Genomic DNA, 60,948 nt, shown 5'->3' on the forward strand with positions numbered 1-60,948 from the left:
ATCCTTTATAGATACAGTTTATTAAAGCCGGCTACCTTTACTTACATGTTCATATACGATATGTATATATAGAGCCGGCTACCTAGACCTTTAGTCTAGGTAACTGGAACCATGCAGCTACGTAGACTAAAGGTCTAGGTAGCCAGAACCGGCTAGGCCTACCTAGCCACTGCCAACCCGAAAATGACATCACAAACCACTTGGTATGTACACACACTCAGACCCTGTGACCCATGTTGAAAATAGCACTTGTTGTTGTTGATATACTTGTTGCTAAACGCATATTCACTAATTTTATTTGTAAATATGATGTACATAATGCATGCTTTCGATTATAGATTTTATTTTTACTGTGCATCGTCGTGTGCAATCGAGTTTGTGCTTGAAACTGGCGTGAATGCTGATTTACGCTTCTTTCAATCGAAAATAAATTAAGGGATTTACTTACGAAATATTCCCGAAATATCCATTTGTTTGTTTCTTAAAGTGTAAATTTAAGTTACTTCCTGCTTTTGGGGCCCTCTCACGAGACGTGACGTCACAGTTTCGGAGTATATAGTAGAAACGGCGCGAAATTCAAAACGATACCGAACAGAGACAGTATTCGTGCGGTATGCCTACCAATTATACCAAAATAAATATAATAGATCTAGAATCTAGCTTAAAATACCAGTTGGTATTAAATAGATCTACTAATACCAATTTAGAATTTAGAGCTACCATCTACTGAGTTCATATAATACCAAATCTGGTAGATCTAGATTCTATTTAGAAATCTACCATCTTTTTAGAAGATGAGCAAAGAAGAGGTAGATTCTAATATTCTTAAGATAGAGTCTATGGATCCGATCCAAAAATAAGCAAGTTTATAATATAAAAGTTCTATTAAGATATATCAAATATTGATGCCTGGTAAATCTAAGCTTATATAATTTTGATATCATTTGAAAGTGTATTGTCTGCTGAAAAAGAAAATATAATTTATACATGACAAAACATGTTAGGCCAAAAAAAATATGTATGTTTCCGGTGACCCGACCGACCCTAATTTTAGCCCCCGACCCTAAACTTTTTTTCGGACGAAAATTTGCGGGTACGAAAAAAAATTATATGCTCTCATTTAGGAACAACGGATGGATGGACATTCATCGAGCTCTTTGAACAAGTCCACCCGCCGACAGGCAGTTTCTTGGGAAGGATCTGATAATTCTATATTCACATTCATCGTACATTGGCGAGTTAAATTCTGGATAGGACGAGTGGACTTCGCTGTATACTCGAGCGATGGGGCGAGTGGTTTTTACGTCGTAACTTTACCAAATTCAGAAATTATATCACGAAAAAATACCTGGATTGACTGGAATTTACCCGCGAATCGTAAAGATATCAAAACGCCATGCCGGTAATTTTCCATTCCACGAGCACGTGCGACCTATCGTAATATCTAATTTACATCGCCGTTACTTCTGTTTATCGACACGTACACAAAAAACGCGCGTAGTGCATTCATTTTTTAATATAATCGCTTCAATTTTTCCACACCGCTTGAGAAGTAATACAGTTTGAATTCTATAATAATTTTAATAAGACATCGACAAAAATGTAGGCAAAATTCTATAAAAACGGCCGAATTTTCATATAATCACTTAGATTTCAAACAGCGCGATCTTAATTACTTATTTCTTTCTTAAAGTAAATAAATGATACATAATATGGTCATAAAATTCAGACTTTTGACCAGAAAGTATAAAAAAAACAGAATTAAAAAATCTTAATTAATGAAAAAGCGGCAGCAATGACATGGAGTAAAACGATTTTTCGCTAACAGATTTCTGTTAGCGCGGCAGAATAGGTTACGTGACCTCGTGAATGTAAATAGAAAAGTGGCTTTAGAATAAAGCAGTATGATGTTGTTGCGGTTTTTAATTAAGTTTTAAATGAATCTTCGTACAAGTATTATTTTTGACACGACACTTTGTAAGATATTCTTCTCTAACAATAATGTAACAATAATGTAAATTCTTTGAGGGCAAACAGGTCACAGAGGTAGGATATCCAGTATAATCACTTACCTGTCAGTTCATTCGTGATATTGCACATTCGCTTTTAAAAAATTAAAGAAGAAACTTTTTTATTGATTTCTTCTCAACAATTTAAAGAAGAAGGCGGTACGATCAAACAGTGATGTTTCACATGGCGCGAAAACATGACGTAATGCAATGACAATCTCGGGCAACTATACCGCTTTGATCTCCACTTCAGATGCCATGATACCGACACACTTCTTTTAGCTCTTTGGAGGTTGTTAATTAATGATGAAAACAAGGCCAATTACTTAGCTTATAAACAGAATAATTTACGATGATTAGAATAAGTAGAGCTATCCTACTCACCACGGCATCGGCGTCGGTGTCGGCGTCGGCGTCGGCGTCACACCTTGGGTTAAGTTTTTCGTACCAGTCCACATTTTGACAAAGTCTTTTGAGATAAAGCTTTGAAACTTTCAACACTTGTTTACCATCATCATGGCCAGTTATAGGCAAGAGCACATAACTCAGTCAAGGATTTTGTCTGAATTATGGCCCCTTTTGACTTAGAAATCATGGTTAAGTTTTTCGTACCAGTTCATATTTTGACAAAGTCTTTTGAGATAAAGCTTTGAAACTTTCAATATTTGTTTACCATCACCATGTCCAGTTACAGGTAAGAGCACATAACTCCATCAAGGATTTTGGCTGAATTATGGCCCTTTTTGACTTAGAAATCTGGGTTAATATTTCGTACCAGTTCATATTTTGACAGTCTTTTGAGATAAAGCTTTGAAACTATCAACACCTGTTTACCATCACCATGTCCAGTTATAGGCAAGAGTACATAACTCCATCAAGGATTTTGGCTGAATTATGGCCCCTTTTGTCTTAGAAATCATGGTTAAGTTTTTCGTACCAGTTCATATTTTGACAAAGTCTTTTGAGATAAAGCTTTGAAACTTTCAATACTTGTTTACCATCACCATGTCCAGTTATAGGCAAGAGTATACATAACTCCATCAAGGATTTTGGCTGAATTATGGCCCTTTTTGACTTAGAAATCTGGGTTAATATTTCGTACCAGTTCATATTTTGACAAAGTCTTTTGAGATAAAGCTTTGAAACTTTCAACACCTGTTTACCATCACCATGTCCAGTTATAGGCAAGAGTACATAACTCCATCAAGGATTTTGGCTGAATTATGGCCCATTTTGACTTAGAAATCTTTGTTAAGTTTTTCGTATCAGTTCATATTTTTTGTAAAGTGTTTGACATATGGCTTTGAAACTTTTATCACTTTTTAGTATAATAGTCTCTATCTGTAGGAAAGAGAACATAACTCTGTCATCTATTTTGGCTGAATTATGGTCCTTTTTGGATTTTGAAATTGGTTCTGTTTTCATACAAGTCCATGTTTTGTCAAAACTATTTGACATATGGCTTTTATACTTTGAACACTTGTTTATCATTATGATTTCCATCTGTAGGCAAGAGTACATAACTATTTTGACTGAATTATGGCCCTTTTTGGACTTTGAAATTGGCTCATATATTGCCATTTAGTGCAAGACTTATCGAAATCAAAGTAATACAGGAACATTGTTTGTCTAATCTATTTATTCCTTTTGTCTGAATATCCGTGGAAATATTTTGACCCCATTCTTCAGTCAATTCTTCGAATAGTCGAGCGCGCTGTCATCAGACAGCTCTTGTTTTTTTCCGCTTTCACAATGGGTGTGTGGATGATGATAATTGTGTCCATATTTTTGGGACACTTTTCAAAATAATTATTTTCGGGAAATAAGTCTTGAGAAAATGAAACTAACTAAATATTTTATGCTGTCCTAAGACTTTGGGAAAATACGGTAGGGGATAGACTTTAATTATTATTACTATCGCAGCAGTTATTTTGGAGAGCAACTGACTGGTGCTGCTGACAAAAATAGAGGAAAGAAAAAAAATGTCTGCTGTAAAAAGGAAATTTAAGAAGAACAAATATGCCTCCTTAAAAAGGAAATGTAGTGTACAAGAGAATTGTATTTGTCTACTGTGTGTTATATTTAAATTTTACTTATTGTACATGTATAATACTCCTTTCATAAAAGTGACAATATTAAACATATCAATTATAAGGGCAAGTGACTGTTCACTAAGGGCGAGTAGATTTTAGTGGTTACTAGTCCTGCAGGGCAAGTGGTGTGAAAAAAAAATTTACACGCTAGGCTTGAACCAACGGAAAACCAAAGGTGCATCTGTCGAAATATTCTGACGGCATGTATTTAATAATTTGACTAAAAGCCAAAGGGTATATAAAAAGCTATGTATTTAAAGTGTATAGCATCTACCATCTAGTACAGACATATATGTATTGATAAGACAATAGGCAAAAGCAAAGACAAGGGAATTCTACTACTGTAAAGATGCGTATTCTGCTCTATCCTAAAAAAAAAGAAAAAGTCGACCTACCTACCCTATTTTTTTCTGGCATGTCACAGGAAACATACATATTTTTTTTTTGCCTTATCTAAATTACTTTACTATAGTGGGAAGGGTTTAATGTAATGTTGATAGAACTTGTTGCCCAACCCATTTGCTTTTGTATTATTGTAATTCTGTGTATCTACTTGCATGTACATATAAGCAATAAAATATTGTTAAATCAATGTTGTTTATATGTATATATATATCTGTATAGTCTTCAATGATAATTCAAATGAAATCAACTTAGGCTTACTACAGTGTAAGATTTGTCATTAAAAAAACAACAACAAAAACACGGGGTCACCAGGCATACCTTAAAATAAACGAAGTGTGGAATTGGTGGAATTGTGCATGGTAGCATGTCCGCCTTATACTCGAGAGGTCAGGAGTTCGATCCCTGTCAGTGCCAGACTTTTGTTATTATTTTTTATTTCACTAGCTTTATTCTTTTTAGCTCATCTGATTTTTTGAAAAAAAATGATGAGTTATTGTCATCACTTGAGCGGTTGTCGGCGTCGGCGTCGGCGTCGGCGTCTGCGTCGGCGTTGCTTGGTTAAGTTTTATGTTTAGGTCAGCTTTTCTCCTAAACTATCAAAGCTATTGCTTTGAAACTTGGAATACTTGTTCACCATCATAAGCTGACCCTGTATAGCAAGAAACATAACTCCATCTTGCATTTTGCAAGATTTATGGCCCCTTTTGTACTTAGAAAATATCAGATTTCTTGGTTAAGTTTTATGTTTAGGTCAACTTTTCTCCTAAACTATCAAAGCTATTGCTTTGAAACTTGGAATACTGTTCACCATCATAAGCAGACCCTGTACATCAAGAACTAACTCCATCTGCGTTTTTGCAAGAATATTGCCCCTTTTGGACTTAGAAAAACAGTTTTCTTGTAAATTTTATGTTTAGGTCAACTTTTATCCTAAACTATCAAAGCTATTGCTTTAAAACTTGCAAACAGTTTATCACCATCATAATGGACCCTGTACAGCAAGAAACATAACTCCATCCTGCTTTTGCAAGAATGATGGCCCCTTTTGGACTTAGAAATATCAATTTCTTGGTTAAGTTTTATGTTAGGTCAACTTTTCTCTAAACCATCAAAGCTATTGCTTTAAAACTTGCAACTGTTGTCACCATCATAAGCTGACCCTGTAAAGCAGCAACATAACTCCATCCTTGCTTTTTGCAATAATTATTGCCCCTTTTGGACTTAGAAAAATCATTTTCTTGTTGAAATTATGTTTTAATGTCAACTTTTCTCATAACTATCAAAGCTATTGCTTTAAAACTTGCAACAGTTTTTCACCATCATAAGTGGACTCTGTACATCAAGAAACATAACTCTAATCCTGCTTTTTGCAAGAATGATGGCCCTTTTTAGACTTAAAAATCATGGGTAGACAATATTTCTATACACAAAAAAAATCAGATGAGCGTCAGCACCCGCAAGGCGGTGCTCTTGTTTATTGTAGATCTATTTATCATGAGTTTTTCAAATATTGTAACAAAAAGCAGTCATGTGAAATTTTAACAAATGTTTTGTTTTGATGTCAGGTTCCAATGTACCGCCTATACAGTAGATATAACTTAAAAAAAGGTTTTGGGTCCAAATTAACAGGCATTGAATTTTGGAAAAGCACACTTTGCTCGTCTCCCCTTTTGCATATATTGAATCCACGCTCTTGAGAATCACTGGCCAGAGTTTTACACCCAAGAAAAATAACTATTGGCTATACAATATGAGAATAAACATTATAAATGGAGCTAAAAGATTAACCTTAAAAAGGCCTAGATTTTTAGCAGTTCAGTAAATTAAACGTTTTTTTTTCTCGAGAACTTCGGCGAATATTCTTTTTCTCTGAGTAAAATTCTAATCAGTAATTTTTGAAAATGGTGTGTCTTTTGAATTAAAAACAAAGTTTAACATTGTACATGTAAATGGATGTTTGTCATTCTGCTATTTAAACCAGACGTCTACCAAAGCAGATTTTTTGGCAGAAATATGATCCCATTCTTCCTTCCAAAAAGAACGTAATTTGACAATAATGACAGTAAAAAAGAATTATTACAATAGTCATTGTCTATGATCCCAGGATTACGTAAATTCTGGTTTCTGTAGTATATGAAAAGTAACACAATTTCTTTAATTAGGCTATAGGTCTAATGAGATTCTATTAGGTTAAAAAAATCAAAAGCCAACCTTTTTAATTTGAAGTATTTATTATTAGTGATTGGTTTAGAACTATGGTAATAATTTATGTAAAATTGTTGATACAGTATGTTTCAGTATGAAAAACAGAAATTTTTTCTTCATCTTGGTGCAGATGTATATCTATACCGTACTTTTTGTTGAGTGTTCAGATGCCGAGATTTAATTTTAATGCAGTCTAAGACATAACAAGCTTATACATCATGTATTGCATTCAGAAATTATGGATTATCATTAATACAGTTAATTGTAATGATAGAACAGAAACCTATAATTCGAGATATTTGCAGCCATTGCAATAACACCACTTCTTTTTTTTTTTATGGGGCACTTGCGATTTTTCAAGGGAGCTCTGCCTTTTAGGTAGCGCCTAATTTCATATTATGATATGAAAAAGAAGTTGTAGAAAATATATAAAACCTTGGACATTACTCATCCCTTTTGGGAGGAATAAAGTCTCAAGTTTGGGAGGTGTAAAGTCTCAGGATGTATTGTCCCGGAGGTGTAATGACCTGAATTCCTAGACTCTGGGTTTTTACCGGACCCCTAGCCATTGCCTTCGAATTGGCCCGGGTACGTTTTTTAAATAAAATAGGTAGATGTATTTTAAAGGCATTTATATTCAGCTGGTTATTTATGATATTGATAGAACTAATGATTCCTGCGGACGAGTAGTTACTGTGTAAAATAAATATTGTGCTTGAATCTATTTTCCTAGCTCCGTGTAGTCGGTCGTGTCTAAAATCTTACCTGAGGTAACAGAAGTCGGACGAATCGAAAATGGTCATCCATCCATCTAGATTCAACTCAGATTTCGGTTATGTGATCACCATTATTTTCATCAGGTCACATGCTTAAAAATATGTACATACGTTTTAGGTCAGTCATAAGCGGGTAACACTGTACAGGTCGCATAAGATGTGCATTTTGGGAGTGTGTATAATCCGGCCATCCCCGGCCATCCGGATAGATTTTGACGGAAAATCCGGCCGCCCCTATTTATTTCTTCATTTGTTTACATATATCAATAATTTATACATCATTGTAAAGCTGACGTGATGCAGTTTAAGAATATGTAAAGAAGTTGATAATCCGACCTTAAACGAATTTAAAATATTATTTTGAAATTTAGTTTTTTTTTTACTGTAATCAAAATAGAATTCAGAAGGTGATAAAATACGGCCATCCCTACTTTTTTTCTAATTACGTTATATTTTGCAATGAAATATATGTATTTTGAAAGCTGACATTATGCAGATTACAAATATGTAAAGATTTATAGCATCCGACTGCAAATGACTTGTTAATACCGATTTGAAAATAGCTGATTTTTTCCCGTTGTCACCATCAGTTTCCGTAAGTCGGAAAGCACGGCCATCCTTGTTATTTTTCTCATAACTTTAAATCTGACAATTATCTATTCATGATTTGAAAGATTAAATTCTGTAGTTTATAAATATGTAAAGATATGATCTATCATATCTCTAATGCCTTTGTAATACTCATTTAATTTTTTCACAAATGAGTTAGAATGGCAGTATCAATTTCTCACGGCTATGCATAGCCCTATTTTACAACTGCAATTATCATTATATAACTTATTTCTATTATAATGTAAATGGCCAAAGGCAAGTACTTTGCTGATTTGCCAATAAAATTTGAACTTTGAACTTTATTATACGTAGCTATTATTATGTGACTGGAACAGTATTATGATGTATCATGATTGGTGTGATAATCCAATCAACTAAACATGTGCCGACAGCCGCTCAGTCTGATGGACGGTGATTAATCAACACCTAATCAAGGGTGCTAACAAGTTTAAGGATTTGGGTATTTCATATCAGAAAAAATTAATCAGTTTAACAAATATTAAGAACGGTTTCTTTGATATATCAATGTCAATGTGTTTTATGCTTAACTTTTTTTAACTGGTCAATCAGAGAAATATGCGTTGTATCAGTTATTAGATTTTCATCACTTAGTACAAAATAAATTAATATTTTAAATAAGGCACTTACAGAAAAATACTGTGCCACTTCATATATGTAGTCCTTGACCATGAACTCTTGTGTTTTAGCTCCCGGATACGCAAACACGGAATAAGTCTCTGGCCACAAGTACTCACTCATATACTTGACCTGGCTATGTCCTATCACGAGAGCCATAATAACGTTTATTCAGCACAAGCACAATAGCACAAACACAACACAATTCTTTATGAACAATTTTTTTCACGCAATTAATATAAAGGAAATTAACACTAGCACAATAAATTATATCCAACAAAATATTCGATATCACAATTTATGGCAATAAGCAAAGTTATAGAAGATACATGTATGGAATGAGATACAGGAACAGAATTTACAGATTTATATATAAAATATTGCCTGATTGTAACAAGTTTTTCTTGTTCACAAACAAAGTTTTTCACGACGATACCTTTTGATCTTTATTAACAACTGCTTCCGTTTTAAAGCATGTTGTTTGATATATTGATGGTCAGTATGTTAAAGACAGATAATTATACAGAGATAATTGCCGGTATTTCCAAACATCATGTGATAATACTATATAAGACACAATTAAAAGAGCTTAGATCTATAACAGATATTGTCATGATACTTTTACAAAACACTGCTATTTAAAATGATGTTCAAACTGCGAGTAAAATTACGTTAATTATATACGGTGATTATTGTATTACCTTGATTCTTCTTAGTCTTCTATATATTAGTTACATGTTATTTTGTTCTATCTATTATTTACAATACTTCTCAGTTTGTTTCTCCTATTATAAAGAACTACAGCTCTTTAAATTTTCAATAAATGAAAACACTAGAACAGATTTATTTTTATTAACAGAACATAACTTTATTCATAATAATATGACTTAAACATAAGAAGTTCCTTGTCATGGTAGCTATATACAGCATGCAGTAATAACGCTGGCGGAAAAAACATATATCTTTGAACAAGTATATCTTCTGTTGAAATTGATCGATTTTCATAAACTTAACATTTTTAGAAACTTCGTAACATACTCTTTCACGTGCCATCAAAATAAATAAGGTTTATAAAGAATTAGAAGTTTATAAAGTATGGCCGTATTTTTGTTTTTTTTGTACTGCGGAAGAGAGTCAGTTGTAATATTTATAAAAGTTTGACGTCGCACAACTTAATTAATATTTGCAATACTAACATTCAAATGCCACATATGTAAAGTAAAGAAGGTATTCTTTCAAATGATATTACATTTATTGCGATATATATCTTACTTGGAGAAATAAATAGGACGGCCGTAGTTTTCATTCTAAAAAAATGAAAGCGTATGGCCAGAAAATGAGTCGATATTATATGTATATTCTCCGTACTTTCTCAGCATAAAAACTTATTTTAAGTTTTATATCTAGCAAATACATAACCTAAGCTTTCATTTGATACCAATTTTATTAAATTTGATCAATAAATTAAGAAATAAATGGGTATTGCAACATGGCCGGATTTTTCAATAAATTCTTTACTGGATAGAAAGGACGGCCGGATTTTACACTTTGCCTGCATTTTGGGCCCAAAAATCAGTTTTACTCATTTTTTTCATAGAAACAATGGCTTGAAATGTCACAGGATGAAATGCTAAGTAATATGCGATACATTCGCTCTACGCTTCCCTGGCATTTCTTAAAACTGGATTTTTTAATGATTTTTTTTCGCACTGGTATCAAATCAGATTACCCAAAAACCTAATTAAGAGACCACCAATTTTATTCCCATAGACTTCCATTATAACATTACGGCCTTCCATAAATAGAAAAGTGGATGCAGGGTGGAGTTCCATCATTCGTACCGTAACGTGTTTTGTACTACATGTATATAGTTCAGATGCGAATGTTTTTGTGTGCATTACAGTGTTGCAAGGGATTTCTCCATTTGGACTATATATCGCGTTTTGAACTAGTTCGGATGCGACGATGGAATTCCAACACTCGGACTGTAGCGCGTTTTGTATTAGTTCAGATGCCGAGCTGTTCATAGTGTTTGTGCACACTCAGTGTGGGGAGGAATTCAACTGAAGTTAGTTACTATAGGCTTGAAATATATTAATAAGAGAAATGAATCTTTCACAGTAGCGCGTTTTGTACTAGTTCGGGCGCCGCGATGGAACTCCACCAGTCGGACCGTAGCGCGTTTTGTACTAGTTCGGGCGCCGCGGAGGTGTTTCTTCATGCGGACGTTCATTGTGTTTATGCGCACTCGGTGCGGGGAGGAATTCAACTGAAGTCAGTTAACATAGGCTTGTAATGTATAAAAAAAGACAAATGAATCCTTGTATCTATTAAATTGATAAATATTCTTTTACAGTGAATTGGTACCTTTAAGGTGTAGGTGAGGAATTTTTTAGGAATTCTACTGAAGTTAGTTAACTTAGGCTTGAAATATATTAACAAGAGAAATGAATCCTTGACCATTTTGTAAGTGAACAACTACTGCTAGTGTAACATGTATTAAATTAATATAAATATTCTTTTACAGTGAATTGGTACCTTTAAGGTGTAGGTGAGGAATCTTTTAGGAATTCTGCTGAAGTTAGTTAACTTAGGCTTGAAATATATTAACAAGAGAAATGAATCCTTGACCATTTTGTTTTGTAAGTGAACAATTACTGCTGGTGTAACATGTATTAAATTAATATAAATATTCTTTTACAGTGAATTGGTACCTTTAAGGTGTAGGTGAGGAATCTTTTAGGAATTCTACTGAAGTTAGTTAACTTAGGCTGGGTTTACTAAAGGGACCGCAATATGGTAATTTTACGCGACGTTTTCTCCCCGCATCACAATGCATTATGTCAATATGAGTTATGCATTGTGCTTTATTGTAATTTTTAGTGGTGATTACTTTTATGCTAAATTGTAACCGTTTGAAATAAAATTAAAGCAAACATCTTTTTGCAGTCATAATGCCGATGATATAAAGTGAAGCCAAATGCAAAAACAAGAATTTGCACATAGAATTAATTACTCTAAACTATTCAAGCAAGCATGAAATGGAAAAGAGACTTGCACTTTTAAATTGTTAATATACAGTTGTCATAAAACACCGTGCATATACGTACTAAACGGGATGGTGATTCCTGTGTCATTATTGTAGAATGTGTTGATTCGGAAAGTGAATGGTTACTCATAAATATCTCTTTCATGCTCATATAACCAGGGAGACGATATATCACTTCCTACTATCCTAAGCTAAGTCATCCTACCCAAACTACTCAACCTATTAGGCATTGAATCCCCTCAAATAGAAGTGCACAGGTTAAGAACAGACATATCTTCATTGCAGTGACTAATGTTACCGTGGCACGATATGATAAAAGGCTTGTAATATCGTGTGCAGTTCGCACTTGTGATGCACCGTATACGGTAGTTTTCTGTGACTGTTGAAACAATTCAGCCAGTGACAAAAATATTTTATGTGCCAGGTATATTAACTTTCGCTATGTAAAAGTTCAGTTTCTATCTTATTTGAATCCGCCATCTTATCCTAACCACTGAACCGATTTGGCAGCGAATCATCTCAAATTCTAGTTCAGAATCTTATTACAAAAGCTTTATTTTTATTGCAACAGAGCAACAATCACTTATGCCACAGTGTACCGAAATTATTAAGGCTTGTTATATTATGTGCTTCTCTCACTCGCGTTGATCTGCGCTTATATAAAATATAAATTTTACACCAAATGAAGACCGTCATCCTTTCGTTACTACTCAGTCTATTTTGCAGAGGATTCCTTGAAATTCTGGTAAAGAGTCTTAAAACAAAAGCTATATTTTCATTGCATCAAAGCAACAAACTAATGCATCACTGTGCACCGATATTATTATCCCGTATTTCTCTTACTTGCGTTGATCCGAGCATAAATGGAAGGTCAATTTTCCACCAAATTGAGACTGTCATTTTGTCCTAACTACTTAACCTATTTGGCAACGAATACCCTCTAATTCTAGTTATGAGTCTTAATACAAAAGCTATTTGCAACAGAGCAACAAGCACTTGTGTTGCAGTGCACCGATATTACCAAGGCTTGTAATATCATGTGATGTTCTCACTTGCGTTGAGCAGTGCAATCAATTTTATACCATAATAAGACCGTCATCCTGTCCTAACTACTCAACCTATTTGGCAGCGAATCCCTTCAAATTGCAGTTCAAAGGATAAGGACACGGACATATTTTCATTGCAAATGCTAATACTAGTGATATAATGCGCGGTTCTAACATGCGTTATGCCGTGTAGGTTGTGTTCTATTAACGACTAAAATAAAAAACAATTTTATTTGTAACCGCCTCGGTAGCCTAGTGGTAAAGCGTCCGCTTCGATTGCGGGAGGTCGTGGGTTCGATCCCCGGTCGCGTCATACCAAAGACGTAAAAATGGTACTAGTAGCTTCCTCGTTTGGCGCTCAGCATTAAGAGGGTAGTGCTAGGACTGGTCAGCCCGGTGTCAGTATAATGTGACTGGGTGGGGTATCATGTCACGTGTCTACGGCGTGATATTCCAGTGAGGCAGCACTATAAAGTTGGGCATTGTGCTCACTGCTACAAGTAGACACCGTCGTTTATATGACTGAAAACTTGTTGAAAAATACGTTAAACCCGAACACACACAATTTTATTTGTGACTGAATGGATACAAACTATCTCTTACTAATGATTACTTCAAAAACTATATGCTACGGCATATTTTGTATGGAACAGATCAATTACAGTGATAACTGGAATAACATATAAGATCAATTATTTTGAAACCAATAGCATTATACTTCAGTTAACGTTACAGACAAGTCCTTGACAGTACAATGGCATTAAAATCGTGCAACTGGGTCGTTTCTATAGGATGAAAAATGAAAATGCACCATAACTTGAAAGTTCTACTTTTTTCTCTGGTGATTGTAATATTTTAACTTTGAACTTTTACATTTTTTAAGAATACTTGAAGTACGCTGCTATTTTGCTTTACATCAATATTAAATCTTATACAATGTTTCAGCTTAAACTGTATTGCAGAAATTGATGGCCGTTATCAAAAGAACAGATGAGGGCTACTATACTTGCCCTGGCATGGGCGTCTGTTTAAATTTAATGGCAATGTTCTTTTCTTCGTAAATGCTCACCCATTTATCATTTAAGTTCGTATAAGGGTTGGCCTAGATTTGGAACATTCATCAGTTTAAGGACATGTATTCTAAAGTTCAAGGCTGCTTGGATTAAAAATTGTAATAGTGCTGGGTAAAATTTTATGGAAACATTTTCAATTTCACTATATCGTCTTAACCACACGAAGGATTGACAGTACTAAGGGGAAGCTATCGTCTGGTTTAAGGTCCGGTATCTCAAAGGTCATGTCGCTTGGGTCAGAATTTGTAACAGATCTAGTACTGGTAAATGTTTAATGGCACGTGTCTCAATTTGACATATAATTCATAATGTTTTCTTCATATTTGTATTTCTTATACCCAGTATATCTCATACTGCATCTGACAAGATTTCCTTGTCTCTTTCGCCATCTCATCAACCACCAACAACAACACATGTCTCCCTCTCCCATCCCACACAATTTTTTTTTCTCGAATTTGCTTATACTTAATTTATCGTATAACTCACATATTTTCTATATTGTGTTTGAACACCTCATCCCCACGATCCCTAAATTCTGCTCACCATCCCCTACCTAAAACAAAATATTTTGTTGCAGTTTTCGCACTTATATACATAACTGATATGAATTCTAAATATCCGTCATCCCCATGTAAACAAACACACTTCTACGCCCCCTCATAAATGTTTTTTTTTATTCCTCTCATAACTCCTACTTTTTCTTAGCTACCATCTTTTCCCTTTGCCAATTACCTCCTCTCGAGTTGGCACCTGCACCCGTCCCCCGCTCTGCACACCCAAAAGAAAATAGTTTGTTTACACGTTCCTTACGTTTAGTTATATGTAATATCTCATATGTTTATATGTTGTTTTAGAATCTCTCATCCCCAGCCGTCCCCTGTTTCTACCCCAACCCAGTTGCGGATTTATTTCCATATTTCTCACACTTACTTATTTATTTCTCACAGTAGAGTTGAAGTTTCCTTAAATCCTAGAAGAGAAAATGCAAATCCAAGTAAGTATTACCTATTTTAGATATATGTATAGTTTGCTGCATCAAAATGCACAATCTATAAAAATAATTAAAGAATAATTGTCTGGAAAATAGTTTTCTTTTTTCTTTAGCTAAAATATACTGGATGAAAATGCAGACAACTCCGTCAAAACGTTATTGTAGACCTTAGTTATAAGGTAACTATTTCTATATTTCCGTTTTTCAGCTATTCATACTGAATGCATTCTTATGTCACGTCACTGGAATATCAAATTTATAAATACAAATATCTATATATATTTATACATATATATAAATGCAAAAGTTTGTACCGGATCAAGTATATTATAAAGAACAACATTACATGAGTAACATTAACAATAAAGCTTTCAAACTTACTAAACTAATATATATATAATGTTACTCATGTAATGTTGTTGTTGTATATATATATATATATATATATATATATATATATATATATATATATATATATATATATATATATATTAGTTAGCTTTATTGTTAATTCATTTTGACAAACATATTGAATGTTCGTCAGACCCGTTTTAATTTTAAGGCGAAAAGAGGATGATTCTATCACATGAAATAAATCAGAACAAAATATAAGAAAAATTGTTTATTATAAGAAATTCTTCAAGATCAATGAAGTTGATGACATTTATTCTGGCCATTTTAAGGCAATCGCTCAAAATAGTTTCTATATTCTAATCTTGAACGCATTGTATGTAATCAGTGTTCTAAAATGAATTTTCATGCATGCGTTTTTCGTGTGAAGTCTAGTGATTTACTGTACACGATAAAATGCGATGAGAACGGACTTCTTGCGGGGAGAGAAAAAATATCTCCTTTCAAGAAATTATGTAAACAAGAGGGCCCTGAAGGCGCTTATCGCTCACCTGACCTAATTCTTTCCCCGGATAACTAGCTTTTCCTTTGATTTGACCTAGTGACCAAGGTTTTGATCCCACATGACTCAGAATCGCCCTTGACCTAAAGATCGTAAACATTAACATTATGACTAAGTTTCATGAAGATCCAGTCATAAATGTGGCCTCTACATTGTTAACAAGCTATACATTTGATTTGACCTGGCGACCTAGTTTTTGACCCCACCTGACCCAGATTGTATGTTGACCTTAACATCATTAAGATAAACATCCTGACCAAGATGATATGATCATAAATGTGATCTCTAAAGTGTTAACAAGCTTTTCCTTTGATTTGATCTGGGGACCTAGTTTTTTACTCTACATGATTCGAATTTGACTTAGAGGTCATCAAGACAAACATTGTGATCAATGCTATGAGTTTCAAACTTAAAATTAGGTCTCTAGCCTGTTAACAAGCTTTACACTTGATTTGACCTGGTGACCTAGTTTTTGACCTCACATAACCCAGATTTAAACTTGATCTTAAGGTCATCAAGATTAACATTCTGACAAGGTTTCATAGAGATATGGTTATAAATGTGGCCTCTAGAGTGTCAACAAGCTTTTTCATTGATTTGACCTGGTGACCTAGTTTTTAGTCACCTAATCCAGATTTAAGCCTAATCTAAAGATCATCAAGATTAATATTCTGGCCATGTTTCATGAAGATGTGGTTATAAATGTGGCCTCCAGAGTGTTAACTAGCTTTTCCTTTAATTGTACCCCCGACAACAAAGTTGTAAGTGGGGGTATACTGGTTTCAGGTTGTTGTCTGTCTGTCTGTCCGTCCGTCCGTCCGTCCGTCTGTCCGTCCGTCTGCCTGTCCGTAGACACAGTCTTGTGCGCACCATCTCTCCTCATCCCCTTGACACAATTTAATGAAACTTCACACAAGTGATCAGTAACAACAGTATTTGTGCATGGGGCATGTTAGGTTCTTTCAGAAAAAAAAATTGCAGAGTTATGGGACTTTGTTTTTTGTTAATATACTATATACATAGACACAATCTTGTGCGCACCATCTCTCCTCATCCACTTGACACAATTTAATGAAACTACACACAAGTGATCAGTAACAATAGTAGTTGTGCATGGGGCATGTTAGGTTCTTTCAGAAAAGAAATTTGCAGAGTTACGGGACTTTGTTTTTTGTTACTAAACTATATACATAGACACAATCTTGTGCGCACCATCTCTCCTCATTCCCTTGACACAATTTAATGAAACTTCACACAAGTGATCAGTAACAACAGTAGTTGTGCATGGGGCATGTTAGGTTCTTTCAACGACAAAAATTGCAGAGTTATGGGACTTTGTTTCTTGTTAACGTACTATGTACATACAGTCTGCATATGCAGTCTTGTGCGCGCCTAATCTTCTGAACCCTTGCACACAATTTAATGAAACTTCACACAAGTGATCAGTACCAACCCTAGTTGTGCATGGTGCATGTTACGTTCTTTTAGATAAATATTCTGCATAGTTATGGGACTTAGTTTTTTGTTACTATACTTTATACATACAGTCTATATACATACAGTCCACATAATTATGCAATCTTGTGTGCGTCAAATTGCAATGTACTGTGTCAGTGCATGCGAAGGGTACTTTCATCACCTTTAGTGATAGCTCTAGTTTGACCTGGTGACATAGATTTTAACCCCACCTGATCCAGATTTGAACTTGAACTAAAAATTATCAAGATTAACATTCTGACTAAGTTTCAGTAAGTTATTATCATAAATCTGGCCTGTAGAGTGTTAACTAGCTTTTCCTTTGACTTGACCTGGTAGCCTAGTTTTTGACCCCACATGATCTAGATTCCACACTGACTTGAAGATTATCAGGATCACCATTCTGACCAAGTTTCATGAAGATACAGTCATAAATGTGGCCTCTAGAGTGTAAACAAGCTTTTCCTTAGATTTGACATGGTGACCTAGTTTTTGACCCGAGATAACCCAATATTAATCTCGTCTTAGATTTATTAAGAGTATCATTCTGACCAAGTTTATTTAATAAAGTTTGGACCAAAATTGTGACATCTACAGTGTTAAAAGTTTTTCCTTTGATTTGACCTGGTGACCTAGTTTCTGACCCCAGATAACCCAATATCAAACTCGTCCAAGACTGTACTAAGGGTAACATTTTGATCAAGTTTCATTAAGATTGGCTAAAATTGTGACCTCTAGAATGTTAAATTGCTGACGACGACGGACGGCGGACACAGAGCGATCACAAAAGCTCACCTTGAGCACTTCGTCCTCAGGTGAGCTAAAAAGCACAAACTTTTCTTATAGCTATACATACGTGTCTATGTGTATTGATTAAAAAGTTGTACAAAGTTTGAACTCGAAAGATATTATAATTGAGATCATGTCAATGACTTCTATTTACGGCGATCTCGTCATCGGAGCTACAATTACAATCACTTAAGTTTAATATAGGCGATAAAACAAATCATAACTCAATGCCGACACTTGGACAAGTGCTGTGTTTTGGGTTATCCGGGCAGCAGTTCTCGCGTTTAGAACATTGCGTCCTTAACTGATTATTTTTAATGACGCATCTTTATACTTGCACACTGTTAGATCTATAAGATAGCAACTTGGCAAAAGAAGGCATAACATTTATTTAATACACTTGATAGTGTTTGAACGTCAGAATTCGTGAAAGAAGACGATCACATTATGACACTTTCCCTCCTGATTCGACGAAGCCCTGCATAACCGGCACATCAAGACTTAAGCACATGAAATTATCATACATGTATACTTTTGGGGAAAAAAATAAATTCGCAGTGTACTCAACTCTTTTCCAACACGTTCGTCTTTTCTAATATAAGTCTCTTCAGTTTTTATGAATATTCGACTATGTGAAAATGACACCCCACCCCACCCAACCGATTTGACTAATTCAAGGGACATGCGCTCCTCTGATTTCAATGCCAGTTAACAGGCGTATAATAAATTTTGCGACTTAGCTACGACTGTTAATTCAACAAAATATTACATAAAGGGAAGGTAAATTTTCCATCAAATTGAGACTGTCATTTTGTTCTAACTACTTAACCTATTTGGCAACGAATACCCTCTAATTCTAGTTAGAGTCTTAATACAAAAGCTATTTGCAACAGAGCAACAAATACTTGTGTTGCAGTGCACCGATATTACCAAGGCTTGTAATATCATGTGATGTTCTCACTTGCGTTGAGCAGTGCAATCAATTTTATACCATAATAAGAACGTCATCCTGTCCTAACTACTCAACCTATTTGGCTCCTCCACCTCTGATTCATGTGGGGAAGTTGGCAGTTACTTGCGGAGAACAGGTTTGTACTGGTACAGAATCCAGGACCGCTGGTTAGGTTAACTGCCCGCCGTTATATGACTGAAATACTGTTGAAAAACGGCGTTAAACCCAAAACAAACAAACAAACAACCTATTTGGCAGCAAATCCCTTCAAATTGTAGTTCAAAGGATAAGGACACGGACATATTTTTATTGCAAATGCTAATACTAGTGATATAATGCGCGGTTCTAACGTTGTGCCGTGTAGGTTGTGATCTATTAACGACTAAAATGAAAAACAATTTTATTTGTAACCGCCTTGGTAGCCTAGTGGTAGAGCGTCCGCTTCGATTGCGGGAGGTCGTGGGTTCGATCCCCGGTCGCGTCATACCAAAGACGTAAAAATGGTACTAGTAGCTTCCTCGCTTGGCGCTCAGCATTACGAGGGTAGTGCTAGGACTGGTCAGCCCGGTGTCAGTATAATGTGACTGGGTGGGGTATCATGTCACGTGTCTACGGCGTGATATTCCAGTGAGGCAGCACTATAAAGTTGGGCATTGTGCTCACTGCTACAAGTAGACACGTCGTTTATATGACTGAAAACTTGTTGAAAAATACGTTAAACCCGAACACACACAATTTATTTGTGACTGAATGGATACAAACTATTCTTATACTATGATTACTTCAAAACTATATGCTACGGCATATTTTGTATGGAACAGATCAATTACAGTGATAACTGGAATAACATATAAGATCAATTATTTTGAAACCAATAGCATTATACTTCAGTTAACGTTACAGACAAGTCCTTGACAGTACAATGGCATTAAAATCGTGCAACTGGGTCGTTTCTATAGGATGAAAAATGAAAATGCACCATAACTTGAAAGTTCTACCTTTTTCTCTGGTGATTGTAATATTTTAACTTTGAACTTTTAATTTTGTCAGAATACTTGAAGTACGCTGCTCTTTTGCTTTACATCAATATTAAATCTTATAGAATGTTTCAGCATAAACTGTATTACAGAAATTGATGGCCGTTATTAAAAGAACAGAGGAGGGCTACTATACTCGCCCTGGCATGGGCGTCGGTTTAAATTTAATGGCAATGTTCTGAATGCACTTTTCTTCTTAAATGCTCACCCATTTATCATTATACCCCCACCAAACATGTTTGAGGGGGGTATATAGGAGTCAGTTTTGTCGCGTCCCGTCCCGTCCCATCCCGTCGCGTCCCGAAATCTATTATCTCAGTTATTACCAAATGGATTTGATTCAAACTTAAAATACATGTTCCACCTTATCACCCACATCATGTGACACAAGGTGCATAACTCTGACACCAAGTTTTCATGAATTATGTCCCCTTTTACTTAGAATTTAGGGTTAATTTTGCTGTATTTCACTCTATCTCAGTATTACTAAATGGATTTAATTCAAACTTAAAATAGATGTTCCACCTCATCACCCACATCATGTGACACAAGGTGCATAACTCTGACACCAATTTTTTTTATGAATTATGCCCCTTTTTACTTAGAATTTAAGGTTGATTTTGATGTATTTTCACTATATCTCAGTTACTACTGAATGGTTTTTGATTCAAACTTAAAATAGATGTTCCACCTCATCACCCACATCATGTGCCCACATCATGTGACAAAAGGTGCATAACTCTGACACCAAGTTTTCATGAATTATGTCCCCTTTTACTTAGAATTTAAGGTTAATTTTGTTGTATTTTCACTATACTCAGTTATTACTAAATGGATTGATTCAACTTAAAATAGTTGTTCCCACCTCCACTTACTCATGTGACATAAGTGCTTAACTCTGACATAAATTTTTATGAATTATGTCCCCTTTTACTTTAAATTTAAGGTTGATTTTGATGTATTTTCTTTATATCTCAGTTATTACAAAATGGATTTGATTCAAACTTAAAATAGATATTCCACCTCATCACCCACATCATGTGACACAAGTGCATAACTCTGATACCAATTTTCATGAATTATGCCCCCTTTTACTTAGAATTTAAGGTTAAGTTTTATGTATTTTCACTATATCTCAGTTACTACTGAATGGATTTGATTCAGACTTAAAATAGATGTTCCCCTCATCACCCACATCATGTGACACAAGGTGCATAACTCTGACACTAATTTTTCTTGAATTATGTCCCCTTTTAACCTAGAATTTAAGGTTAATTTTGATGTATTTTCACTATATCTCATTCTGATTGGCTTAGAGCCAAAGGGAAGTAACCTTTTTTTAACTTTGTATGGAGTTTCTTCACCTTAAATTCCGGGAATTGGTCTATTTTTAGAAATCCTATTTTAGATTTTCAATTTTTAGGTATTTTCTAACTTTTTTATTACAAGTCCTATGTAAAAGTAAATACATTTTTCTGTGTAACATGGGTCGGTAAGACACATTTTTGTATTCACTTTTAGTGTATCTCTAATATAGAGATTTTAAATATTTACCAGTATTACTAAAACTAGTATTATACTAGTATTACTTACATGTGGAAGCCTAGGATGAAGTACTCCAAAGACTAAGTATTTTTAAGATTTCTTATGGTTGCCATTCTTCTGTGACAAGACTGTATGGTGGGGGTATGAGTCACTCCTGTGACAGTTCTAGTTTAAGTTCGTATAAGGGTTGGTCGAGATTTGGAACATTCATCAGTTTAAGGACAGGTATTCTAAAGTTCAAGGCTGCTTGGATCAAAAATTGTAAAAGTGCTGGGTAAAATTTTATGAAAACATTCTCAATTTCACTATATCTTCTTAACCACACGAAGGATTGACAGTACTAAGGGGAAGCTATCGTTTGATTTAAGGTCCGGTACCTCAAAGGTCATGTCGCTTGGGTCAGATTTTGTAACAGATCTAGTACTGGTAAATGTTTAATGGCACGTGTCTCAATTTGACATATAACTCGTAATGTTTTCTTCATATTTGTATTTCTTATACCCAGTATATCTCATACTGCATCTGACAAGATTTCCTTGTCTCTTTCGCCATCTCATCAACCACTAACAACAACACATGTCTCCCTCTCCCATCCCACACAATTATTTTTTTATTTTCTCGAATTTGCTTTTACTTAATGTATCGTATAACTCACTTATTTTCTATATTATGTTTGAACACCTCATCCACACGATCCCTAAATTCTGCTCACTATCCCCTACCTAAAACAAAATATTTTGTTGCAGTTTTCGCACTTATATACATAACTGATATGAATTCTAAATATCCGTCATCCCCATATAAACAAACACACTTCTACGCCCCCTCTTAAATGTTTTAAATGCTATTGGACTCGCCCATGCGTCGGCGTCCACGTCCGCGTCGGCGTCCGCGTCCCGATTTGGTTAAGTTTTTGTATGTAAGCTGGTATCTCAGCAACCACTTGTGGCAATGGATTGAAACTTCACACACTCATTCACTGTGATAAACTGACTTACATTGCACAGGTTCCATAACTCTATTTTGCTTTTTTACAAAATTATGCCCCTTTTTTGACTTAGAAATTTTTGGTTAAGGTTTTGTATGTAAGCTGGTTTCTCAGTAACCACTTGTGGGAATGGATTGAAACTTCACACACTTATTAACTGTGATAAACTGACTTACATTGCATAGGTTCCATAACTGTGTTTTGCTTTTTTACAAAATTATGCCCCTTTTTCGACTTAGAATTTTTTGGTTAAGGTTTTGTATTAAGCTGGTATCTCAGTACTCACTAATGGGAATGGATTGAAACTTCACACACTTGTTCACTGTCATGATCTGACATGCCAAAGTAGGTCCCATAACTGTATTTTGCTTTTTTACAAAATTATGCCCTTTTTTCAACATAGAAATTTTTGGTTTAAGTTTTTGTATGTAAGCTAGTATCTCAGTATCCACTAATGGAAAGGATTGAAACTTCACACACTTGTTCACTGTCTTTGATATGAATGCAGTGCAAAGGTCAATAACTCAACTTCGCATTTTACAAAATTATGCCCCTTTTTCACTTAGAGTTTTTGGTTAAATTCTTATATGTAAGCTGGTATCTCAGTACCCACTTACGGGAATGGATTGAAACTTCATACACTTGTCCACTGTCATGAGCTGATAAGCACTATGCAGGTTCCATAACCCTATTTTGCTTTTTTTACTAAATTATGCCCCTTTTTTCGACTTTCTTATTCATTCAATCGACAAGGCTGTTGAATAGTCGAGCGTTGCTGTCCTCCGACAGCTCTTGTTTTTATTCCTCTCATAACTCCTACTTTTTCGTAGCTACCATCTTTTCCCTTTGCCAATTACCTCCTCTCGAATTGGCACCTGCACCCGTCCCCCGCTCTGCACACCCAAAGGAAATTAGTTTGTTTACACGTTCCTTATGTTTAGTTATATGTAATATCTCATATGTTGTTTTAGAATCTCTCATCCCCAACCGTCCCCTATTTCTATCCCAACCCAGCTGCGGATTTATTTCCATATTTCTCACACTTACTTATTTCTCACAGTAGAGTTGAAGTTTCCTTCACATCCTAGAAGAGAAAATGCAAATCCATATAAGTATTACCTATTTTAGCATTATGTATAGTCTGCTGCATCAAAATGCACAGTCTATAAAAATAATTAAAGAATAATTGTCTGGAAAATAGTTGTTTTCTTTTTTCTTTAGCTAAAATATACTGGATGAAAATGCAAACAACTCCGCCAAAACGTTATTGTAGACCTTAGTTATAAGGTAACTATTTCTAGATTTCCGTTTTTCAGCTATTCATACTGAATGCATTCTTATGTCACGTCACTGGAAAATCAAATTTATAAATATATATATATATGCAAAAGTTTGTACCGGATCAAAAGTATATTATAAAGAACAACATTACACGAGTAACATTAACAATAAAGCTTTCAAACATACTGAACTAATATATGCTTTATTGTTAATTCATTTTGACAAACATATTGAATGTCCGTCAGACCTGTTTTAATTTTAAGGCGAAGAGGATGATTCTATCACATGAAATAAATCAGAACAAAATATAAGAAAGATTGTTTATTATAAGAAATTCTTCAAGATCAATGAAGTTGATGACATTTATTCTGGCCATTTTAAATAGTTTCTATATTCTAATCTTGAACGCATTGTATGTAATCAGTGGTCTAAAATGAATTTTCATGCATGGGTTTTTCGCGTGAAGTCTAGTGATTTACTATACACGATAAAATGCGATGAGAACGGACTTCTTGCGGGGAGAGAAAAAATATCTCCTTTCAAGAAATTATGTAAACAAGAGGGCCCTGAAGGCCCTTATCGCTCAACTGACCTAATTCTTTCCCCTGATTACTAGCTTTTCCTTTGATTTGAGCTAGTAACCTAGGTTTTTATCCCACATGACTCAGAATCGTCCTTGACCTAAAGATCATAAAAAGTAACATTATGACTAAGTTTCATAAAGATCCGGTCATAAATGTGGCCTCTACATTGTTAACAAGCTTTACATTTGATTTGACCTGGCGACCTAGTTTTTGACCCCACCTGACCCAGATTGTATGTTGACCTTAACATCATTAAGATAAACATCCTGACCAAGTTTCATCAGGATATGATTATAAATGTGATCTCTAAAGTGTTAACAAGCTTTTCCTTTGATTTGATCTGCGGACCTATTTTTTTACTCTACATGACCCGGATTCGAAATTGACTTAGAGGTCATCAAGACAAACATTCTGATCAATGCTCATGAGTTTCAAACTTAAAATTAGGTCTCTAGCCTGTTAACAAGCTTTACACTTGATTTGACTTGGTGACCTAGTTTTTGACCTCACATAACCCAGATTTAAACTTGATCTTAAGGTCATCAAGATTAACATTCTGACAAGGTTTCATAGAGATATGGTTATAAATGTGGCCTCTTAGAGTGTCAACAAGCTTTTTCATTGATTTGACTTGGTGACCTAGTTTTTACTCACCTAATCCAGATTTAAGCCTAATCTAAAGATCATCAAGATTAATATTCTGGCCAAGTTTCATGAAGATGTGGTTATAAATGTGGCCTCCAGAGTGTTAACTAGCTTTTCCTTTAATTTGACCTGGTGACATAGATTTTAACCCCACCTGATCCAGATTTGAACTTGAACTAAAAATTATCAAGATTAACATTCTGACTAAGTTTCAGTAAGTTATTATCATAAATCTGGCCTGTAGAGTGTTAACTAGCTTTTCCTTTGACTTGACCTGGTAGCCTAGTTTTTGACCCCACATGATCTAGATTCCACACTGACTTGAAGATTATCAGGATCACCATTCTGACCAAGTTTCATGAAGATACAGTCATAAATGTGGCCTCTAGAGTGTAAACAAGCTTTTCCTTAGATTTGACATGGTGACCTAGTTTTTGACCCGAGATAACCCAATATTAATCTCGTCTAAGATTTATTAAGAGTAACATTCTGACCAAGTTTAATAAAGTTTGGACCAAAATTGTGACATCTACAGTGTTAAAAGTTTTTCCTTTGATTTGACCTGGTGACCTAGTTTCTGACCCCAGATGACCCAATATCAAACTCGTCCAAGACTGTATTAAGGGTAACATTTTGATCAAGTTTCATTAAGATTGGCTAAAATTGTGACCTCTAGAATGTTAAATTGCTGACGACGACGGACGGCGGACACAGAGCGATCACAAAAGCTCACCTTGAGCACTTCGTCCTCAGGTGAGCTAAAAAGCACAAACTTTTCTTATAGCTATACATACGTGTCTATGTGTATTGATTAAAAAGTTGTACAAAGTTTGAACTCGAAAGATATTATAATTGAGATCATGTCAATGACTTCTATTTACGGCGATCTCGTCATCGGAGCTGCAATTACAATCACTTAAGTTTAATATAGGCGTGTCAATAGTTGTTTGAGAACGCAAGGATATATAAATTATCCACGGTGTAGTAAATAATGACATATTACATACCAAATGAATTGTATTCAAATAATAACAATGATGAAGTCGTTACTAAGTATAAACTGTTTACCATAATTTTGACAACACATATCATATTGAGTTTGTTAACTTTAGGGTAAAATCAAATGCTAGGTTTAAGATTATTAAGAGCAAGTTCACAGGTTTGCATAATGGTTCAAGAAATGCTTCTGAACTGTTCTTTAACTGTCTAATCAAGATCATAAACACCAGAACCTGTCACAGGATAACCTTAAATTACACAAGTACGGAGATATTAATCTATCTCTATTCTCTCCCTCCGATCCCTTAGTGACAAAAAAACAAGGACGAATATCCAACGTTGTGTCACTCTACAACTGGGACGGGAGTTGAAGTGGTTAGGTCACGATCAGTGCAAGGCTGCCCTGGATTTCATCTCCGCTCTAAAATAATTTTAAAAAGGTATTAGAATAGTACAATATATTGTACTTTATAATAGATAGGTCTACATGCCGCTATCGTTTAGCATTGAAAAATTGGTAATCAAGCAAGAAGTGCGTATGTTGATTAAATGGGAAAAATACCCGGTAGATAAATACGTTTTTGAAATGGAACAATATGTTGTTTAGTACTTATCATTACGATAAAACAAATCATAACTCAATGCCGACACTTGGACAAGTGCTGTGTTTTGGGTTATCCGGGCAGCAGTTCTCGCGTTTAGAACATTGCGTCCTTAACTGATTATTTTTAATGACGCATCTTTATACTTGCACACTGTTAGATCTATAAAGATAGCAACTTGGCAAAAGAAGGCATAACATTTATTTACTACACTTGATAGTGTTTGAACGTCAGAATTCGTGAAAGATGACGATCGCATTATGACACTTTCCCTCCTGATTCGACGAAGCCCTGCATAACCGGCACATCAATACTTAAGCACATGAAATTATCATACATGTATACTTTTGGAAATTTTAAATTCGCAGTGTACTCAACTCTTTTCCAACACGTTCGTCTTTTCTAATATAAGTCTCTTCAGTTCTTATGAATATACGACTATGTGAAAATGACACCCCACCCCTCCCAACCAATTTGACAGACTAATTCAAGGGACATGCGCTCCTCTGATTTCAATGCCAGTTAACAGGCGTATAATAAATTTTGCGACTTAGCTACGACTGTTAATTCAACAAAATATCCGTGTACTTCAGACTGGTACATAGTTTCATTGTATCGCTAAGTCCTAAACATGTCCAGTTAAATAATGCAAATGTCTGGAAGTTCGACATGTATATTTCAAATGTATATTGAAAATCAATTAAGAAAACTATTCAGAGAGCGTATTTTTATTGTTTGAATAGGAAGAATTTTCTGTTTCTTTTCCGTAGGAAAGAACAGCAAAAACGTAAAAATAAAATAAGTATCGGCCAAAATATCCGACATGTTTTATATGCAAAAACAGGAACCCTGTAACTATATTAAAAGAAGTCTAACATCGACCTTCTCGCATACCAGAGGTCTACCATGGTTCCCCGGTTCGTCTCGGGGAACCATGTCGAACATCTGATAAATGAGAATGAAAGTCGACTGCAAATTAAACTGCATGTTGCTCGTTAGATGGCGTTTAATTATGCAAGGTTACAGTAAATAAGACTCATTGTAAAAGATTGAATAATCGTTTTCGGTATAGATCCATAAACTCCTCGTTATGTGATTCCGTCTTTTAAGTCTGGTAAAACTAACTCATACAGTTCTTTTTCTAATGACGCGTATTCTTTGTTAGTTTTCAGGCAGAATAAAAATTCTTCCTTTGTATAGGTGCGTTTATACAATTTTATATACATTACACACTGTCTTAATATTAGCCTTTCAACTATTTCCCGTTTTTCAGCTTCTTTTAAAAAGGTTGAAGTCTCGAAATTATCAGTTGCGTAACATATCTTCTTTAGATTTCGGAGTATATGTTCTTTTTCATTCATTAACTGATTTAATTTGCTTATGAGAAGTTGTTTTTGCTCTGTAGTTATTCGTGCAAAAAGAAGATTTCTATCTGCTATCATATAACTTTTAAGGGTGTTACAATTTATACATTCTTGCAGATATTGTAGAGCATCCATTAACCTAAACAGGAGTAATTCTTCTGCGAAAAGCTCTTTCGGAGTATTTTCTGCCAGCCAGAAAATAACATTTTTCACTATATAGGATGTTATGGTTGGACAAATCGGCTCTAAATCTGTTTTTGTAAATTGTTTAAGAAGGATATACACTTTCATTTGATGCTCATTCAGAGAATCCACCAAGACAAGTTCCGCTTTTGTGAAGCAAATTCGCCATTCTGAATCTGGAAAATGACTTTCTGCATTCGCAGCGGGAACGACATGGCTTTCAAGGATAGAGATTCTTTTTATCAATCTAGAATCTGGCCACCCGAAATATCGTTTTCGTCGTACCCATTTTTCCAGAAGGTCGGGGCTAAAGCATTCAAAACCAGACACAAAATCATATTTTAAAGTTCCACTTCTAAATATAACGCATGGTCCGCGCTTACCAATATATTCTACTTTTGCCCCTGTAACGTCCACCCGATGAGCGTTTCTACCATATTCAGAATATTGTAAAGTGCTCTCAGTAAATTTATTAGAAATATAGGTTTCTCCATTTTCTTGGACAAGACAATTTTGTACCTCATCAGAAGTTGTTTCCCCTGTCAGTGTATATAACTTAAGCCTTGTATATCCGGGAGAACATCGTTCTTTATCCATGTGAAAAACAACAAAATTAGAGTAACACCGTCCCTCTTCCAAACACTTCACGTTTTCCCTGATAACGAGTCGATCTACGTCACTTTCATAGTAGGCAGCAATTCCTTCAGCTTTGCTACCGGCTGTAAGGTGGGTGTATCCATGCCATAATTTACTTAAATTTTGGTTCATCTCGAGAAAAAAATGTCTGCGAAATTTTATTAAATCTTGGTTGTATCCTAATCTGTCAAGGCACTTAGACAGTCTTTTTGAAACTTCTGCCATCCGTTGGCTTTCTTTATACCCAATCAATAATTTATCATTAGACGTATTTGTTTTTATTTGTTTCTTGCCAGATGCCTGAAATTCAACGCTAAATTTGTAATTATTATTACAATGCAAGTATTGAAGCCTGGTTGTTAGTTTAATCATCTTGTTTGCGCTTTGGTGAAACACTGTTAACCAACATATGATTAAGCAGATGAAATGATACACTTTTGATTAATCCTTCTTTTCAGTTGCCTTCCATTTCTCTTTCCGATAACACTCTTTCGTAATTTCTTTTTTAAATTAGGTAAATTGACATCATTATTCACTTCCTTTTCCACACAACATATTGTTCGATCTAAATCCAAATGTATAATGAAATCTATAAATATAGTCACTCTATTTGTACTTGTGAAATATCTGATAATGTATTTTTTCTATTCATTTTAACTCGGTGTAATTTGTATTTTGTGGCAAGCATGTTAAAATGTATAAAATTCGTCCTTGTACAAGGTACGTTTTACAAACATATTAGGAAAAAGAGCATTACTAATCATTACACTAATCATTTCACTAACAGAAGTTTCGATAAAACATGTTAACAAATCTGCTTTATACAAAACTAGTGATTATGGTGGAGCATATGAAGTCGCCGATACGTCTGTCCGTCCGTCTTTCCGTCACACAATTCTTGTCTAGAGTATTTCACTGGTAGGAATTTATCAAATTTTCATAGGACGCTTTACTCCCAATAGGTATATTGTCGGATGATTTTTCACTGTGTTGTTGTCCTTTTAGTATTTAACATAGTATGCTGTAGCACCATTTCTTGTCCGGAGTAGTCCTCATTTGGTCTTACCCGCCCGCTTAGCTCAGTAGGTAACCGCATTGATCTACGGATCGCGGGGTCGTGAGTTCGATCCTCGGGCGGGGCGTATGTTCTCCGTGACTATTTGATAAACGACATTGCGTCTGAAATCATTAGTCCTCCACCTTTGATTCATGTGGGGACGTTGGCAGTTACTTGCGGAGAACAGGTTTGTACTGGTACAGAATCCAGGAACACTGATTAGGTTAACTACCCGCCGTTACATGACTGAAATACTGTTGAAAAACGGCGATAAATCCCAAAAAAACTAACAAACATCATTTTGTCTTTCTTGCAAACCGGACCGGAGTTTCCGTTGATTTTACTCATACCAGCAAAACTGATATGTCACCTCAAGCTAGACGGCTCTCGCACTATTTATGGCAACTAACAATTCGTGCACTGATTATTTATTCTTAGGGGTAAAATTCGATAAATTCAAATTCTTTGAAAGTTGCTCTTCATTCCATTTTGTACATTTCCATATCCAAAATATTTTTGTTATTTTACTCTACAAATACTATGCTCCCATATCGCACTACTGGTGGTCTTACCGTAAAATACAGGTATACATAAGCAAAATCATTTGTCATCTACTTACCTGAACGTATTTTGTACATTCCAAATGCATCACACAATCATCAAAATAGACTAAATCCATCAGGCTTGAATGTATAACATGTATACAAAGAAATGATGCAATTTTGATACCAATAACCGGAGCTTCTGTAATCATTGTCTTAATAAATGAATACTTCAGTCAAAATATACTTTTAGTGTCACTAGAAAGAAAATAAAACTTCCTTTTGCAACATACATACTAAACAATCTCTGAACGTCAGTAGTTGAACAATGAACACTTCATTATATTTTTTAAAACTTTTGTTAAACAAAACAAACAGGCAGTGTCATCTTTAAATATTGGCATTTTGTAAACAGGTAGCCTGACCACAAAGGGGAAAAAAGAAACACGCCTGACAACCTCGTGCAATGCTAAGGGTGTGTCAAATTATTAAATTTAGTCACACTGTACCCATCTAACAAACTCCAAAAAGTAAGCTTAGTTGACAGTAGGTGGCATTCGCTATTTAAAAATACAGCATAGTTATTCCTCAACACTGTCAGAGTCGTCAGATTCAAAATCAAGGCCTAGAAGAATGTCTTGTTTTGAAATACTGGGGCTTAGCAATGCTTTTATAAAGCGGGTAGCCTTTACGTATTATTGCCTACAATTAGAGGACAGAAAACATTCTCTTTTAAAGGCTATAACCTTAACCGTTACAATTTTACAGCTCTATTTAAACTGTTATGCGTTGGACTTTTTTTTGAGCCAACTGTTTTCTTCCTGAGTTTGACGCTGTCCGTGGCACGCGAATATTGAAGACGGCATAACTTTTACGTCAGTGATTTCAGGCCTGCATTGTGGAAATATTCCGGTTTTTCTAAAGACACTGACAATGTTTCTTAGTGTAAAAGGTTTCAGGTAGGCCTTTGAAGATAACTCTCCGACAATAGATATTGTGACAGTATGACCTGGGTTTTCTCTCATGTATGTCAAGCATTTAGTATTACATATAGCCTTAAGCGATCCAAGCATGCAACATCCAATGGTTTTGTCATATGAGACGTATGAGGTGGCAGAATATAAAATTCATTTCCATTATCTTTACCCCACTTAGTCAATGTAAGAGAAACATGTTATTAATGTCCATCAAATATGGTCAGATATGTTTGCCATCCAGCAATGTTAACAAATTTCATGTTGTTGTTTTTTTTGTTAGGAAGTTTTGAAAAGTGATTGAATAAAACCATCAAGTCTCACTTATTTCACTAGCTGCACCTGGGCATTTGTTCTTCAACAAATCCTTACACCAACGTTTGAAATATGTAATAGGGAATAGGTGAGGCGATGGTCATGTAGTAGGGAAGACGTCACGGTTTTTGTGCTTGGACAGAAAAAAATATTTTACTACTTTTACTGTTTAAAACAGAAAGTTTTAATATTATAGTGTGGTAATGGAATGTGTGTTGTATTGAATGTTTCCATAATTACAGTTCTCATGAGACTGAGTTGAGAACAAGGGACTGCGCATGGCGCGGCACCTGACACCATATTGGTTTTTTAGAACTTTTAAATATTTTAAGTGACACTGTGACTTTTTAATACTTATTCGGTACAGCTGTGAAAGTAAATGCTGTGCTTGCACGGGCTCTTCCTTTAACCGATTGTACTTCGTGCGTCTGTGCTCTCACGTTACGAACATCTTAGTAGTTTTAATAGATTGTGACATTCAATCAATTAAGAACATTATTGTGCCTCTTTTAATAGCTATATATTGCAGCTGTTAAAGTAAAGGCTGTGCTTGCACGGGTTCTTTTAAGACTTTTTTTAGTTGTCTGTACTTCGTGTTTCACTCTATTATCTAGTGTTACGAACATTTTAGTAGTCTGATAGACACTGATATTCAGTCGTTTATGAACATTTTATAGAATTTGCAAAGTGAACCCATGCCCCATTGTTGCTATGTACTTAGAATTCATTAAAAAAAACTGTGGTAAGATAATGGAAGTGTGTCTTAGAATGTAGATAAGGCTCTAGCCAAAACATTACACTTTAGCATCCCAGTGAGTTTAACATTGATATTGAACGAAAGGATGGTGGTTCTCAGATCGTACTCACTGCTGACCTCATTACATATGAAATATTGAAAGAAGCGTCTCTTTTACATTTCGATGATAGTACATTCAACCAAGTTACTGTTAAATCAAGCTCTGGATATGATGATACAGAAATCTAGAAATTTGACAAAGCGGAACTTTTCGCCAGAAAATGACAGCCATGCGTCAAAACAAGTAACACCTAAAAAAAAAAAACAGTCAAAAATAATGAAAAATAATGAAAAAAAAAAGTAAATTCCGCTCCGTAGTTTGCCAGTGAGTCCACACTGTGACACAGACACAACATTAATCATTCCAGAAGATGAACAATGTTTTAAATGTAAAGGTAAATTAACACGAAATGTATTATGTGTACTAAAGGTAATCACTGGATTCACTTTAAGTTTGGAGGTCTAATTAATTCAGAAATTGAACTTTTAGAGAATAACAAAGAAGAAGCATATTGTTTGTGTTTTGGTGTTTTTTTAAAGTAAAGACCCTACCACTGTTCTAGTTCTATCTCCGCGTGCTTCTCCTGTTGTTAACCATTGTCTCTGTCTGTGGAATACTTTACGCGTGATCTTAGCCGCCCGGATGACAGTTTGATAGTTAATGACAGGACCTGTGGTGTGTGTGATTGTAGTTTGGACTCAGATTATTGTGTGAGGCGATGGTCATGTAGTAGGGAAGACGTCACAGTGTCAACAAGTCTGTCACAAAAACTGTGCCTATAAACATGATGACAATGCAATTTGTACTTTTTGCTTTGGCAATAATGCTCGAAGTTATGTCAACTCTAAAGTGAAAGAAAATAAGTTGAAAAAAACTTTTTGAAAGAAAAATAACGTTAAAGATTGAATTTACAAATGGGTTTAAATACACTTTGAAAAACTTTCTCAAGGTAATAACTGTGAAATGTTTGACTCTAATTGCAATAACTTGAAGTTTGTGCTATATAAGAAATTGTGAAATACTATCTTGTGTCTCCTGTCAGTGAAAAAGAACTCAATGTTGCAATAAAACAGATAAGGGAAAATCAGCCGATTATTACACCATGCAATTATGAAAACGTCTGGTTCACTCAAAAGTGAATGAATTTGGGTCTACAAACATAATTACTTATTCAAAATCCATGATCAAGAAAGCTTGTCTTGAATATACATCACAAATGTTAGGTATATATGTCTTGTGGTCATTAAAGCTTTTTTCTTTTCCCCTTGTGAATAGGTGGTTATGTCCTTGACAAGGGAAAGTTTCAAGAGATTGCAAACATAGTTGTTTGTCTCTTTTGGTACACTTACCTGCCTGGTATACAGACATGCCATTTTCCCCCATTGCCAAGACCAATTAGAACAGGATCAGATCTGGTTTTCTTTTTCTGTTGGAAACTGAAAAGAAACAAACGAAAACGTGTTCCATAATTTTATATGACCTGAAAAATGTTACCATGAAAATGTGTTCATGAAACCAATTTGACTAGGTGATTTATATATAAATACCATATTACCGCTATATTACGCAACGTTGCAGGAGACATAATGGGAAAGGTAAAGGTAAATTTTATTTACCGTCGTTTTTTGAGATAACGAACACAAGCTTTGCAGAGCTTTTGAGCGACCCTATTTTAAGAACAGTTAAAACCAATAATACCTTACCCCCAGCAATTTGCTGGTACCTATTTACAGCTAGGTCGTGATACAGTGCCTTGCCCAAGGACATATCGAAATAGGAGTAGCAAGGAATCAAAAACCTTGGGCCTTCACCTCCGTAGGAAAGTATCATAGACCTCTCGACCAATGCGTCCACATTAGAGATTTAGGGTTGAATTAAGGTAAGATTCAGTTGGAAATGAATGTTTACTGGACGTTTTAATGTTAAAAATAGCCCAAATAACAAAGGTCATACTTACCCTAAAATAATCTCATTACTGTCACTTTTGATGGATGTGACAGGCTTTGGGAAATTTTGATAGCGCACTTTGAAATTTTCCGCTATGCAAATGGCACAACGTAATAGATATTTGGACATTGTGGATAACACCGGTTACTGATATTCACCAGTGATAGGGACATACAGGATTACAATGCTAGTGATACAGGTTTGATTCTCGGTCAAAGCTGATATTCCGCTTTCGTTCATACTTGGGTGATTAAATTACATTGGTTATGTGTTTCCAGCAGTAAAAACACTAAACCGGAACTTTGTTGTTGTGCGTCATATAAGCGTCATGACGACACTCGTGTGTACGGGCGTAAATTTCCCGGGTTTTTTTAAATACACTACTATAGGAAAGAGTGCTACAAAGAAAGTATTTCGTTTTGCTTTATTAAAGATAAAGGCCTCATTACTGCCTCCAGCCGACTATTTCCGTCTGCATCTACAACAAATGACAGGTCACAATGCAAACAGTACAAAAAAAATGTATTTAGATTTATTACACAAACGTATCATAAACATTGCACAAATATTACATTAACATTCTTCAAGTACAACTGAAAACTTTTAGATACAGTATTACATTTAGGTGGAATGCGCTTAATTTAAAGTTTTCTTTTAAACATCTTCTCATTCTTAGTTTTTTACATTTTCATTCATCAGAGGTTACATTTAGTCCTAAAATGGACTAATGTATGAGAGCTAGGAGGTCTAATGAACTGTATGATTTCAGGGCCCAGAGATGTCAAAGCAGAACATTTAACATGAATTATTTGATATGTTTTCTTTATAATAGAGATATATTTCATTTTTCTTAGTAAATGTATCAATAAACAAGTTTTTATGCCCCCGAAGGGAGGCATATTAGTTTTCAACTGTCCGTCCGTTACTTCGTTCGTTCGTTCGTTAGTCACAACGTTAACTTTGCATGAAGGCACTTTACTCGCGAACCACTGCACCTAGGACCTTCAAACTTCACATGCTGATAGTACTTATTGAGTACACCACCCCTACTGACTTTGGGGTCACCAGGTCAAAGGTCAAGGTCACAGGGACCAACGTTAACTTTTTGCATGAAGACACTTTACTCGCGAACCACTGCACCCAGGACCTTCAAACTTAACATGCTGATAGTACTTATTGAGTACACCACCCCTACTGACTCTGGGGTCACCAGGTCAAAGGTCAAGGTCACAGGGACCAATGTTAACTTTTTGCATGAAGGCACTTTACTCGCGAACCACTGCATCCAGGACCTTCAAACTTCACTTGCTGATAGTACTTATTGAGTACACCATCCCTACTGACTTTGGGGTCACCAGATCAAAGGTCAAGGTCACAGGGGCCAACGTTAATTTTTTGCATGAAGGCACTTTTCTTGCGAACCACTTCACCCAGGACCTTCAAACTTTACATGCTGATAGTACTTTATGAGTACACCACCCCTACTGACTTTGGGGTCACCAGGTCAAAGGTCAAGGTCACAGGGGCCAACGTTAACTTTTTGCATGAAGGCACTTTACATGCAAACCACTTCATTCAGGACCTTCAAACTTCACATGCTGATAGTACTTATTGAGTACACTACCCCTACTGACTTTGGGGTCACCAGGTCAAAGGTCAAGGTGCTGCGGGGGCATTTGTCACCATTAGTGACAGTTCTTGTTCTTTGTAAGACACGGTCTAAACATTAATGCATATGTACTTGGAGAAAAAACACAAGCACTATTAGTGTAAAGTATCCAGAACAGTATAATTATAATACAGCATGTGTAAAACGAAAAATTCAATTAGTCGTTTTTATCTTGAAATAGAAAGTTCTTCGCGTGATAACATTGTAAATATAATAAAGAGATTAACATTTTCAAAACGTGTATGTTTATACGTGCCGTAGATTCGTATAGTAACACCACGGGGAAATGTACCAGGCGTGTGTTTTAAACGTTGAAATAAGTTTACTTTGAGTTAGCAATTTGGCTAATTGGAAGGAAAAATCATCCTTTGTAAATAGGTTTAGTTCTCCGAAGGTGTTTGGGAAGAAATGTCATGCTTCTCGCATTGTACAGCACGAATTTTATGTCGTGTTATTATTACTGTTTAATTGTTTAATCAGCAATGGTGTGCCCAATACTATTGTATGGTGTAGAAACATGGGGTGTTGGTAATGTTGAAATTATAAAACAATTCCAGTTGAAATACTTAAAAATGTTACTGAATGTTAAAAAGTGAACACCTAATGTTATGGTTTTTGGTGAACTTGGCAATCTGCCTATAGATTTAGTGAAAAAAGGTAGAATTCTTAACTTTTGGTGCAGAATAATTAATGCTAAAAAAGATAAAATTTGTAGACATATGTATAGACTTATGTATGAGTTGGATAAGAAAAATATTTACCATTCGCTTTGGATAAATTATGTTAAAAACTCTTTGCAAGAGTTGGGTTTTGCTGATTATTGGTTAAGCCAATCTGTTGTATCTCCACTGTATTTTAAACATATTGTTAAGAATAGAATTAAGAACCAATATATCCAATCTCGGAATGAGCAGTTAAACAGATCTAGTAAATGTTGTACCTACAGAATATTTAAATCTGTTTTTGAACTGGAAAACTATCTTAAACTTTTACCAAAAAATCTGGCTCAGTCTCTTTGTCGTTTTAGATGCAGCAGTCACAAACTACCGATTGAGGAAGGTCGCTTTATTAACTTAGCTCATAACTTAAGAACTTGCCATTTGTGTAATAACCACTCCTTAGGTGATGAATTTCATTATATTTTTGAATGTTCCCATTTTAATGATCTTCGTAGAAAATATTTATCAGTACATTTCAGAAGACCAAACATGTATAATTTTGAACAACTGTTTGCAAATAGAGATAGGACAACTTTACTTAAATTAGCTATTTTTGTGCAAAGATTATGTCTGCATTTGATTAATGGTATACCACCTTCCGTGTCAACAAACTTCCCATACTTAAATGCTCAATTTTTATACCATCCCACATTAATGCAAAGAATTTTGTATTTGAGTAAGAAAGATTTTGTATGGGCTCTGTTACTTTTGGGCCGTCTCAGGGATTCGTTGTCTGGTTGGGTCTTGGCCGGTCTGTGTATCTGTGGGGTTTTGGTGGAGCTTAATCTGGCAGTTAAGATGCCTTTAAATTTCTGCAGTGAGTGCGGGCGTTTTCTGGGCTCTGCTGGATCTGCGTGGATGCATGGGCTGGTCTTGATTCGCCATGGTTGTGGGGTCGATGGGTCGGTTTTCTTGTGACAGGGCTCATGCATGCTACTATGAGTTTATGTTGGTCACATTCCTGTTATGTTAGTAAATGTTACTAATGTTTAGATGGTTCGTGATATTGTTTGCTGAACTGTTTTGGCTGTTAATTTGTACATGCATTTATCTGTAATGCTGATGCCCTTAAAGGGCCGAGATTTGAAATAAAACTTGAAACTTGAAACTAGCTTTAACATTTCGGCCCGGGTGGTTCCAGTACTCCCACTTTCATAGCTTTAGGTATTGTATGCTAGCCCCTGCTTTTTAATTTTGTCTTTTGACAGTGTATGTGATATGCAGGCTCAATAACCTCAGATCCCATTTCTAAATTCCAGTTTGTTAAGTTCTGCCCATGGTTTTCTCGTTCAGGGCAAACACTTTAGTTTAATCATACGCCGCTTTTCGTGGAATAAAACGCTAGTGTATCATTGAAGATTTCATGTGCACCGCCGTATGAATACATCTGCGGATGTTTCTAAATTGATTTTTGTACTTGTAGCATGTGTAAATGTTGTGTTCTGCTCAACCCAGGGCTAGAGGGCGTGAACGATAGCATGCATGTCTATTTCCGTCCATGAACAGGCTCAATCAAACTGAGCTTGCAACATTTTCTTTTTTCTCGAGTTGAGCGACCTGTGGAGTTTCTGCTTTTCACTTTTTGTGTATGTAGAAACAGAAATGAAACCTGCTCCATGAAGAATATTTTCTAAACACAAGAAACCTATCAAACATTGCAAATTTGAGTAAGTGCTGTACTGAGAATTTTTTATGATAAAACGTAAAAAGAAAGAAAATTCCTTTGTTCAGCAGTATTTCGGTAATGTTACGACTGGCGTTTAACTTATTCATTGTCCTTTTTGTAATTTTTTTTTCTCGCATAGATGGCTACCATGTTTCGTTTCGAAAATGTGCACACCTCAGACGAATGCGAATGTGAAATAAGATCTAAAAAAAGAACTTTATGGATTAACACTAGCACATACGCTTAGATATTAGAATAAAGAACATCTTGTAAAATATTTATTTTAATTTGTTTGGTTGTTTGTAAGGAACTCTATTAAGCCTGTTCAGGTGCTTTAATATTTATAAAAGGACAACGGTAAAACAGAAATTTAAAAAATGCATATTTTTTCGCCAACTTTGGAAGGAAATTCTATAGCAGTGTATGTATGAATGTGTACAGGATAGACGTGAATACAAAAAAGGCATAGTATAGACAAATTGAACATATCTGTAACATGGACATAACAAAAATATAAAGGAACACAACTCGACAAAGCTTTCGAACGGTCAGTAACTAAAAAAAAATTGGGGGAGTTTTTAACTACTTACTGAACTCAAATTCTCCATAGTCTTGGTACGTTGCTAGAGTTATACCATCAGGAATACACACGAAATAGAAACAAAAGTAAATACAATTAAAGGAAGCTGCAAACGTGTTAATGAAAATGTACGCAAAAAGGAAATCAAAAGATATTAAAGGCTCGACGAAACAGGACAGATAAACTCAACCACATATCTGTCTGTCATGGAGTGTACCACCATTCCTGTTGTATAAACTCATTTGAAAAGAAAAATCGAAAATTAATATATTATTTACGCAGCCTACTAGATCGTATAGCCGTACAGGATTTTTTAAGTAAATTTGTAAAGAAAATAAGCTTTCGAGACAATAAATTATTGAACTTCTTTCGAAATTAAGTAAGTTAATAATTCTAATACGATGTCTCAATAATCGTGTTTACTATTTCATCTGTAGTTTATCAAGTTTGTGCCACATGATTTTATCATGTTTTTATTCAATTGTATTTACAGAAAGAAACCAGTATTTTCGGTGATACCAGGTTCAAAAACGGACTCAACTCGTAATAAACAGGCAGCTTCCGAAATAATATGATGTGCCCGTTTGGCATTTTATTCTGTATGTAATCTATATCTTTATTTTACGTCCATTTAGGTTCTGACTACTCACTCTAGAAAATCCGATGATTACGTTTGTTTGTTTTCTTGGATGAACGTCGCAACGACAGCATTTACGATTATTAAGATCACATCACCAATACGACTGAACGGTTTTTTTTTGTTGTTTTTTTTTGTTTTTTTTTTTTTTGTTGTTGTTTTTTCTTTGGGGGGGGTGGGTTTAACGTCGCACCGACACATTTTAGGTCATATGTCGACTTTCCAGCTTTGATGGTGGAGGAAGACCCCAGGTGCCCCTCCGTGCATTATTTCATCACGGGCGGGCACCTGGGTAGAACCACCGACCTTCCGTAAAAACAAAGACAGCCAGCTGGATGGCTTCCTCACATGAAGAATTCAACGCCCCAAGTGATGCTCGAACCCGCATCGATGAGGGTCAAGTGATTTGAAGTCAGCGACCTTAACTGAACGTGTACATATAAGATATTAAGATATGCTTTCTTGGCTAAGAAAGAACCCATCGTTATTATTATTATAAACTTAAATAATTCAATTAATAGAATGGTACATTTTAGTGTGAACGGTCGCACATCTTTCTAGGTTAAAATTATCTAAGTCGCCCATAAAATATACCATAAATTTTATTTTTACTATGTGAGAAATTTATACTTTAATGAGTATAATAGAAATATCTTAACACATTGCTTTGTTTCGTAAGCTTTTTAAGTCACAAAATATAGCGATTTTTCAGCTTTTGGTAGTAGGAGGGGGGAACTTTGTATAATAATAACAAAAAATATTCTATCCGGCGGGTCGTATTTATTTTAGTTCACAGATATAATTTCCATGATCATCACAATTTCTGTCGTGCCAACGGAATGATGGCGTAGTATCTTTATACATAGAAACGCAATCCTGGTCTTCGCCGTGATTGTGATGGTTAGGTTGAGTCTTGTCCCAATCAGCCTCTGACTTTAGTAATGCGTGACCATTCACCCAGGAGAACTGGTTATTTTTCAAGATGTCTTTAGCTCCTATCCAATAAAATTCGTGGTTGTATTCTGAAATTACAACGTATGATAAATCAACATGTATCCCTGACTGAAAATAAATCTGTTATTTTAAATTCATTGACTCGGAGTGTTATTTCGTCCTTCCATCTCTTTTCCCTGTAGGAAAAAAACGTTATTCAATTCTGAGAAAATGCATTAAGAATGTGTTGCAGTTGTTCGCATAAATATATTGTAAACAGCTCATTCTTGCAGTTCTAAAATATATGTGTTGCTTAAATGATAAGTCCAGTTAAGACAGGATAATGGTATAATTATTTCTTTTACTGCATGTATAAGGAATAAGTGTTGTTGCGTTTACAGATGAACTGTCGTCAGCACTGGATACTGTGCTTCTACATGTTTTACTAGCCCATTTAATACATTGCTTTGGAACCACTGCCATAAAATGTTATTAAAGGGAGAGGTGATCTAGTTCAAACTGTCCTTGTATCTATTAGATTTGTTTCAACGACTATGGGGGGGGGGGGGCTTTTTATCTGTTAGCCTATCGTGTAGACAGATAGATTTGTTTCTATATTCATGGCAATATAACATTGGACAAGTATCCATGTTTAAATAATATTAAATAAATAAAGTCTTAAAAGTAGATCCCTTGGAAGCACCGAGGACAAGTCACATGATGAAAATTGCAGACTCGGTTTGATTGAGTCTGTTCATGAGCAGTAATGGAAAATGCAACCCCGCCCGCACCTCCTGGCACCAGCTTAAGCAGTATTTAATCTTCAAATATAAATTAGTTGAAATCCATGATCCTGAAGGATCAGAAAATATAAAAACACTGAGATGAAGTCGGGGCCATGTCACATATATTAAAACACAAAGGATGACACAAAAATTGATAGAAGTCATCACTTACTTTCATTGTGGTCTTTGCATTAAATTGGAACCCAACAGTCATAACAACCCATTTGTTCGGAGGAATGATAATTAATGTCTGTTTACGTGAGTGACGTCATAATCGCAAATATAGCTGTGGATATGATCTGCTATTTTATTCTCGAAACTTCTAACAGCCATAGCGTTTATAAATATAGACCGTTTTGATATTATTCAGATCATATGTAGGATACATCCATAAGGCAGCTGTTGTTCTTTTTTCTTTTTAGTAAGATGTAGACGAAGAAAGTTTAATGTCTAAATGCTTTCAAACATTTTTGCAAGTGACTACAAAACATACTAACCATTTGACAATTTAAAGGAATAAAGCGTTGAAACACAAACTTATAGCACTTTTTTTCTTCCTGGTTTCCGTTTTTGTACACAAACTTTACAAAATTGACCATTTTGTTTGTCCTCCCATTTTAACCCCCCCCCCCCCCCCCCCCCCCCACACACACACACACTTACCCCACGCTCGCCAAAGTTGTTATGCACAAAATATTCATTCCCCGGTTAGTCTTCCCCCCTTAGTTTTTGTATACGATTAGGAAAATACGCTAGTGTAACTAAACATCTCATCAGACAGACTGACCAACACAGAATGATGAACTGTATAACGGTAACACGTTAGCATGCACTAAATGTACGTCAGGAGAAAGAAAGAACTAACTAGTCAGTTTCTTCCCCCTTTTATTGTCTGTTATTATTTAGGTGCGCGTCCGCGTGCTGGGTTTGCGTTTGGGGAGACTGCGTTTTTAGAATCTTACTGGTTTATGCACTATCTTCACCCCCCCCCCCCCCCCCCCCCCCCCCCCCACACACATCACACACACACACATACACACTTTTCAAACCTTTTTCAATCAAGTGATTACAAAACGTACTGCATATTTCGCAGAAACCAGTTGGGTTTTTCCCTGGGAAAACCCAACCATTTTTTCCAGGAGAAAATCTGACAGAAGGCTGATTTCTTTCCAGGCTTGTGGTAATTACTTTATAGGCATGTTTATATTTTAGAAAAATATTAAAATCATGCTTTACTGTTGTCGATAAATATGTGTTTAAACGATGGCCAGACATAGGTCCTAGATCTGTCATACCACACATGTTTTAAACGTTATGCTGCAAAACTGAGCTGTTGGATATATACTGAACAACAAATGTATAACTGGTGTATTTTGAAATAAAAAATTAATTTTTCAAATTTGAATTGTTTCTTCAAACCAAAATTACACTTTAAGATATTCACGTGATAAATTCTTAAAATCAATCAACCGTGAAGTCAGTAGTCCAATAATAGCCGTTTGAAAGGCTATATCTTCTGCGCGTCAGTTGCATTATAACATCCCAATTGGGCGCTCGTGCTAAATTTGATTCAGTCGTGCGGTGCAACAAACAATACTTTTAAAACTTTATGCTGTTTTTCGAGTTAGCCAATTATTAATATTTCCAATGACAATAAAATTTCACAAAGAAAATTGTTAATTACAGGCGCACATGAAGTTCATGCAAAACGGCTATTGTGGGACTTCTGACTTCATGGTTGATTGATTTTTGTTAAATTTTACACGTAAAGTTCTTCAAGTGTAATATGATATGAAAGACACAAGTGATTTATAAATTAAGGTTTTTAAATAAAAATACCCCATTTATAAAACTGGATAGTTTCTTTTGCTGTTCAGTATATATGTTTTAACTATACCTACTAGACTGACTTTCAAGTTCATTCCTCAATAAATGGGCTTTGTCAAGGGTATCTAGGACCACAAGATTCCCTCCTTGTCTTTCGCATGATGTTCGGGAGCTATTCCAGGAATGTTTATGGTGAACAACAATATGGACACACAGCTGCGCTTGCGCATTTTGTAAATGAACAAAACCATTGTGAATATCGCATTGAAAGGTGTTGCTCAAATGTGTTTTACTTGTAGATATCTCTGTGTTTCCTAAAGAAAAAAATCATTTTAACGAGTGAGGTCTCTATATTATGAATCATAAAATAAAATAACGACAAAACTCTGTCTTATGAATCGTAAAGTTAAGAATCGTAAAGTGAAATAACGACAAAACTCTGTCTTATGAATCGTAAGGTAAAATAACGACACAACTTAGACCGTTATGCATATATTGTTGAATAATAAAGAAAGAAGCGCTACAAGCTGCCATGTGAATACTGTGTCGTAGTGTTGATATGCCTGGTAGCTGTGTTGATAATTACGATGTCTTTGTCTTACCATTTGTAGTGCCTGGTTGAGGTGTTGTCATGGACAAATTCTGGGGGTTTCCACAATGATCGTTACAGAAATCTGTATTGCAACACATAGGGGCGCATCTCTGACTAGTGAATGCATGTGCTATCGCATCGCATGCCTAAAGATAAGATATATTTCACATAACGTCCATCATTTGAATTTGAACCACGTGTTTCGGTGCGGGTGTTGGTAATTACAAAGGATTTATAAATTTTTAAATATATACCAGTTTAAACCTGTGTATTCCACTTCCTCCATATTGTTTTTGTGAAGTTTATTATGACTCGTCACTACAGGTACATGTACCCGCTTTTATCAACAATCACAACAACAGTTTTCTTTTCAAGTGCAATGTGGCGGCTGTAAAAACTTTTCTGTAACTAGGTATCAGTTTTGTTATAGTTTTGTCCTTTGGAATCATGACGAACATTCAATTTTACTAGAATAAAATTTCGTTAAGCCAGTGCTCTCTGGTCGTGAAGTGTGGTGCACTTATCATTGCCTTTCAAGAACAGAATCAATCAAACTAAGTCTGCTATTATGTTGCTTGATTGCGTTCTATGATTCCAAAGGATCTTCTCGTGGATTTTAATAAAACATTATACAAGGTATGTCTGAAATGTGTTTATATAAATTATTCTGCACAACATACCTGAAATAAAAACTGCTATTGGATCCAGTCTACCTATTTTGTAACAGTGGTTGTCGTCAATTACTTATATTTTAGGTCAGAGGGTATCAATTTCTTGTTACAGTAGATAAAAGTAACAGAAAGATAAAACACAACTATTAACAATAACAGAACTCTATTCTTGAATTTGAGTAACAATACAAATACCTTCGAAAATGTTTAAGAGCTGTAAAATCCAGTAATATGTAAAAATAGTCCAAATCCTGTCCAGGTCAAATTTAAATCCAATCAGAATAAATTCTCAATGTTTTACACAGTTTTAAAGTAACTTTAGTATATCCATAAATTATAATTCCTCTCTTGAAATATATTTTTAAATCCACAAATTTTAGTAAATCCTTCAAATTATCCTTCAAAATATTAAATATCCGAACTGGAATCAAATGAAATCCTGGTCGCGTGTTCACAAAACAATTTTCGATCTCAGCTGAGTTTGAGTTTGAAATTTTAATACCAATTTTACGAAATCTTCAAGGTTAAATTCCAACTAAAACTGACCATAAATACTGAATAGCCACTTGAAAATGGTTATTAACTTGAAATTCAGTTTTAAACATGCTATTTAGGTTGAAATGACATATTAAGTTTCATAATCAAACTCATCTAAGACTGAAAATGTTTTGCGAACACGGGGCCTGGTTACTCTGGCTACTCTGACTGACCAGAGCAGCCAGAACAGGTTAAAATCCTAGAAACTCTTGCTACTCTGGCTGAATTTTGGCTACTCGGGCCAGCGGAATAACCAGAGTTCTGGCTACTCTGGCTGAACTCTGGCTACTCTGGCCAGCCACAGTAACCAGAGTTCTGGCTACTCTGACTGAACTCTGGCTGCTCTGGCTAATTTCACGCACATAAAGTTAATGAACATTTCCTAAGTAAGACATAAATGTCTGAAGATAAAAAAAATTACTGAAAGATGGGCATTGGATATTTTTCAAAATATATTATTGTCATAAAATACTAAAAGGGATTGAGGGGTGGAGTATTTTTGTTATTATGAATTGCATTTTTTTTTTTCGATTTCAAAAACTTGTAGGATAAAGTATTGATATGTAGAAATATACTCTTACCGCTCGTGTTTCACACTGACCTCTGTAAATAGTGTCCGGAAAGCCGCTAAACCCCGAATGATTGTACATGATGCAAAGCTGCAAATGAATAGTAAGAGAACGAATTGTGAATTAAAGGCATATGCAGAAAGTAAAACCAGGAACAATGTTTTATTTATTGTTCATGTTACAAAATGAATTAATAATATCATATACACTTTGTAGTCAGCAATACAACCTTAAAGTTAATAAAGTATCCACAGTCTAAACATATTGAAATACTATCTTCGTATACACATGTATTTAGAATTATAGAATAGATCTGGAAAATAGGATGATTTAAGACATAATAAAATATGTAAATACAGTCATTTATAGTATCTCTGTACAGATTTAACAAAGTAGTTAATATAAATAAGATATGTACTTCGTTTTTAGAACAAACGGCTACATCAGTGCAATCTTTGGGGTCCAGAGCATCACACGTGTAGCAGTACGGACCACGTTGTTCAGCTGGAACTCCTGAAAAATGCAATGCCGTTATCATACGAATTTTGATAGAGCAGGTTTGCTCACTTCCAATTAATTTCCCCGTTATCATACGAGTTTTGATAGTGCAGGTTTGCTCACTTCCAATTACTTTCCCCGTTATCATACGAGTTTTGATAGAGCAGGTCTGCCCACTTCCAGTTACTTTCCCCGTTATCATACGAGTTTTGATAGTGCAGGTTTGCCCACTTCCAATTAATTTCCCCGTTATCATACGAGTTTTGATAGTGCAGGTTTGCCCACTTCAAATTAATTTCCCCGTTATCATACGAGTTTTGATAGAGCAGGTCTGCCCACTTCCAGTTACTTTCCCCGTTATCATACGAGTTTTGGTAGTGCAGGTTTGCCCACTTCCAATTACTTTCCCCTTTATCATACGAGTTTTGATAGAGCAGGTTTGCTCACTTCCAATTACTTTCACCGTTTGAAAGTAATCTGTCTAATCATTACTTCGTAATAGAATATATGCTTTGTACAAAAGACCTTGTTCTTTTCTAAGAAATAATGAAATCAGATCGTCGTTAGATATGCTAAGTTTATAAATAGGCCATATCATTATTGTTTGAAATAATCAAATTTAATAACAAAGCATTTCAGAGAATCAGTTTAATGAGTAAGGTGTATTCCGCTTGCATGCGGATGGCAGCTGATTCTACAAAGGTGGCAGCAATTCTGCAGCCACTGTAAGCTGAAAATATTTCCCCAATTTTCTTAATGCAAGGGTAATATATAGAGCCTCGGTCATGGTTACATTAGAATGGCCACAGTATAATCATATGAATGATAAAAGCAAGGGTCCAAAATAGAAATAAATTTTAAAACAATCTGCGGGATAACTGGGCATATAATTAAATGCAAACAACACCACATTATAAATCGATTAACACCTTGATGCCAGATAATATGCAATGGAAATGAATACGTTGTCATATTTCCAATCTGTATAAACTAACAGTTACATTTTAGGCAAAATATTGGAATGGCACCGCACTGATTACGTCTGTTTGTCTGTTAGCTTTATTACTATCATAATAAAATGTTTTTGAGTTATGTTTTTGTGTCTAACATGATCACGGATTTAGATTAAGGAGAATGTGGGAATGTGCTAAGATATCGATTATTACATTAATAAACTTCTATATATACATGAAATTGATAAGACTGTCCAGTCTATATTTACCTTGCGTTCCACACCCATTCATGTTGCAGAAGTCGTCTGTACAACATTCTGTGCACGTGACAAGGTCATGTGAGGAGCGTTTATCCACCATGTTTGTTATCGACCTTCTGCCAACAAGTGATGTCGCAACAGTAGAGCAACGCTGTTAAAAGTATGTGAAATGATACCTATGACATTATAAGTATGTTAAATACTACCTATTACATTATAAGTATGTGAAATACTACCTATTACATTAGAAGTATGTAAAATGCTACCTATTACAGTAGAAGTATGTGAAATGCTACCTATTACATTAGAAGAATGTGAAATGCTACGTAATACATTAGAAATGCTACCTATTACATCAGTAGTATGTGAAATGCTACCTATTTCATTAGAAGTAGGTGAAATGCTAGCTATTACAGTGAGATTCCTAACACGACTGAATTAATAGATATTGGGCACATTCAAGATGATTTTGTCTGATCGCCGAAAACAGATCAATTCTTCCCTAACAGGTGTAATAATCCCAACTACTTGTCTTTTCTATACAACAAGAACAAACTATTATTGAGGAATATTTCATAGAAATCAAATATGATCGAAGTTTTCTTATGGTTTATGCTTTATAGAAAGAAAATTTTATTTATTTACTTTTCTACCATTAAAGCGTGACAAGGTTACATACACCGACGTAGCATAATGCGCCCTGTATGGCACAAACCTTCAAGGAGTATCACAAGTGCAAACAAAGGGCTCATCTGCATGAATAAGTGGAACCAACGACATGTTCAATATAAACCTGCATGCATGCCACAAAACACATGAATAGCTTCTTCAATAATATAAAGTGTGCAAAAGCGTAAGTATAGGATGAATAACTGTACTTCGGATTAATCTTCAGGTGCATTAAAATAGTAACTACATTTATTGATTTATTGATAGGAATAAGTTTTTACGGGCCATGGTGATGTTTCTAAAATATCGCAGAACACAACAAATTAACTTTTTTCACACACCAAATGAACTGAAAACATTCTAAAGGTATCACAGTAGTCATTCAGAGACATTCTTAAATATGATGCTTGGTCTGAAATTAGCTCCTGCGATTTAAACATGATTACAATTTGAGGCTTGCATGTGTATTAATGTAATAATTGATGCTTTATTATCATTTAACTGTTTATTATTTACAACTCCGCTGAATATGTTTTTATATGTAGAAGTAGGCGTTTAAATAAATAAACAAGTTTCAAGTTACAATGTATAACTGACGTAAAAGTGTCGTTTTCCAGTAAGTATCGCTTCCCAATAATTTTACTCATTGTTTTGTTGGGTTTAACGTCGCACCGACACAAGTATTTGTCATATAGCGACTTTCCAGCGTTGGTGGTTGAGGAAGACCCCAGATGCCCCTCCGTATGTTATTTCATCATGGGCGGGCACCTGGGTAGATCCGCCAACCTTCCGTACGCCAGCTGGATGACTTCCTCACATGAAGAATTCAAAGGCCCGTGTGAGGCTCGGACCGATATCGGTGAGGGACAAGTGATTTTTACTCATTGATAGCTTGCCACTAAAAGCATTGCAATAATTATGTGGGTTTTCAAGTAATTTGGAAAAAAATGCACAAGGTAGTTTGTATAATAAACAATATATATATATGACGGAAAGTGAAAGCAAGTTATCTGTCTTCCTTTTTTTAAGACATATGTTGAATAAGATACTTTTTTTGATTAACATGACTTTTATTTTTGTTTATTGACTTGATAGGTACATTACTACCTTGTTATTACTGCTAACTGACTAACTTGCTTGGCAACTACTGGTTACATTTTTCAACATTTTGATATTCTGGTGTTCTTTTCGATTAAGGCTTTTGGTGTCAAGTTACCCACAGATATCCTGATGCCAGTTTTGAGCCAGAATATCGGCAGATATCCTTGTTCCCTTTTGGAATTGGACTATTGATGCTAAGTAAAAAAAACACTATCTCGGTGTCCGACTGTCTTAAAGTTTTAATTGTCTGTAGTTAACAATTATTTTTTAATGATCAACTGTTTATAACGGCTGTTAGTTATTACTTAATAATTTTAAAAGTGGAAATTATTATCATAATGACCACATGTACTACAGTTCGATTGATTTATACAATGTTTGATTATTTGTCCAGAAAATGTTCACATGCAATTTGGTATTCACAATTGACCCTATGGCAACATATATTTATTTCAACTGGCGAATGTCTAAAGTGTGCAGTTTTAAGACAAAAGGTCAGTCTGTTATCACCAAACTACAGTAATCACCAGACCAAACATTTTCACTGTAATCAGTTAAACATGTATCAAATGGAACAAGTGCAGACACGAATTGTTACGAAATACGTGCAGCAGTGACAACTCCGTCAAAACTGTACATGCCACAGACTGGACGTAGTGGTCCAGTTGTAACACACTCGCACTACGAAACCAGAGGCTGTGTGTTCGAGTCTCAAATCCTCAAAACTAAAAAAAGCTAACATCGGGATAAGAGTTCCGTGTATGAGTGTTTTACACCTGACACGCTAAGAAGCAGGGGAGCTTCTGGAATTGGAGTGTTTTCTGTATCCTGCACTGTCCTTTCTCTAAGCATTACTAACAATCCTGTGAAGAAATCGCCAATACGGGTCACCACTGGCGGCCATAGATAAACGTAAAAACAAACAAAAGTACCCTGAAAAGAAGTAGTTATTTTATAGATAGAATAGAAAAAGTGGAAACTCCAAAACACAACAAAAATGAAAATGTTGCAGGCTCGGTTTGATTGAACCTGTTCATGGACGGTAGCGGAAATGCAAGCTACCGTCCATGCCTTCTAGCTCCGGGTTGAGCAGAACTCTTCATTACACATGCTACAAGTACAAAAACAATTTAGAAACATCCACAAGGTGTTCATATCATAATTACATACTAATTATAAACATGCACACAAATTATGTTCAACATGTAATTGCCACTGAGAAATTACAGCTTGCATGCAGAAGGATGGATGTATGGACAAATATCGCCTTAGCATTATTGCCCTGACATTTTTAAACACACATGTCTGTTGTTTACTTGCTATCTAACTAATTGATAGATCAGTTGTAAAATAAGTGTGTTACCGATTTGGAAAGGCAGCCAGAGTTATAAACAATGTTTCCGCTTGCTGTAACCACTTGCTCCGTGTAACATTGCTGGAACACAATAATAGATATATAGACTTAGTAATAGGTGAAATGTGAATCAAATTAGATTCTGTTTAAGTTACTAAGAGTTTTTTTATCTTTTCCCATGTATCTTAAAACTCATATAGTATATCTCTTTAGTGCTTGCATTACTTGTGTTACCTGTATCATGTACAACATTAAGTGTGTTTAATTCGTTTCAGAATTCTGGTCAGGTAAATTTGTAATAATTTATTTGGTTGGATGATTTATGATTTTGTGATATACAAGATTTCTCTCAGGTTTAACGTTACATTGATAGAAATATAGGTCATGTGGACAAAGTCCCGTTTTTAATGGTTAAAAAAGATACTAGGTAAAATCCTTGACACCTGCGTGGAACCGCCGACCTATCGTAAGTATAGCGTTTATTTCAGGATACCAGCCATTTTGAAAAATGTTTCTGCAAATATTGCTTTCTAACAGAAGTTTTGCCAGAAATAATGGTAAATAAATAACTTTCCCTCTTTGGAAGTCGAAAGTAAGAAGTGTGGAAGTCGGAAGTAAGAAGTCATGAAGTTGGAAGTCAGAAGTGCGGAAGTTAGAAGTCAAAAGTGCGAAAGTTAGAAGAAGGAAGTAAGAAGTCAAGAAGTCGGAAGTAAGAAGTGTGGAATTTGGAAAACAGAAGTCGAAAGTCGGGAAGTTGGAAGTCAGAAGTGTGAAAGTAAGAAGTATGAAGTCAAGAAGTTGGAAGTGAGAAGTGCAAAAGTTAGAAGTCAGAAATGGGAAGTACGGAAATTAATTGTCCATCCAGGGCTTCCATACAAAACAAATAATTCAGTCAAACTGTTATGTAGCCGCTGAATTTCATCTTACATCAACGTTCACACTTCACACTTCACAGTTATAACTCACAGGCCATGCCTTATACTTTAACTTCATAGTTCAAACTTCATACTTTCCACTTCATAGTTCACACTTCAAAATTCACTCTTCTTTCTTCATACTTACCGCTTTATGAAACATCGCAGTTTGAAATTCGTGCATCACAGTTCATAGTTTACACTTCACATTATTAATTCATACCTTACACTTAGTATTTAACAGTTCAAACTTTACACTTAAGAAGTTAAAGAAAGCTACTAAATCAAGAAGGGTGAAATGATAGAATTTACAACTTCAATAGTCAATTTTTATAGATTATGGTTATTCTATGTTTTTACAAATAATTTGCAGAGATCTTTCATGGTTCAATTTTTTGTATAGTAGTTTTTATCTGGAACAATTGTAAAATTAGTAAGGATGAAGTGTCATTATTAGCTCATCTGATTTTTTGGGGGAAAAATGATGAGTTATTGTCATCGCTTGATCGGCGTCGGCTGCGGCGTTGCATGGTTTTATGTTTTGGTAAGCTTTTCTCCTAAACTATCTAAGCTATTGCTTTAAAACTTGCAACACTTGTTCACCATCAAAAGTTGACTCTGTACAGCAAGGAACATAACTCCATCCCGTTTTTTGCAAGAATTATGGCCCCTTTTGAACTTATGAAATATCACCTTTCTTGGTTAAGTTTTATGTTTAAGTCAGTTTTTCTTCTAAACTATCAAAGCAGTTGCTTTAAAACTTGCAACACTTGTTCACCATCAATAGCTGATTCTGTGTAGCAAGAAACATAACTCCATCCTGCTTTTTGCAAGAATTTTGGCCCCTTTTGGACTTAGAAAATACTAGATTTCTTGGTTATGTTTTGCGTTTAGGTCAACTTGTCTCCTTAATGGTCAAAGCTGTTGCTTTAAAACTTGGAGCAGTTATTTGCCATTAAATTTTGATTCTGTTCAGCAAGTACCGTAACTCTACATTGCTTTTTGCAAGAATTATGGCCCCTTTTGGACTTTGTAAATCTATTACACAGAGACAAAAGAATCAGATAAGCGTCTGCGCCCGCAAGGCAGTGCTCTCGTCTACAGTAGTATTTTCAGCAGGGTGTCTTGTAGGTGAATTGAAATGCAAAATCTGTGTTCAGTAAGTTATAGTTTTATACTTGACTGACGGTTTTCTCGTAAATAACATACGTGAAGTGTACTATGAAATATGAAAAGTGGACTGAAAAGAATGATATATGAACTGCGAAGTAGGATTTGTGGTGTGTTATATATGAACTGGGCTTTCGTAGTTTCAACACGTACGTTTTTAGCTCGACTATTCATAGAATAGTGAGCTATTGCACTCACCCATGCGTCGGCGTCCGCGTCCGCGTCGGCGTCGGCGTCCGCGTCCCGATTTTGGTTAAGGTTTTGTATGTAAGCTGGTATCTCAGTAACCACTTGTGGGAATGGATTGAAACTTCACACACTTATTCACTGTGACAAACTGACTTACATTGCACAGGTTCCATAACTCTATTTTGCTTTTTTACAAAATTATGCCCCTTTTTCGACTTAGAAATTTTTGGTTAAGGTTTTGTATGTAAGCTGGTAACTCAGTAACCACTTGTGGGAATGGATTGAAACTTCACACACTTATTCACTGTGATGAACTGATCTACATTGCACAGGTTCCATAACTCTATTTTGCTTTTTTACAAAATTATGCCCCTTTTTCGACTTAGAAATTTTTGGTTAAGGTTTTGTATGTAAGCTGGTATCTCAGTACTTACTAATGGGAATGGATTGAAATTCACATACTTGTTCACTATCATGATCTGACATGCACTAAGCAAGTCCCATAACTCTACTCTCTTTTTTTTCAAAATTATGCCCCTTTTTCGACTTAGCAGTTTTTGGTTAAATTTTTGTATGTAATCTGATATCTCAGTATCCACTAATTGGAATGGATTGAAACTTCACACACTTGTTCACTGTCATGATCTAACATGCACTGTGAAGGTCCCATAACTCTACTTGGCATTTTTACAAAATTATGCCCCTTTGACTTAGCAGTTTTTTGTTAAGTTTTTGTATGTAAGCTGGTATCTCAGTATCCACAAATTGGAAAGGATTGAAACTTCACACACTTGTTCACTGTCATGATATGACATGCAGTACAGAGGTTCAATACCTCTACTTTGCATTTTACAAAATTATGCCCCTTTTTCAACTTTTGTATTCATTCAATTGACAAGGCTGTTGAATAGTCGAGCGTTGCTGTCCTCCGACAGCTCTTGTTGTTTCTTCTCTTACCTCATGAGAATTGCAAATTCTCAATTTTGCGCAATCACGTGGGTATGGAACATTCTTGCACTCGAAACATCTTGTACCGTCACCTGTGAAATAACGACATTTTTGTATATATCTTTCAAGTATCATAAAATGTCTGAATCCCGTATCAAAATATGTTAAAAGGTCTTTATGCACGATGAGCACCAGTAAAGCAACATGTTTAGTCCTTTAAGAATTGAAATAGATATATCAGGGTTTTTAAGTATACAATATACGTTCGATTAATCATAGGAAAATATATTGTTGTTTTTTGTTGTTGTTGTTGTTGTTGTTTTCTTTAATATATACGTTATAGTGCAGGGTTACAAAAGCATGAACAACCAAAAACATTCCTACTAATGAATTAAAAAAACAGCTTTTCTTTGCATAGACCTTTCAACTTTTGCTGATGTTGCACTTAGAAAAGGTTATTTTAAAAACATTTTTACGGCATTTTCGAAACCCACCACCAGACTGGAAATAATCTGACTAAGAAAATGAGCGCTCACACTTCTCTGTTTCGTTCAGCAATAAGGTTATCATCGTTTTTCAAATTATCCTGTAGTCTGACTCGGCCGCAACCAAATTATCCTGTTGGCTGACTCGGCCGCAACCAAATCATTAAGTTTATGGTGAAAAGGACGAATTCCAATATCTATTGCTAAGCTAACGAGAGAACATTCAAATTTGGTTGAAGATCAAATACTCTGTAAACACAAAAAAAAATGTATTTGATGTAGTTGAAGATCAGTGTTAAGACTTGTTAGTCAAGTTTGCTATATTTCATATTTGACTGCAAAAAGTTTTCAATATATTGTACAAGTACGAATGTAGCTGCAAGATGCAGCAAAAGGAAACTCCACGCCGAACAAAGCATTGTATGTAATATTTATAGAACAAAAGGTGATATAATGATGCCGGTGTCTTTGTTGAAGATCCTAGGCAAACAGATAGACTGATGGGGTTTCATGAATGTTGGACAAAGAGGCGTGAAACTCAAAGTTTGAAAGAACAAACTAATGTGCCTATTTAGATTACCAAATGGCATAATTAAACATTGAACTTTACTGTAATGCCATACAAAAGTAAGATTAAGTCCTTGGTAAAATTAACAAATACTTGTCAGGATTTGTTATTTTATTCGTGAGTGTGTGAAAGTTACGATTTCAGTGTTTAAATGTTAAACTACAAGAGCATTAAATAGTTAGAAGTACTAAGTGTTTATAAAATATACCTGGAATGACGATAAGTAACTCTAAAAACGAGCATTCATCAAACAGTTTTCCAAGTGCTGTCCGACAAAATTTCGTCTTTTCTACTGTTTGATTTCTTTCCTGTCTTATAAAACTTATTCTTTCGTTTTTGTTCTTAAAGTTGATGCCGTTATTAACAGCATGGCTAGACATTAAATATGGAAATTAAAAATTTTGCAAATCAAACAGACAAAATCGTCATTTACGACATACATTGCACTGACAAAAGGTCATCAAAAGTACTCTGCGCCTGTGGGCGCGGAGAATAATATTGACATGAATCCTTTAAAAAGAACTGTTCGTGATCAGTTTTGGTAAGATTGTCAGTGACACATATAGAAGACAGCTTACATGTTGAAGCCTTTGTGTTTTATTAATTTTGTACATACGCATTTAGTGCAAAATTTCTTGCCATTCTCCTGATGTATTAGCTGAACATATTCGATTAAAAGTTGAAAAAGAAAATATGAAAATTGTTTAAAACACCTTTGATACATCATGTATCTTGTATGACATTTAAAAATCATGTGTAACTTATCTCAGCTATCGGTAACAAAACTTCATAAAATGTAAAATATAACCTATGAATACATCTAATCAATCCATACGAACGTCTCTTTGCATGCTATGACATAGCTAAACTCTAACAAATTTCATAGATGATAAATATGGTCAAATTCAATCGCAGGTAAAATTAAGACCGTGGTCATTCTATGATAAATTCTGTGTCTTTGAAGCAGTCAAGTATTAAATTATACCCAAACGTCCCAAGATGATTTCGATGCAAACATAAATTTGGTGTAGACCTACTGTCAAACACGGAAGAAACCGTGTACAATGTAGTTGAGGAAACACGATAAAGTGTCAAGTGTTGTTTTCTTTCTTTTTTTTTCATGAAATGTTCGTTAATGTTTAAAGTTCTTATAGATATTATCACAGGAATGATAGTGGTTGGCCCAAATGTAAAGTTGCAAAAGAAATTTATAAAATACGAAACTACATTAACGGGTTTTATAAAGCCGTATACGTGATTAGCACGGCTGCTAAACAGTTACAGTTACCATGAGTGTACCTGTATATTAGATAGTACTTGATTTCACTTTGAAGATCAAAAACAGACTGTCTTACACATGATTCCGATCAATTATAACAAAGTTATGAGGTTAGCATCGTACCTTTCAGAATACACCTTGTGATAAAAGAAAACAATCACACGAGTAACAAGTCATTGGCGTTTTATATCTTGTTTTCACCTTATATCAAACCATATTCTACTCTTCATCTGTTTTCTTTTTAAATTGCATTCACCCGCTGTATAAAAGTTAGAATTACCGTATGGGCTTTTATGCGAGAGTTCGTAAATGAATAAAATTGGGAGGGTCCTAGATAATGTTGGAATAACTTTTTGCTCAACCCATTTGTATGTATTTGATTGAATGTTTGTATAAATGTGATGTATATATATATGTGTGTGAATATATATGTACTGCAACAATAAAATAGGATTAAACTAAACTCAAATGAAAGATGAAATTTTATAAAGGATGAGGTCCAAAACAGAACAAAATTATTCCACTGCATTATTTCTATTCTCTTGACATTTTGAGATGTTATCTGCATTGTATTGTTTAAAGACTATTCTAATATGTTTTTCTCTGTTAAAACACTATTTGTAAAACGGAAATCCTCGATAAACTTTAGATATTCTAATATTTTACAGGTACCTAGAGTTAACTCTACAACTTATGGTAAGCACTCTTACAGGTATACTGCTCCTGTGTTATGGAACTCTCTCCCATATGATTATAGATCCTGTACTAACTTTAGTCAGTTTAAAAATACAGTCATGGAATGGCTCCTCCTATTCCTGGGGGGTTTCATAACACAAGCACAGCATATAGTTATGTGTATTGTAATCTCAAGCTTAAGTTTGCTTTTGTTTCATTGTCATTCTTTCTGTTCTGATGTTTATATACAAGCTTTGATTTTGATTTGCTTATGTAAGTCTGCTTACTGCTTTTGCCTTTGTTGTATGTAGTCTTTTTGTCTTCCAGAATTTGCTTTAGCTTAATCTTTGTGTCTAATTAACTCCTGCTCTCATTTGCATTTAGATGTTATACTTTGTTTTAGTTCATGTTAAATCTAACTAGATGATTATTATAATTATATATACCTTTGATAAAACCAGTCTAACATGTTACAGTGTACTACTTGCCTCAATGTGAAGTACCCTTATTCTAGTAACCATACCTTTTCTGTAGTTAAGTCTAATGATAGAGTTTATATGAGTGTGTTTGTATGTCTAGAATTCCTTTAACGTAAAAACTTTTAATCGTAATATATATATCTGTAATCTCTTATTTGCCTTTCATTTGAATGATTATTGAAGTACTCTATGAAAAAGGTGCTAATCAGGTCATTTCAAATCTGATTTGAGTGATACTCTGATTGTTTAAGATATATTTTGATATGGCATCTTTGCCTTATATTCCTGATCAGCTTGTAACAATTTTTTCTTTTAAGCGGTTTTAATCCAAGCTGGTAGGATGAGCATGTTTCTCATAGATTTTATGTCTGTAAATCATCATTTCTTATTTGTAGTCTATTTACTTTTGTTAGCATACATATGTTATATAGTCGGTTAAAAAAGCTCATAAGAGCTTATGTTACTTGTTATTGTCTTGCCGACTAAAAATAAATCTTATCTTACCTTATCTTATCTTATCTTATCTTATCTTAAACACTCTTACGCTACAGTGACGTCAATGTTTTTGTTGCGACCAAGAAAGAGCGCTACTATATTTTATTTACTGTTTTAAATTAAGGGCATATTAGAATCGAAATAATTCATAGCAAAAGAGTGTTTTAACACTATTTATACACTCGGGCGGTAATACGTCGTACAAATAATTTCACGAGGTCTGCGCCCTCGTGAAATTATTGCACCCGACGTATAACCGCCCATCGTACATAAATAGTGTTAAAACACTCTTTTGGTATAAATTATTTCTTGCGTAAAAGTCTAAAATGTATTTGCAGTTTGTAATTATTACATAATTTGTAAAACCGTTTACGTTTTAAGTTTGAAGTCAGCGAAGAATAAATGTATATAAATCATTTTTAGCTCGACTATTCGAAGAATAAGTAGAGCTATCCTACTCACTACTCACTACGGCGTCGGCGTCGGTGTCAGCGTCACACCTTGGTTAAGTTTTTCGTACCAGTCCACATTTTGACGAAGTCTTTTGAGATAAAGCTTTGAAACTTTCAACACTTGTTTACCATCACCATGTCCAGTTATAGGCAAGATTACATAACTCCATCAAGGATTTTGGCGGAATTATGGCCCCTTGGTTAAGTTTAAGTCTCTATCTGTAGGCAAGAGTACATAACTCTGTCAAATATTTTGGCTGAATTATGGCCCTTTTTGGACTTGGAAATTGGTTCCGTTTTAGTACAAGTCCACGTTTTGTCAAAACTATTTGACATATGGCTCTGAAACTTTGAACACTTGCTTATCATCATGATTTCCAACTGTGGCAAGAGTACATAACTCTGTCAACTATTTTGGCTGAATTATGGCCCTTTTTGGACTTGGAAATTGGTTCAATTTTTCATACCAATCCATATTTTGCCAAACCTGTTCGTCATATGACTTTGAAGCTTTGATCACTTGTTTATCATCATAGTCTACATATGTAGGCAAGACTTCGTAGCTAGGACAAGGACTTTAGCTCAGTTATGGCCCTTTTTTGACAAAGAAAGTAGTTAAGTGTCTCATACCATTCCATATTTTGTCTAAACTGTTTGATATATGGCTTTGAAACTTCGAACATTTGCTTACCATCATGGTCACACATTGCCATATAGTGCAAGACTTATCCGAATCCAAAAATAAGGAACACTGCTTGTCTTATCTATATTTTTTCTTATCTGAAAATCTGTGGTAATATTTTGACCCCATACTTCCATCAATTCTTCGAATAGTCGAGCGCGCTGTCAACCGACAGCTCTTGTTTCTTAATAGCTTAGGTTTAAGGTATACATGTTCTCAAACAATCAAATATAATCAAATACCATACTTTTGGACTATAATGAACGGTACCGTTTTGCATGTGATAAAAGTGTCATTTTAATTACAGTGTTTTGCTACACATTTTTAATGTCCGACGTAATGTTAAAACATGTACATTTTTATTCCTGTCAACGAGCTTCAATCAGCTTGTTCATTAAAATATAATTTCCTCAAATGTTTTTGTACTAGATATGACGCATTTTATTACTTGCATTTGCCTTTGACTCCTTTAGATGTTTGTAAAACCATTATCTAGTCACCTACTGATCTGGTTTAAACGAATCTTTCTACATTTTGTACGTTAGGTTCAATCCATACTATATTACAACAAGAGGTGCCATCGCTCGTCTGCACGTAAAAGACAATATGTAATAAAAGAGTTTAATTATTGGCCTTCCTACTCAAAGCAATAATAAGTATTAAAGAAAAGAAAATTGAACTTAAATAAAAAAAAAAATCCAAGAAGTACTGATTTTTTAAGTATAAAAAGGGCCACAATTCTAACAAAATGCTAGTTAGACGTATAGTTCTTAATCTATTTACTTTTCTCATGATGATAAATGGGTTTGTAAAGTTTCAAAGCTGTAGCTCTTATAGTTTTGGGAAAAGGTTGATATAAACAAAACATTAACCAAGAAAATCAAAAGTCATGATCCTTGACCTACAGAATCACCTCATGATGATAAACAAGTGTACAAAGTTTCAAAGCTGTAGCTCTAATAGCTTTTAGAAAAGGTGGACCTAAACAAAAAATTTAACCAACGCCCAAGATCCAGTGACGACAATGTCTCGTAGAATTCTTTCAAAATCAGACGAGCTAAAAAGGCTGAAGCTGGTATTCAAACTTCGGTTTTCTTATGGCATGTAAACGCGCTTTAGTGTGTAACATATTGCATTATTTATACAATGATATACGGCCGTAAAAACAACGGCAGCAGTAACTTGCTTTGTGAACAAAAACACTGTGTTTTATTGACTCCGTTTGCAGAGAACACGTGTCTAGGATAAATTTGTTTATTATTTAATAGCAGGCGAATAAATTGGTGACAAAAATAATCAATTGTGCCGATTACTTTTTTACGAACATTAAAAGTAGTGTGTTCGAAACGTCATTTTCACATTTAAAATACCACTGGTTGTCAAATAATTACAAAGAAAAAAGTGCTTCTAATTGCTTAAAATGTATTTTGAATGAATATTTGATTCCTTAAGTTGTAAATATAGTGACTGTTTTGCAAAGGGACGGCTTCGCATTATGACCGCATGTTATAACACATCACATGTGCATGTAGCATTAGTAAAAGTGCAATTATATTAATCTGTAGCCCTATGTATTTATATAAGCAATTGACTTAAATGAATGAAAACTACTCACTGCGTGTGACCAAACAAAATAATATGGCAAAGAAAATCACATTCGTCATTTCGAAAATATTTCTTTAACATGGCTTCTATTGACACAAATTGATAATTGTTGAGGTCATAATCTAAGGTCTAAATTGACGAAACAACCTGATGTTTCTCCTATATCATTAAGTACAAGACGGCAGAAGTTTTGCTTTAACAGTAGGTCATCAACTTTTGATATATTTTGGCAACATTTAGCCTATTACTACTAACATTGCAATTTACGAAGCAAACACTTTGTAAGTCACATATATCATAGTTTTAATATTGAAAAAAATCGGGTGATGCAATGACAGAGTATTTATTTCTCTAGCTAAACAAAATGATGTAAATAAGTTATGAACATACACGTAAATAAGCAGTATCTACAGTACCTACAAACGAGCGAAGAAAGAAATAAAGCAGGTAAATCATTACAAAAGTA

General features: G+C 34.9%; 1 protein-coding gene across 2 annotated transcripts; it reads right to left on the reverse strand.

The window, feature by feature from the left end:
- Positions 1–40,567: 40,567 nt before the first annotated feature.
- Positions 40,568–60,601, reverse strand: LOC123560217 (uncharacterized). 2 transcript variants are annotated; one of them, XM_045352463.2, is made up of 9 exons: positions 60,493–60,601; positions 53,772–53,854; positions 50,551–50,622; positions 47,427–47,568; positions 46,125–46,219; positions 45,719–45,796; positions 43,940–44,075; positions 43,412–43,651; positions 40,568–40,814 (listed from the first exon to the last, which is right to left on the reverse strand). In XM_045352463.2, exons 1-9 carry the CDS (start codon positions 60,539–60,541, stop codon positions 40,573–40,575), a joined length of 1,137 nt encoding a protein of 378 aa, XP_045208398.2. In that variant the 5' UTR covers positions 60,542–60,601; the 3' UTR covers positions 40,568–40,572. The 2 variants fall into 2 exon arrangements, with proteins under 2 accessions (XP_045208398.2, XP_053372728.1); XM_053516753.1 differs by having other exon boundaries at positions 40,635–40,814; positions 43,408–43,651.
- Between the last annotated feature and the right edge of the window lie 347 nt (positions 60,602–60,948).

This window comes from Mercenaria mercenaria, chromosome 10 (assembly GCF_021730395.1).
Source record: "Mercenaria mercenaria strain notata chromosome 10, MADL_Memer_1, whole genome shotgun sequence".
NCBI classification, from domain to species: Eukaryota; Metazoa; Mollusca; class Bivalvia; order Venerida; family Veneridae; genus Mercenaria; species Mercenaria mercenaria.

Bases quoted from the DNA above. Each gene is read 5' to 3' on its own strand.
- LOC123560217 (XM_045352463.2), bottom strand. From the start codon at position 60,541: ATGACGAATGTGATTTTCTTTGCCATATTATTTTGTTTGGTCACACGC. The intron at 45,797-46,124 runs GTACATATCTTA...ATTCATTTGCAG, and splicing joins CCGTTTGTTCTAAAAACGAA to CTTTGCATCATGTACAATCA. The intron at 44,076-45,718 runs GTAAGAGTATAT...TCTTATCTTTAG, and splicing joins GTCAGTGTGAAACACGAGCG to GCATGCGATGCGATAGCACA.